This window comes from Tripterygium wilfordii, chromosome 13, assembly GCF_013401445.1.
Source record: "Tripterygium wilfordii isolate XIE 37 chromosome 13, ASM1340144v1, whole genome shotgun sequence".
In the NCBI taxonomy this organism is placed as follows: domain Eukaryota; kingdom Viridiplantae; phylum Streptophyta; class Magnoliopsida; order Celastrales; family Celastraceae; genus Tripterygium; species Tripterygium wilfordii.
The window spans coordinates 3,832,189-3,894,172 of NC_052244.1; the positions used below are offsets into that span (position 1 = coordinate 3,832,189).

The 61,984-nt window shown below is 36.8% G+C and overlaps 10 protein-coding genes across 14 annotated transcripts; 4 read left to right on the forward strand and 6 right to left on the reverse strand.

Annotated features, from left to right (window-relative positions):
• Positions 1-688: 688 nt before the first annotated feature.
• Positions 689-5,309, reverse strand: LOC120013375 (UDP-N-acetylglucosamine--dolichyl-phosphate N-acetylglucosaminephosphotransferase-like). The gene is made up of 11 exons (XM_038865164.1): positions 4,901-5,309; positions 4,056-4,143; positions 3,151-3,242; positions 2,857-2,975; positions 2,551-2,666; positions 2,349-2,476; positions 2,163-2,249; positions 1,593-1,653; positions 1,437-1,477; positions 1,212-1,332; positions 689-998 (listed from the first exon to the last, which is right to left on the reverse strand). The coding sequence occupies exons 1-11, from the start codon at positions 5,269-5,271 to the stop codon at positions 939-941; spliced, it is 1,284 nt and encodes a 427-aa protein (XP_038721092.1). The 5' UTR covers positions 5,272-5,309; the 3' UTR covers positions 689-938.
• A 232-nt stretch (positions 5,310-5,541) lies between these two features.
• On the reverse strand, positions 5,542-8,671 carry LOC120013376 (bifunctional endo-1,4-beta-xylanase XylA-like). Its single transcript, XM_038865166.1, has 3 exons — positions 8,574-8,671; positions 8,383-8,468; positions 5,542-7,307 (listed from the first exon to the last, which is right to left on the reverse strand). The coding sequence occupies exons 2-3, from the start codon at positions 8,465-8,467 to the stop codon at positions 6,157-6,159; spliced, it is 1,236 nt and encodes a 411-aa protein (XP_038721094.1). The 5' UTR covers position 8,468; positions 8,574-8,671; the 3' UTR covers positions 5,542-6,156.
• A 4,966-nt stretch (positions 8,672-13,637) lies between these two features.
• Positions 13,638-15,275, reverse strand: LOC120012443 (disease resistance protein RGA2-like). The gene has a single exon (XM_038863870.1). The coding sequence runs from the start codon at positions 15,273-15,275 to the stop codon at positions 13,638-13,640; it is 1,638 nt and encodes a 545-aa protein (XP_038719798.1).
• Positions 15,276-16,829: 1,554 nt separating this feature from the next.
• On the forward strand, positions 16,830-20,697 carry LOC120012056 (probable inactive purple acid phosphatase 16). 2 transcript variants are annotated; one of them, XM_038863296.1, is made up of 5 exons: positions 16,830-17,122; positions 17,361-17,585; positions 18,461-18,737; positions 18,975-19,143; positions 20,326-20,697. In XM_038863296.1, the coding sequence occupies exons 1-5, from the start codon at positions 16,873-16,875 to the stop codon at positions 20,536-20,538; spliced, it is 1,134 nt and encodes a 377-aa protein (XP_038719224.1). In that variant the 5' UTR covers positions 16,830-16,872; the 3' UTR covers positions 20,539-20,697. The 2 variants fall into 2 exon arrangements, with proteins under 2 accessions (XP_038719224.1, XP_038719225.1); XM_038863297.1 differs by having other exon boundaries at positions 18,464-18,737.
• Positions 20,698-21,448: 751 nt separating this feature from the next.
• Positions 21,449-25,374, forward strand: LOC120013362 (protein IQ-DOMAIN 14-like). Of its 3 annotated transcripts, XM_038865145.1 has the most exons (7): positions 21,449-21,550; positions 21,753-22,079; positions 22,404-22,560; positions 22,652-22,939; positions 23,560-23,787; positions 23,880-24,011; positions 24,190-25,374. In XM_038865145.1, exons 3-7 carry the CDS (start codon positions 22,486-22,488, stop codon positions 24,706-24,708), a joined length of 1,242 nt encoding a protein of 413 aa, XP_038721073.1. In that variant the 5' UTR covers positions 21,449-21,550; positions 21,753-22,079; positions 22,404-22,485; the 3' UTR covers positions 24,709-25,374. The 3 variants fall into 3 exon arrangements, with proteins under 3 accessions (XP_038721073.1, XP_038721074.1, XP_038721072.1); XM_038865146.1 differs by lacking the exon at positions 21,449-21,550 and having other exon boundaries at positions 21,574-22,079; positions 22,473-22,560; XM_038865144.1 differs by lacking the exon at positions 21,449-21,550 and having other exon boundaries at positions 21,575-22,079.
• LOC120013363 (glucan endo-1,3-beta-glucosidase, basic isoform-like) lies at positions 25,124-26,598 on the reverse strand. Its single transcript, XM_038865147.1, has 2 exons — positions 26,286-26,598; positions 25,124-26,205 (listed from the first exon to the last, which is right to left on the reverse strand). The coding sequence occupies exons 1-2, from the start codon at positions 26,359-26,361 to the stop codon at positions 25,274-25,276; spliced, it is 1,008 nt and encodes a 335-aa protein (XP_038721075.1). The 5' UTR covers positions 26,362-26,598; the 3' UTR covers positions 25,124-25,273.
• A 1,872-nt stretch (positions 26,599-28,470) lies between these two features.
• LOC120012297 (glucan endo-1,3-beta-glucosidase, basic isoform-like) lies at positions 28,471-29,982 on the reverse strand. The gene is made up of 2 exons (XM_038863653.1): positions 29,823-29,982; positions 28,471-29,561 (listed from the first exon to the last, which is right to left on the reverse strand). The coding sequence occupies exons 1-2, from the start codon at positions 29,911-29,913 to the stop codon at positions 28,621-28,623; spliced, it is 1,032 nt and encodes a 343-aa protein (XP_038719581.1). The 5' UTR covers positions 29,914-29,982; the 3' UTR covers positions 28,471-28,620.
• Positions 29,983-39,006: 9,024 nt separating this feature from the next.
• LOC120011681 (protein FATTY ACID EXPORT 1, chloroplastic-like) lies at positions 39,007-42,515 on the forward strand. Its single transcript, XM_038862775.1, has 6 exons — positions 39,007-39,252; positions 39,762-40,002; positions 40,851-41,018; positions 41,860-41,906; positions 41,984-42,024; positions 42,133-42,515. The coding sequence occupies exons 1-6, from the start codon at positions 39,133-39,135 to the stop codon at positions 42,224-42,226; spliced, it is 711 nt and encodes a 236-aa protein (XP_038718703.1). The 5' UTR covers positions 39,007-39,132; the 3' UTR covers positions 42,227-42,515.
• A 971-nt stretch (positions 42,516-43,486) lies between these two features.
• LOC120013676 lies at positions 43,487-54,690 on the forward strand. Of its 2 annotated transcripts, XR_005471474.1 has the most exons (13): positions 43,487-46,183; positions 46,266-46,396; positions 46,528-46,767; positions 47,243-47,372; positions 48,830-48,982; positions 49,098-49,342; positions 49,432-49,504; positions 50,273-50,479; positions 51,609-51,844; positions 52,946-53,024; positions 53,126-53,266; positions 53,809-54,117; positions 54,270-54,690. XR_005471474.1 is itself a non-coding variant. In XM_038865566.1 (12 exons), the coding sequence occupies exons 1-12, from the start codon at positions 43,703-43,705 to the stop codon at positions 53,965-53,967; spliced, it is 4,275 nt and encodes a 1,424-aa protein (XP_038721494.1). In that variant the 5' UTR covers positions 43,487-43,702; the 3' UTR covers positions 53,968-54,690. The 2 variants fall into 2 exon arrangements, 1 of the variants encoding a protein (XP_038721494.1); XM_038865566.1 differs by having other exon boundaries at positions 53,809-54,690.
• Positions 54,691-55,295: 605 nt separating this feature from the next.
• Positions 55,296-59,918, reverse strand: LOC120013677 (eukaryotic translation initiation factor 3 subunit E). Its single transcript, XM_038865568.1, has 8 exons — positions 59,643-59,918; positions 59,406-59,560; positions 57,934-58,161; positions 57,679-57,800; positions 56,502-56,721; positions 56,261-56,403; positions 55,759-55,896; positions 55,296-55,658 (listed from the first exon to the last, which is right to left on the reverse strand). The coding sequence occupies exons 1-8, from the start codon at positions 59,848-59,850 to the stop codon at positions 55,559-55,561; spliced, it is 1,314 nt and encodes a 437-aa protein (XP_038721496.1). The 5' UTR covers positions 59,851-59,918; the 3' UTR covers positions 55,296-55,558.
• Positions 59,919-61,984: the final 2,066 nt, after the last annotated feature.

The window sequence follows — 61,984 nt, forward strand, 5'->3', positions numbered from 1 at the left end:
CCTTGATGAGAATAGAACTCTGGACCTCAAGGTCCTGGGCAGATAACTAGACCAACCAGACTCTCTCCCATTTTACAAACCCTAAAAGTACGTATTAGAACTCCAAAATTTGATCAATAAGCAAAAAATATTATATCCAACATATTAATTAATAAGCACATAAGGTTGTGGTCATGGTGGAAAACGACACAGCCTCTTTAAAATAGGATGTTGTTTTCCTTAGGTTAGAGTGAATTCTTCATAATGATTTTTAGTTACTTTTCCTTGATCTTATCAATTTCCATCAAACACACACTAAAAAACATAAGTATCATTTTTCAAGATTTTATTTTCCGTGAAAAAAACATAGCATTAATATTTATCTAAATGAACTAAGACACAAAAAGGTTGAAAGGAAATATTGTCCCACATCGAGCATGCGTAGAGAGTAAACTACTTGTACTATCGTGTTAACGAATATTTATAGTTTGTTAGGGAAAAAAACACTTATTGATAACCTAGTTAATGATTCTTTCCGGGACTAAACTATATGAACTCAAAAAGTTTTGAGTTTGATTCCCACCGAGAAATACCCTTGTGGATATCCATTGGACTTTGACGACTGACGACATGGTGAATGGTGAATGTCCGAACAAAAAACTTATACGGTGTTGTTTCGATTACCAAAAAAAACATCAAAAAAAAAAGAAGCTTCCAAACTATAAATGTATTATCGCTTCCAGATGATGTTAATATATCGTATGTTAGACAAGATGGTATAAACAAATCTTGGGGCCTCAACCCAAACATATCAAAACTGATAAATCATTTCTCCCCCAGAAAAGACCCAACCTGCTAAGCAGTAAGTGATCCAAAAATACAACATAAACAGTCAGTGTGCCGAGGTTCCTGCTTGTTAATAACTATACGAAGAATATTCATCAGAAGAAGTGCGACTTTCACTTATACCAACCGGCAAGAAAATATCTCAGCACAAAGCAGAAGCAGCATCCAAGAGCCTGCCAAAACAGGTAGGCAGATTCAGGCATGAGCCAGGTAGAAACAGTATATGCATCTGGACAGGAATAATGCATAACACGCTCACACAACCCGACCTTCACACATTCTTACTATGCTGGGTGAAAGTTGTTTCTACTCAAAATATTTCCCTTTCAAATTCTACTTCTTTCCGAGGGTGACTAGCAAAAGGAAATGAACATGATAAAAATCACCTGAACAAGAAGAAGTCGAATGCAAAGTGACTTCTCCGACATGCTGCCAAACATTCTCAAGTAGAAGTTGACAAGTGTTCCATCATTGGTCCCAGTGAGTAGTCCAGTCTGGGGATCAAACCTGAACGGTCAAACAATGTACAAATGGTTGGTTAAGGAAAAACACATAAGGTGCCTCTTACAGACGCATAAACATAAATGCCTTGAGAGATTATAGAATGTTACCTAGGTAGGCGATGCCTGGGACATTTGACAAAGCCAGAAAGCTGACCAGAAGAAATCCCAATTAGATGCTGTCTTCATAACACAGTTTACAACATAATGTATGTGTGTGCGCATGAGAGAGAGAGAGAGAGAGAGAGAAGAATAATTAGATCAAACCTGGGGCAGTGAGAGGAGAAAGTTCACTACTTGAGGTATGAAGAATATCAGAAGTGTCTCACTGTAACCAGAAAATTTAAGAAAAATATCATTGTTAAGGAACACAGAGCGCATTATACATGCAGATTAAGGGGCGAACATGTATATTAACTGTAGATGTTGACCTTACTGCATCAGAAATCAGATGTTTAAATTTCCATGCACAAATAGTACATTAGTACAAGTAAAAGGTAAACAATTCCCTTGCACAAGGCTCTCATAGTGGGCGGAGACGGGGACGGGGACAAGGACAGGGACAGGTAGGATGTATTATGTATACAAACTTTACCCCCACATAATAGGCAGAGAAATTCAAGTCAAGCTCATTAATTGAGGTATGCATGCAATTCAAGAGACCTCTGTAATTATGCTTTTACTGAAGATAATTTAGAGTCATGATAAATCTTAGATTGCTTTATGTATTAAATGCTTGAACGACGGAAGGCTGGCTCTAGACATTATCTGTTTAAATTTGCGCTTCAAGGTATGATATGTAGAAGTGAAATACTGAAGGATTTTCATGAAACTCACCTGAAATGGCCTAAAATTCCAACGACAGCCATCGTCATTCCAGCGAAGTAAGTGTAAGTATCTCCAACAAAAACAGAAGAAGGATACCTAGGAGAAGCAAGATTAAACAAAGACACTAGCACGAACTTTATAAAAAGGAAGAAATTTTAAAAAACCTACGCTAGAATTCAAAAGCAGTGCCATTACCAGTTGTAAGAAAGTAAACCCAACGAAGTCGCAAGTAAAGGTTGAACAAGGTAGATAGAGAATGCATGGGCCTGCTTGTACTCAGGATCTGTAGATGCTCCAATTTGCATGACATTATGAATCAAAATCTGTTATCACTAAGATGTTTTAGCAAGCAAGAACAGTAGTAAGCTCCAACTGTTTTACAAAGTCTTGTGCTTACAGCAGATGCAATCACAACTGTCTGCCCAACTTCAAGACCATTTATGCCAGCATGAATGTTAATTGAGTTTGTACAAAAGACAGCCAAAAGTCCCATGTATAGCTTATATAACCATCCTGTCAGATCAAAACAGACATTGTAAGCAAGTGTAGAAGGATGTAGCTCAAGGATCTCCTTAAGAAATTAAATGTAAAGTACCGCTCCACATCAATATCTGGAATGTACAACACAGTAAACAGAACAACAATCAGCTTTTCAAATATAATAAGCAGAACCTAATATACACAATTTAGTTACACATAATACCTAAATCAAACACCTCAACCCCAATATAAGAAACAAGAGGCTTAGGTATGATGATAGTGGTATGTCCGGCATACGCCATCAATAGGGGAAGAGCAGCAAATGAAGGCAGCAGCAGTTTCCTGCTCTTAACAATCAAAAAAAGGTTCCAATCAAAAAACAATCACAAAAGGGAAAGTAACGAACTAATACAAGATGGTTCACTACATCATCCAAACGAAACAAATACTTAAAAAACGTGAAATGGTTCCAGGAAGTATTTATCAAATTAAAAACTTGCGACAAAAGGGAACATACACCCTCCAGGGTACGTCAAGAACATCATCAACAAATCCAAGCAAAATCATGAAGCAGATCGATGCCAGTGCTGCATTGTACTCCACAAGCCACTGCAAGAATGAAACGGTCACACTAACTTCCACTAGTTAAATCATGTACTCAAACCACCGCAGATATAAGTTCAAGTAAATCATCAAAGGCTATAGATTAGCGTTGATGCCAAGAGGACAAAAACAACTATAAGAACAATATATATATAAGAATAAGTAAAAACCAAATAGTTTTTCCTTACCTAACTTAATAAACAGAAAGGGTTTAAGTCTTAGCCTAGTTGGCTGAGCCCCCTACCTTAAGGGCCGCATGACATAGAGGTCATAGTTCAATTCCCCCAAAAAAAACTTATTGAACATAAAACACAATGAAGGAAAGAGAAGAAAAATATGAAATAATTATGCAGGAAAAAGGAAAAGGAATATGAATCAAACTCGAACTCCTTCAAGGACAAATTATATGTATTAGTAACAGGTTTAACTCCATGAAAAATATATAGGCCCCTCACATTTCCTTCCATTAGATCTTTCATTCGGGCTGGTGCAGTAGTGAACTACCAAAATTCTTGTGAGGTAAAACATAGCCATCAATTTCAGGCACAATTAAAGTGAAAATATAAGGATTGAATTTAGAAATTGATGATCTCTGGGAGGACTACATACTTCTCCAAAAAATACTAACATCTGTTTTGAGCAAGATGAGTAATTCAGTAAGCAGAACAAATATCCCAAGAAGAGTAAAATGTTTCACAAATCACAAATGACTGGCATTATTTAGTAGAACAGGGAACCACATGATTATTTTTACGATCTCATCAAATTTCTAAAGAACTTAAATATTGAGATAAAACTATTAAGGTGAAAAATGCGTACATTTGAATCTGCAGTGAAGTTGAAATACTGAAACAAGATTGCCAAGACCAAAAAGACAATGCCAACAGCAATACCCAATGACTCAGGCCTGCAAATCACATGGAATATACATTAAAAAAACAACGCCTAAAATGAGTAATCAGAATGGCTGATATAAAACACGATGTGAACCATTTAGTCCACTCAACTATCATAGGTTTACCTCATCTCATGCGAGTTCTATTCAAATTATTCTCCATAATGTTGTGCGAAAAAGCACTTTAATCCATTATTTATGACACTGACACATTAATAACGACACAAGAAACAGCCACCGGATAAAAAAAAAAAGGAGTAACATTTGGGACAGAAAACTTTTCTATTTATTGGTTCTTGTAACATTGCAAGAACTTCCTAACTGCTGGACCCATAGTATACACATTTCAATCTATTATTTGCCAATACAGGAAGAAAGAACATCGCATGCAGAAACAATAGAAGAGAAGAGGGAAATAAGGAAAAAAGAAAAAGAAAAAGAGAACAGGCAATCCCAAAATTCAAAATTCAATCAATCAATCAATTTGTAGCATAACTGGACTGTGATTTAAGACATCAATTACAGTACTTTGATAAAATAAAATAAGTATCATATCCAACAAATTAAACAAGCTACTATTTTTTGATGAAAGATGATGATAACCAATCGCATTTTTCTTATCGAAAAAATAATTTATTGCAGAACGTTGGAGGATTGCACATAAGGGGCCAAAACTTAAATTTTCACATAAACCCAGCTGGAAGAACAATTAAATAAGCAAAAACGAACGAACAAGCAAAAAAATATGTAAATTTGAAAGCACACTCACACTTTAACAGTTCCTTGAGCAGTACCCTTTTTGTTTATATCGTAACCAAACAAATTGCGCTTCAATACGTATCGAGAAGCTACGGGGATCATCTTGACAGTGACAAAGAACCCACCAAGGCTGAGCCCCGCATTGATGAGGATAGATCTCTTGATATCCTCCTCGATCCTGTACTGGTAGAACAGGAGGTACAAGTACGGGGCCACTAATAGAAAAGAGAGCTTCAGAATTAAGCCCGATTTAGGCGGCGCAATCGGCGGTTCATTCGTGATAGCCGTCTCTTTGTCTTGTGGCTTCCGCTGCGGTGTCGTTTCAGTCGTCGTCGGCCGCTTTGCGGCAGCCTCTGTTGACGCTCTTTTGCGAGCTGCCATTGTTCGCTCTCGCTCTCTCTCTCTGGAATTTGTTTGCGTGTATGATATACCTCTTAAAGGAGTGGTGTCATAGGACTAATGAAATCTCGCCATGTAATGTAGGTGGGACCCACCAAACTAGCCACGACGGTAAAGTCTAAATTCTTCCTCATGACTTGACTTTGCTCCAGAGGGAAAGATGGGGTCAAAATGGTCTTAATGCATGCGGGTCAAACTTAATGAACAAAGATGCATATTGGATTGCAGAAAATACAGAAAGCAACAAGAGTGTAGGGCCAAGCCATTGATGATAATTAAACAAGGAGAGCTTCATTTAGTTTCTGGGAAAAACAAGATGAGATGATGAACTTTTAAAGGACAAGGCCAAATCTTTCAACAAACTTGAGGAGTAAATCACTCCTGTAATGAGTTTACAGTCTTCTCCACTGCACCTGACAATGTTACTTATATATGACCCTTTATTATTATTGTCCTGATAATTCTGGAAACAATGAACAAATGTTTTTTACAGTAACGAACGACTGCCAACCTTTCAAATGCAGCAGACTCTCCCTCTTAACACTACAAGACATACTCAGAACCCCAAATGAGTTCTCCAGATCAACTGACAAAACTGCAACACAGGCTACATGATACACTGTCATCGCACAGCAGCATATCATCCTTATCATGTAATTACTTGGGCATGCCAATCCTTATCTTGTAATTACTTGGGCATGCCGATGTTTATATAGAACACTAATGATTTTAACACTTACTTGAGTATAAGAAACTGCCTACAACGGTATAGGCTCTTGCTTGCAAAATTTGCTTCTCAAAACTGCACAGGTTCCTGCTTTCCCAACGATGGCTCTGGTTCATTGGCCCATAATAGTTCACTCCAGTTCACTGATTTGTATGGGGCATTTGGTTTCTATGTGGTTGCTCATAAGCAAAATTAAGCTTCCCTTGCCATCTTCCAGTCCTCCATCCGCGATCTGTACTATGTTCATTACCATGAAATCGGGATGTCTTATACCTCGACATGTTCCATCCAGTGCCTTCTCTTTTCTTCCCCTCTCGGTCCTTCATTCCCCAGTCTCTAACAGTTCCACGACCCGCATTCTTTGGTTCATTATAGTTCTTGTTCCACACAGCATCCTTATTCTCTAGCTGGTTTTGTCCCCATGAGTCATTCCAAACATATCCCCATCCGGCTCCAAAAGCTCCTTGATCCACGTTCTTTGACTTGTTAGAGTTCTTATTCAACAAATCACCATTACTCTCCAGCCGATTCTGTTCCAAGGAACCGCTCCAACTAAGTCCCCATCCAGTTCCACGATCCATGTTATTCGACTCATTATAGTTCTTGTTCAACAAATCAACGTTATTCCCCAGCCGGTTCTGTTCCAATGAACCGCTCCAACTAAGTCCCCATCCAGTTCCACAATCCATGTTCTTCGACCCATCATAGTTCTTGTTCAACAAATTATTCTCCAGCTGATTCTGTGCCCATGAATTGTTCCAACCATACTCACGTTCATTAATATTCTCACCCCAATTGGGTTCCCATTGATTCTTGTTACCATCCAAGTTCTGGCTGTCATTCCCAAGTTGTGGATCTAACTCATAATTGGTAGGCATTGGAAAGTTCTCCTCTGGTCCCCATCCAATGACAGGCACAAGTGAATAATGTTCCTGTAAGAAAGAATCACTGAGAATGATGACATGCTCGCCATTATCTGTCTGATCGTGAACCTCGGGTTCCCGTTCCAAGTCCAAAATCAGCTCTGGGTCAATGACAGAGTCCCAATCAATTTCATCGATATAAATATCAGGATCAGGCAATGAGATATCACAAGGAAGGCCATTAATCTGTGCCCAAAACCGACTTTTAGCACTGTGAAATGCCTCTTCAACGGCAGAGTCATCCCAGTTAATCACAGTTTTATACATGTTTTTGAACCTTTGGCTTTCCATTAGCTTCTGCCATGAAACCGAGCCAACTGAAGCGCAGAACTTCTTCTCCCATGAAGGTACACTCGGTTTCCAAGTGCCTGTGGAATACAAAAGTAAAAGTTAAGTTCGGCTATTCATTCCAGGCCATGCAAAGAAAAACTCGGATCAAGCATAAAAGCCATTATCACAGCATTTTAATTTCCTTCTCTATCAGTCAAAATCAACATCATTGATATATCACAACTCGTTTATCATAAAAATAAGCAAAGAAAAGGAAGCGTGAACTAGAATGAATTAAACATAAGATACACGAATCAAAATAAATTCTCAACAAAAACCAAAAGAACAACTGCCCTAGAGATTCAACTGCTTACACTCAATGCGTTATCGGAACTTCATTTGTGGTTTTCACAAATTTCCAAATGAGTAATGCTACCTCCACCCAAAATAAGATCCCCATTTTAAAATTTAGAAGTCACTACTCCCTCCATTCTTCTCAAAACTTCCCATTATGAGACTGGGCTGAATTTGAATTCTATATTCTATTTAAGAAATCCTCAGGGTATGCAAACAAAAGTGACCAATAATTTAATGGCAAAGACAACCTAAAAAACAATCCCAAAAGCACCAAATCCCAACGTTCCTAACAAAATTTCCTCAATTTTTTTTGACCTCAGAGCCTCAAAAAATCTCACATGTTCAATAAAAAATGGGATCCTACCTGAAACGATGCCTCAAAATTAACATAAACAGAATCTGATCCCCAAAACTCATCAATGACACTTCAAACAGACACATGTATCAATAATCCATAGGACTGTCATCAACTACAAACACAGTCATGGGGAAAAAAAATACAATAACTACCCTAGACAACACATGCTACAGTTCATATCCAAAGATGATTGCATGTGTAAGCAGCACGTCATAATCCCAGAAAAACGATGTCCACATATGATTAGAAACCATGCAATGAAAACAAAATAAAACACGGGAATCAAAACATTCTGGAACACGAAAAATAAGCCAAAGAAATAGCCGTACATGATAAAAACAAGAATCAGTAAACGAAGACAGAACCCAGAAAGCAAAGCATTCGATCAAACCAAAAATTCACCCAATAATTGAAAAAAGAAAAAGAAAATCAACAAAGCCCATGAACCAAACAAATACCTAGCGGTGGCTTCCTGCTCTGCCACCTCCTCCCATGAACTTCTTGATAATGGTCTTCACCTCTCTGTTTCCTCCGACCACCCATTCTGAACAAACAGAGCAGAGAACCCAAAAAAGTGTCGGTTAAAGAAAGGACAAACAAAGATTGAGCCTTTCCAGGGGGATTCTGCACTGAAAACAGGATTTCTTACAGTAATCAAGTAGAATTCCTCTTGATTGGTGTTGTGAATTCCGAGAATTGGAAGAGGCAAGGCCTTTTTAAAGGCTGATGAGGAAAGTATGAGGTTTTCAGAGACGACTCTCTCTGTATTTGAAGTTTAGGCAGTGAATCCTTATTGCCCTGAATGTTTGAAATATTTACCAATTTGGTTAATGTTTCCTTACTGATATCCCCACGCGCAATAAGTGGATCGCGTGACAATTTTCTTATATAAATCCCCTCTTAGTGTTTCTTTTTTAATTAAATAATTTTATCGTTATATCCATTAGGAAAATAAACTAAAAATCAATCCCTCAATTGCTCACTTTCATAGACCAATTTTGTTAGGGGAAAAATAAATAGAATTATTTTATAAATTGTGGATGCTAATAGTGAGACTATATGTTTGCATATTTTAAAAAATTTTAAGAGTAATAATATATATATTTGTGTGCACAAATGCGTAGGCGCGTTTGTGAGTGGCGCGTGAAAATGAGAAGTATGAACAAGTTTAAATATGCTGACATTATTAAAATGTTTCGATTTATAGATAGCGTTTAACGTAAGTTTTACACTCAAATTTAAGGTAATGACATGTGATCGGTTTTAAATTTTTATTGAGAATCGCAAGTTGTAGGATTTAGATTCTTAAATATGATCCCAACTAATAACGTCTGTCGATTTATCGTTATATAGAACATGCCATAATAAGATGTACAATTGATTGAATAACAATATTTTATAACTAACATAGACATATTACGACAAAATTAAATATTATATTTCCGAAAAATTGGCGTAACTTTAAAGTGTTTGTCTAGAAACATTCCTTTTCAATGATTGCAACAGTAACTATATTGTGGGGTGGATCATCCCATTATATTTTCAGATTAATCTTAGTTTTATATGCTTTTTATTTTGTTGTCATTTTGCACAAAAAAAAAATAAAGACACAATAAATGTCAATATGAATATGAGTTCAAGAATTATACTAGGCGGTACTATTTTCAAGTTCACATACTATTTTTAATTTTTTATTCATATTTTTGTTTGTAAAACCATATAAATAATCAAAATGACAAAGGGATTCTACAATTTTCTAAAATACAAATTGCAAATTTAAAAGAAAACAAAGAAATAAAAAAAAAAAAAAAACAACTTGGAAGTGTAACCACGCTCTCGAAAAGGATATTTTCTAAGCGAGTGGAAAAGTACACCATTTGAATTTTTGGCAAGTAACATTATATAGAACATATTACATATCTTATTTAACCACCTATTTTATGACTAAAATACCCTTATTGCGCCATTTAATATCATTATTTTTACATAAATCATTTAATGTCTTTAATTAACTGCCTCTTTTATATATATATATAAATAAGAATCCTCCTATAATGTCCTAAAATATTTCCTAATTTTTTAGAATTCACTTTTAGAGTTGAAAACATTTTTGAAAAAAAATATATTTGTATCTTGATCGGTCTTACGAACCCAACGATATATTTTTGTTAGAAACAAAAATTAAATGAAACCTAAAAAACATATGAAATGTTTTTTGTTTTATATCTAACTATTCTGAATTATCATGCACTTTTCATATTGAATTTAATTTTTATTTCGAATAAAAAATATATAGTCGAGATCTCTTTTTAAAAAAATTTTGAACCTTAGAAGTTAAAATCTCATTTTAGAATCTCATCAGATAATTCCCATATATATATATAATTAATCACCTTTTGAATCGCGTCTAATACTAATTTTGTCAAATGACGTATATGCCCATGCCATTAGTTTTCGTGGTGGATAAGTGATGTGTAGGTTGTAATAAAGTAGAAGACTGAGGGTAATTGTGTATTCTTACATTTGTCAGTTCAGGTAAGCTAATCCAAACATGCTGATATTAAAAAAAACAATATTTTGCAGACACGTGTGATGGCTGAATAGCCACGTCATGTACATGTATGTGTACATTTGGATATGTTCATGCATATACGTTCAAGGAAAATAAATCACCCCCTTTTTTTGCCATTTTTAGTTATAACATATACGTTCTTTTTTTGTTTGTTATTATAGATAATTTATTGCCTTTTTTTGACTGACAAAAAATTTTAATTTTTGAATTATTCAATGCATTGCATATAATTAATAATTATTGGAAAGGTTGATTTTTGCACGTTTTAGGGAAAATAAGGAAACAAATTTAAGATCCAAACAAGAAGGATACAACTTTAATTTCAATGTCATACAATCATATTTTTCACATGTATATGGTTGTAATATCAAGAATAATGCCTGAGACGCCTAAAATATGATCGTCATTTAATCTCCAATTAATATGGAGTGTTGAATATTAAGTGGGTATTATATATGTGTTTATAATTATGGTTCTCAAAATAGAGATTTAGATAGTAAGATTGTATGATCTTACGATCTTAAGTCAACAAAACGATCCGAATAGATCTAAAATAGCAAATTTAGTAAGATTGTACGATCTTAAGGTATATATAATCTTACCAATTTTGTCGATTTAACTGATGGGATTATCAACTTATGGGGGCAATGGGCTAATGAAAAAAATTATGTTTATGGGCTTATGTGCAAATAGGTTGGGTGCCCATCAAATTAGGCTCGAGCAGCTCCATGCCTTCACCATCTATTCCTAAGAACAAAGCTAGGTCACTTCTCTTTGCTCTATATCGAATTATCGGTAGTTCATAGTTGATAGTTTCTTTACTTTCCGAGTTTCGACAATCGACTAGCAACTTGAGCAATTCTTCCATGATCTCAACCAGCAACCTTAGGTAAGATCGTGTCCTTCCATGGATCTTAGACAAAATCCCGATTTTTATAATCTTGTTTAAATATTAGATATTTTGCATGTCACATAAATTTTGGGATAAAATGGAGGTTTATTTTGGGTGGATGTAATTAACATCACTCTAATATGAATGCTATATACCCGTGCATAAAAGCAATAATAATAAACTAAAATTAACAATTTGATTTTGGCAGTTTCATTAAATTTCTTTAATGCACTTACAACAAATTTCATTGAATTTTTTTTTCCTTCAACTTTCCATTAATTTCTTACCAAATTCAGTTTGCACTATTGGGTGTATCCCAAAAAACAAGATTTCACATTAAATTCAAAGTTTTGAGGAAACTATATTTGACTTTGGTTGTTTCAATAGAGTCCATCAACAAATTTTATTTATTTTTACTTTGCATGAATTGTTTTACCAAATTCAGTATTTCTACACTATTAGATGTATCCAAGGAGAAAGGAAGTTTTAATCAATTGATTGCTTTGCTTTTACATTTACTATTTTTTTCATAGGTTTCTTTTGTTGTTTGATTGGAGTTTTTGTGGGTCTCTTTATCTTAGATCTTTAGACTTTATACATTAAAAATTTATGTGATTAATTGGTTGAATTGTTGTGTGGTATGGGCAAAAATTGTTGACCCTATGAATTTTTTTTTTTTTTTAAAGATCCACATGTCATACACACGCTAAGTCATGTTCGAGGGTCATGAAGGCCACCACAGTGGATGAAAAACTACCCAAATCCCAAACCCCCTGGTGAGAATGGAACCCTCGATCTCAACGTACTGAGCAGATAACCTAACCAACTAGGCTACCTCCCATTCTGGACCCTATGAATTAAGTAACTAGGTTACATGTCATAATTTAAAATATAAGATAAGAGTAAGCATTCATTAAAAAAAAAAAGTAAGCATCTCTAGCTAAATGTGACCTAATGGTTAAACCGACGGTCCTTCTTACTAGTTGAACGAGAGGTATATTCCTGGCTCATATAATTGTTTTGAAGGGAAGGTCAAAAAAACCTGATTGCATTAATAAAAAATCAATAGATACTAGAGAGAGTAACACATAACTGCATATTCCTGGATCATATTGATTTAACATAACTTCATATCAATAATTATTTCCTCAAAGAAAAAAGATATGTATAACATGTGAAAGTGTTCAGGCTGGTTAAGTATAATACGACACCATCTGTTCCTAGAGATCCACCATTCTTTGAAACTGAACAATGTTGCATAACCACGTATATAGCTCCTCTGTATTGAAGTAACATCAAAGGACCAACGAGAGTTGGATTGGTTGGCAATCGACTGGATTAGACTATGTATGTCAAAGATTCAATTCCAACCGCGAACATAATTCTCTGTGATATATTTAAAAAGAAGAAGAAGTAACATCAAAGGTGCAGCAGCTATGTTTGAAAGACAAAGAAGACACGTAAAAATTCAATAAATAATCATGATGTATAATAATAGGGCTCCCACAGTGGGCAGGTTCAGGGACATGCGGAATGTACGTAGATAAGCAATGGAAATGTACCTAATTAGTGGATGCAGTCCCTGTGTCGTCATCGTCATCGTCAACACTAATCTCAGGAACATGACATATTTTGTGCCAATTCTCACCTGTTTCCTTTTTGCATCTTTTACTTAGTGTAGGACAATCCTTGACGAACAATTGCTTCAAGTTCCTGAGCCGAAACATCCAGTCCGGTAGCGATAACAACTTAGGACATCTCTTGACATCAATCTTCTTAAGTGAAGGAAAATTCTGGAGCCAATCTGGCAACAACGAAAAGTTTTCACAATTTTTGATAAAGATGCATTCTAAAGTTGTTGCAGAGTTCTGAAGCCATTGAGGTAATGTCATCATCTGTGGTAATTCGCCTAGAACCACCAATCGAAGACTTAAACGAACGTCCTGATCCTCCTCTCTTTCCATCAGATTAAGTCTTTCGCAGGCGTAAATCACCAGCGTGTGTAAAGATGTCAAGTATTTCAACTTGTTTGGCAAAGATACCACAATTGGGCACTTAATGATGCTCAAAAGATGGAGAGATTTTAGATATTGTTCTCCTTCCCACAAAATTTCCAGATTGTTGCATGGTACAATGGACAGAAATCGGAGAGAGTTCGAGCACAAGATTCCATCCTCTAATTGTTTCTGCTTTACAGTCAAATCCAGAATTCTCAATTTGATCAAGCTGTTGAAGTAACATTTGGGTTTTCAAAATGCATGATCTAGTCCATGATCTTGGTCAAGCAAAACATGAGGAGAGAACGATAAATGGCGAACCCCTTCAGGGACATCCTGGTTAGAAACATTTACCATTACACACTCACTTTGCGAAACTGATAGCGCAAGATCATGGACTAGATCATGCATTTTGAAAACCCAAATGTTACCGAATTCTTGAAAATCTTGAAAGAATGATCTTGAATATAACTCCTCGACATATTCCAATCCGATATCTTCGAGCTCTTGATTTCTATCTGAGGATTGAAGAAGACCGTTCGCCATCCAAACTTGAGTCATCATAAGATTAGTCCATTGAGAATCTTTGGGAAAATTTGAGAAGATAGCTAAACATGGCTTCAAATGGGAAGGCAATTCATCATAGCTTAGTCTTAATGCAGGCAAAATGTCTCCTTCTTTTTGCTTCAGTTTCCATATATCATTATCTCTTATGTTCTTCCAATAATGTTCGTCTCTTTTGGTATACAATAAGGTACCTAATGTCCTTACTGCCAAAGGAAGCCCTCCGCATTTCTTCACAATGTCATATCCTATTTCCACAAGATTCGGATAGCGCTCATCTTCCCCTTTCTTAAATGCGCATTTCTTAAACAAAGACAAACAATCATCAAGCGAAAGACCTTTTAGTTTGTACGACGAAATAGACTCTACAGTTTCAGCTACAGAGTTACTACGCGTCGTTACAATAATTTTACCACCATTAGCAACCTCTTCCAACAGATCAATCAACTCGAGCCATCGACTACGATCAACACTCCATTCATCATCCAAGACTAGTAAAAATTTTTTGCCATTTAATTGATCTCGGACGCAATTTTGCAGCTGGTCTAGATCAAAATCAACGAGATTTTGATTAGTCAAGGATTTAATCATCTTCTGGTAGATATGTTTTTTGTGGAATTCTTTTTCAGAAACATAAACCCACATTTTCAATTGAAAATACTCATCTACTCTTTTATCATTAAACACGAGCTTCGCAAGTGTTGTCTTTCCCAGTCCTCCTATTCCGACTATAGGAATAACATCAACACGATGATAATCATCATCAACTTCTTCTTGTTCCAGAAGAAACTTCATGATTCTTTCCTTATCAGTGCCTCTCCCAATAACATTCAAGGCACGCAAAAAGGAGTCAGTCATCTCCCTTTCTCTATGCCGATATTGTCTACTTACCTCTTCAAGAGGAAATTTACTTCTTTGAGCTGCTATCTCATCTAACCTCTCTCTCAGCTCCTTTATCTTATTGCCTATTTTAAAGCGGACTACGAGTGGATTATTGGAGCATGAAAAGAAGTGGTGTACCTTTGTTTTGATGCTTCCGTACTGTTTCCGGACTTGTTTGCGCAAGTCTTTATATTCCCACTCATCTAGCACGTCCTCAGCATCGTAACAAACATTCTTAAGCCTCTCGAGCCAGAGGCGCAGCTCGTGGTTATGTGTTTGCTTCTCCTCTGCATCCAAGAGTACGGCTTTGATGGCGGACAAGTTTTTCTTCAGACTTTCTAAATCGTTTTTGAGACCCCAAGCGAGACAAGCTTGTTGGGGAGCAAAAGAGCCTATCTTTTCTAGAACATTTTCTGCAATGGTGGACAAGATTGAGTCCCCCATGGCAGGTCCTTTGTTTTTGGAGAGATAATATGCTTTCGGTTGTGCACTTTGTCTATTTATATACATTGGAAAAGAAAGAAACAAAGAAATGGATTCCACAAAAAAGCTAATAAAGAAACTCCAAGAATCAACTTTAATTTGCCCTGCTTTTCAAGGCAAGCCATGAATATTTCTTGCTTCTATGATCACTTACACATATTCGATCTTAGCTTAGAGGTTGTGGCATCATCCTCTCATGAATGGCCTTTAATGGACTATAGTAAAATTCATTCAAAATCTTAAGGATCCTAGCAATTATTAATCAAAAACATCTGTTTATGTCTTTTAGTCGTGGGCCACATGATGCTTATGAAATCGTGGGCATTCATGTTAGCAATTTGGGTAACCGAGACAATAATTGTGGAATCTCTACAATTACTGTTCTTCAATTTATTATTAGCATAAATAGGGCTTTAAGTTTTTGGGGGCTTAATTATTTCATTATCTCTGTTATTTACAAAGCAAAAAATAAAATGAAAAATTAAAAAACATATGAGAAACTAAAAACACGCAATGAAACATGAGATAACGCATAAAATTCGTTGCGATCAAAACATGGAATATTTTAAATTTATATCTGACGGTCTAGAATTAACATTTTTTAATGTTGAATTTGATTTTTGTTTTGAAAAAAAATATTGTTGGGTTCGTTAAGATGAACATTACACATTTATGATTTTTAAAAATAAAAATAAAAAATTTACTGCCCAAAATTGACATTATAGCAGGCCCCGCCACTCATATTCTTGGCTCATATATTTTTTTTTGAAAGACGCACAGGCGACACACATGTTAAGCCATGCCCGAGGGGTATGAAGGCCACCATAGAGGATGAAAAACTATCCAAATCACCCTGAACCTCAAGATCCTGGGCAGACAACCTAACCAACCAGGCTATCTCTCATTCTCGGCTCATATTGATTTAACATAACTACATATCAATAACTATTACTTCAAATATAAAAAGATATCCATAATATGTGAAAGTGTTCAGGCTGGTTAAATATAATACAGGATGCATCACTATCACTTTCCAGATTCAAGAGAATATGCTATATGGCTTAATTATCAACAAAAAAAAAGAAAAGAATATGCTATATACATTTTCCTAATAGATAATCACTTCACGATAGCGTACTTTATTATCTCTCTTGATTTAGGATATAAAGAATCTTAGTCGAGGTCGGGAGTTTGATTCTATACTAGTATCATTATTTTCAAGTGATTTGAGCTGCGCCTCGACCCAACTAACTAACTTGTCGAGTGAGTTTGTGCCCGAGTTTTGGATTATTGGATTGTCCAAAGGACATTGACTATTTCCAAGTGGTTTGTGCTGGGTCTCAGTTCAACTAACATATCGAGTGAGTTTGCGTCCGATTTAGACTTAGTGGATCGTCTAAACGGCTTGTCTGCTGAGTTATCGGTTACCATTTTTTTCCCTACTAGATACCATAGAATATTCCTTGTTTGTACTATATTGAAGATCATTTGGAATTAGATGAAACGACATACTTAAAAGTTTAAAACCCTCTGCGTCTCCAAAAAAACCGTTAAAACGATGGAACGGACCCCAAATTATCATATGACGATCTTGTCCCTCTTTGTCCTGCCATTCATCCACTTAATCGTGACCGTCCATTGTAAAACCCAACACACCGTTCTACGACAATCGCCGCCGGATGACCAGTTCAAGATCGCAGTCTTCGCTGACCTGCATTTCGGAGAGGCCGCGTCCACCGATTGGGGCCCACAACAGGATGTCAACTCTACCAAGGTCATGTCTACTGTACTGGACCATGAAACGCCCGGTGAGCTCAATCTTGCATTTGGATTAGTTTGTTCAGTATTTTGTAGTGATTATCGTAATTTATAGCAAATGTGGATTTGATTATTCGAGCTGTAGACACTTTGGGATTCGAATTATTGGTTTTTAGTGGAGAAAGACTAAACCCCAGATGTAATAATCACTTATTTCACTCAAATTAATAGGGAATGAAAATCCTTCATTAAAATAAGTTGGTGATCATGTGAAAATGGCATTTGCAGATTTGGTTGTATACCTGGGAGATGTGATCACCGCCAACAACATAGCAATTCCGAATGCAAGCTTGTATTGGGACCAAGCTATATCTCCAACAAAGGCCAGGAACATACCTTGGGCCAGTGTGTTTGGAAACCATGACGACGCACCCTTTGAGTGGCCACTCGAGTGGTTCACAGGCACTGGAATCCCTCCACTTCTGTGCCCTTCGGCCAATTCATCATACCCAGGTGAGAGAAAATCTATTTTTGATTATTATTGCGCTGGTCGGACACCCATACAATTACAACCTGTCTTTGCTCAATGGATACAAAACACCCATGCTTTAGCACCTGGTGCAACGGCCCCAGGTGCAACAACAAGCACCAGTTTGACTTGGGGAGGTAGTGATTTAGTAGCAGTGGGGGGGAAGGTTGCTTTGTTACCTATTCCATTAGGTACCGCAGATTTTTTGGTACATCACATTCATGCATTTACGATTCATGTGACAGTATTGATCCTCCTGAAAGGTGTTTTATTTGCTCGTAGCTCTCGCTTGATACCGGATAAAGCAAATCTTGGTTTTCGTTTTCCTTGTGATGGACCTGGAAGAGGGGGGACATGTCAAGTATCTGCTTGGGATCATGTCTTCTTAGGATTATTCTGGATGTACAATGCAATTTCGGTAGTAATATTCCATTTCAGTTGGAAAATGCAGTCAGATGTTTGGGGTAGTATAAGTAATCAAGGGGTGGTAACTCATATCTTGTTGACGTTTTATGTTTTTGCTCATTTTCAGGCATTCATATTATGAGTGAATATTGTCTCTTTGGTTATGTGGTATCCAATTGCAAAAGTTGGACCCTATTTTTGGTAGAAGATACATGAACAAGGAATAAGTTTTCTGTCTTCATAATAAGAAAATGTTATAGTTATGGTGGTTATATAAAGTGATATGGAAACTGATGAAGACTATTGGTTAAGTTAATGTTGTTCTTGGTGACATAAAAAAGTGTCGGTGGTGGTAGTTAAGTTGGTTTCAAAGAAGGATGTCACATTTGATTCGTCTTCCTATTACAGATAGTGATATTGAGTTGTTCTAATTGGAGATATTTTTCCATGATAGTAGAGGAAGCATGTAGCTACAGAGGCACACCTCGTTTGGAGCTGATGAAACATGAGATAGAGCATAATGAATTATCATTTTCCAAAAATGGTCCCAGGGATCTTTGGCCAAGTGTATCCAACTACGTTTTCCCAGTCTCATCCTCGAAAGATCCAGAATCATCTGTGATGTTCTTGTACTTTCTTGATTCTGGGGGTGGTTCGTATCCAGAAGTCATATCGAGTGCTCAAGCTGAATGGTTCCGGCTTACATCTCAAAAGCTCAACCCTGATTTGAGGTAGAAAAATATGGTGAAAACATGGCCTCTTTTGAACTATTGTTTCTTGCAGTCTATTATTTTTCCATAAACACATTGAAATTAACAAAGTTTCCGCTTTCAGAGTTATTTGTTTGGTGACCAATGAGGGAACCTAACAATGCAATCTGAAAAACCTTTTTTTTTAAAAAAAATGAAAGATCTCATTTGTATTACTATTTATGGTTTTGTGTCGTCTAAACAAAGTGACTTGTACAGGGTTCCTGAGATAGTTTTCTGGCATATACCAAGCAAACATTACAAGAAGGTGGCTCCAAAATTTGGGATACAGAAGCCTTGTGTTGGATCAATTAACAAGGAGAGGGTTGCTGCTCAAGAAGCTGAGACGGGTATAATGGATATTCTTGTCGAAAGGACTTCTGTGAAGGTAAATGGAATCTTACAAGCTGACGTACCTAGCCATTTAATTCCATAACATGTACAGCAAAGGGTATTCAGTTTGAAGGAAGGTAATGAATCCAATGTTGCACATTTTCTTCACTAGGCAGTAGGCATATAAGGACCATCATGATCTAGCTTGTTCTTAGCACAAGCAAGAACAAACCATATTTAACGTTCACAATGAGCTTGGATTGATGTAAATGTGTTGACTAGACACTAAGTCTTGGTCCAAGACCAAGACTTAGTGTCTAGTCAACAAAATGGACTTAGAAGAGTGTTTCATAAAATGTGGATTTTGCAATTAATTAACTGGGTCTCTGATTTCTTGGAGCTTCCCCATACCGTTACTTGCCTTCTTGAACTTCTTTGCGATTCATGGGGAATTTTTTTCGGACATCGCAAGGAAAGTTCATGATTCTTGATGCATGAGCATCAAATTTCCATGAGAAATTTTTTGTTTTACCACTAGATTTTTTCATTTAGGTGGGATGGGGTGGGGTGGGGAGGGGAGGGGACTGGATGGTGATTCTAGAATCACCATCTGAAATCTTAGAATACAAAATAAAAAATTTCCATTGTGTCTATCCCATTTGAGAAAGATCCATAATCTGAATTTCACTTGTTTTTCAGTAATATTCTTGTTAAAATTCCTTCTAGTGACTCCATTTTTCTCCTTGTCCAAGAGAAAAAAAAGAAAAATCACCCTTTTCCGCAGATGACCGCCTGTTATTGTAAGGTCCGAAGTTTTCTTAACTTTATCTGCGACTTTGCCCCCTACTTCATCCATGACTCTTTCCGTATTATGCGGTGCCTTTTTATGCTAATACCTCATAGCACAAGTTTTACAATTGTCTTCAGTTTTTGTTTATATTGATTTCAAATCTATTTGTGCAAGCCCTTTTGGCTTTCCGAATCAATATGCTGGATAATATATTAATATGAGAATGAGAGGTAACAACCTCTACAAATTATTAGAAACCTCAGGATGTTATGGAAAACTAAATCATATAAAATGAAAACTTGAACGAAAATTCTTAACAGGGTACCGAACAGTGAGTACAATACATGTGCTTATGATCAATCTTAATGGCTGAAATTCTAACATCTCTTAACTTGTTTTGATTTTGACATATTGGTCATGTTAACCTTATTCTTTTCATGGGGTCAGGCTATTTTTGTGGGACATAACCATGGATTGGACTGGTGTTGCCCCTATAAGAAGCTATGGCTATGCTTTGCTAGACATACAGGTTATGGTGGATACGGAAATTGGGCCAGAGGAGCTAGAATTCTTGAGGTCAGTGAGCAGCCTTTCTCTATTAAGACATGGATAAGGATGGAAGATGGTTCTGTACATAGTGAACTTGTCTTGAGTTCTTGAAATGTCACCTCCAACAGTATGAAAAAGCAATTTATAGGGGGAGAGAAAAAGAAAAAGAAAAAGGAAACATGTAAATCTGTCTGTTTTATTCGTTGAATCTTTAAGAGAACTCACAAATCTCTTTGTTAATACAAGCACTTTTCATGTTCTTCTCCTTCCCTAGTTTGATTTCTGCATGACTGACATTTCTAGCTCTAACTGTTATTTCTTCATTCTCTCTTTTGGATTATTTTCTTTATCTTAATCCATCAATTATGAGCATTATGACACTGCCGCTTGCAGCTGCAAGAAAACCATTAATAAATTATAAGTTGGATTAATTAACACAAAGTCAAGAAGCAAGCACAATAATAACACTGCATGTTTTCAGTCAACAATTGAAGCAAAGCAACAATGGTGGCAAATGGGGGTTTATGTGAGTAATTATTGCTATGGTCATAGTAAACTATTTGTTTCTTTCTCTTTTTGGCAACTTATATATGAGGTTCATTGTGAGGACAAGTTGTTAGCTCCTCCTTCACATACTTAATCTATGCATAATATTCAATAAAATATTAAGTCCTTTTCATTAAATTCTGGCTTTGATGATTAGTTCATCCATGTTCTTCTGAATCATTTTTATATATAGAGTATTTAGTGAAAGATCTGTGTCATCATGTCATGTACTTTATAATTATCTAAAAAATAAATAACTCTCATACACAAGACTTCCGTACAGACAATATAGGTTCAACGGGATCGGAGACAATAAGAATGTATAATTTTAGTTGTTTGTGAAAGAGAACTTCAAAATGGATGAGGTCTTGGCCCATTTGAACAGCTCAGAAGCCTCAGAACAGCCCAATTAAGTTAAGCAAAAGTAGTTTAAATTATCAAACTCTTCTCCTCGGGCCATCAAACAACTCAAAAGGGGGCAATTTCCTCAGAATGCTGGGACACAATAACAGGGAAGCAAAGGCTAAAGCTACCCAATTCATGGAACACATTCAAAGTCCAAAGAAAAAGAAAAGGGGTTATGGGTCCTATTCAAATTTTACTTTAAAATTAATTTAAAACACAATACTTTGTCCTTCAATTTTTTTTCTAAAAGAAAAAGGGAAAAATTTTGATATTAGAACTATAGAACAAATAATGTCCTAATGTCAAGTTTCTTACATGCAAAAACTATGTATGTGGCCATTGATGTTAATAATCATATTTGTAAATATATACAGCCGTTTTGAAATGGTCAGTGGCAGTTTTGAGAGTGACAGTTGGAAGAGAAATGTGAAGACTTGTGGCCCCATACGAGATTAAACAGAGTTTGCTAGTTATGAGTCATCACCATCCATCATTCTCCTCTCCAGTTCTTACTGATATATAGCCTTCCACGTCGAATCATTGAATCAAGCCAAGCAAAGCCAGGATCTTTTATCAGGAGAAGAAGGAAAATCCCAGTTGGTATTGTCATAGCTTCAGTGGATTTGGGAGTTCTGTAGATGATGGAGTTATAGAGACTTTTTATTTCTGTGTTGTCCTCTATGAATATGTACTATTTTCAGGTATGAGGTTTATCGTATTGGTATGTAAAGTTAGATTTTTTGTTTGTTTCGTTTGAATTTTCTGGGTCTTGATAGTTGATGCGCACCTTGTGTTTGATGAAATGCCCGCCTGTGGCCCATATAGTATTTAAGATTTTAACTGTAAACAGAAAGAAAGCAAAGCAACTGAATTTGACTTTTTCCGCAACTGTTTGAACTTATTTGATTTGGGTTTTGAATATTTGGCTGGATGGCTATGGGTAGATAGAGCCTGGAATTGACATATTGTTTTTAGTTCTTCAGTGGACTTTCTCTGCACCTTTTTGATTCATTTTTGTTCTTCAGTGGACTTTCAAGGCGTGCTTTATGAAGAACATAGAAAATAATTGTCAAGAAATGTGTTTAATATGATAGACTCAAATTATCAATGGCAAAGAAGAGCTGCTGGTTTGGTTGGATGAAGGAGATCTTTGTTTCTGATTCGAAATCGAAGACGGAAAAGGTTGACATACAGAGTTTCATTTTTTTCTTTCAGATGATGAAATTTCTACCCTTCTGTTTGGGTAACATTTTTGTGGCTTTTGTAACTTCAGAGATCAAAGAAGTGGAGATGGGTTATTGGAAGGTTCAATAAGATCAGACAACGGCCTGCACTTCCTGCTGCACAGACAGCATTCAGTGAAGCAACAGAAGAGCAGAGAAAGCATGCTATGACAGTCGCCATTGCAAGTGCAGCTGCAGCTGAGGCTGCGGTTGCTGCTGCCCAAGCTGCTGCTGAGGTTGTTCGGCTTACGACTGCTTCTCGATCTTACTATCGTTTCACAAAGGCTGATCAAAACTTGCCTGCAGTCAAGATACAGAGTGCTTTCCGTGCATATCTTGTGAGTTCTTTTTCCATTTGTTTACATCTTCAATTTTGTTTTTTGTAGAAGGCTAATGGCAATGTCATTATTCTCTTGAGATTAGGAGTCTTAGGAAGCTCTGCTGAGACTGAATAATTTCCACTGAGTATGATTTATGGTGCTTAATCTCAAACGTTTTCATTTCAAGAGAAACTAGTAGAAGGAAATTTGTAATGCCGTTCGATATCAAACTTCTTAGTACTTACTCTATCATGGATCTAATCTGTTCTTGTTCTTCTTCCAAATAAATTTGTAAGGCCTTATTTCCGCATTATATAGAATTAAGATTTGAAGAATGTTATGCAATAGGGAGAAGCTGAATTAATTATTCAATGTTATAATTTTCCATAGAGTATCTGGGAATTTATAGTAGAACTGATGATTCTTTGATGATGTAACTCAATGCCCAAACTAGGTATTGAACACAGTTTGTTAGTTATGAATTACCAATAAACTGAGTTCCAAATGAACTTGCCTGCAAAGAATGACAAAAGTGTTTCACGTCTTTAAGCTTGCTGATCTGAAACTGGAGTGTAGTTGGTCTCTGTTGAATAAGAATTGACCTAGGCTGATATGAATTTCAAATGCGAGTGAAACAGGCAAGAAAAGCACTGCGAGCATTGAAGGGACTGGTGAGGCTTCAAGCCATTATTCGTGGCCAAAATGTGAGACGCCAAGCTGCCAAGCTAAGGTGTTTGCTCCCCTACAAAAAATTACCTCTGAAAATACAAGTAAACAGCACTCCAATTGCGGATGGAAATTACAAAGATGGTGCTAAGAAATTGTTCCATTGGCCAAAAGGAGACTTGGAAGAGAATGAAATCGAGGTACCTGAGACTCTGAGAGTACTTGAATGAATTCCTTTAGAACCAAAAGACAACGCTTCACTTTTTTTTGCTTGACATTTTGTATTGGGCAGCTTGAATGCAACGCTAGACGAGGCTGGGATTGCAGCTCTCTTTCAAAGGAAGACAAGGAAGCCATGTGGTTGAGAAAGCAAGAAGCCAATTGCAAAAGAGAGCGGATGATGAAATACTCATTCTCCAACCGGGTAATCTGGTTCTCAAATACTGGTTATTCTGTTGCTCATTACAAGATCAAAACGAGAACATTTTGCAACAATTTCAAAAACCTTTCTTGAAAACTGCTACTTTCCTGTGGAAAATTAAAAGATATATCAAGGATCCTATTTGCATATTTAGATTTTACGATATTATTTTCAATCTCAGGAGAGGAGAAATACTCAAATTCTTGAAGAATCATTGTCCAGGATGGGAAGTTGCAGAAAAAGCTGGTGGCAGTATCAATGTTCAGATGCTGAAGGACATGACAGGGAAGCATCAGGGATTTTGAAACGAACTGTTAGTTCGAATCTGATGACCAGCGAGATATTTGACACCACAAAGGTTAAACTGAGGAATAGACAAAAACAAGATTCCATAGAAGGACTAAATTCGCCACGTTCATTTCCAAGAAGATCATTTTGTCGCACGCAAAGGAATATGGCTGAAGATGATGCCAGTTCCATCCCGAATTCTCCAATATTCCCAACTTATTTGGCAGCAACAGAATCTGCCCTGGCAAAGGCAAGGTCAATTAGCACCCCTCGTCAACGAGTAAGATTTCTGGATGCTTATGTTAAAAACAGCTTGCCACATAAAGATGAACTCTCTCATTGGTCTTCCTATAATGGTGAGTCCTTTAGCACCGATACAAAGAGTGGTACTTCTAAGCAGGTTCTTCTGTAGACAAGAATTTTCATTTCTCAAATTGAAAGAAATACCTATGGTCCTCAATGTGAATCCATGTATTCAAGTTGAAGTGGTGGCTTGAGTTCTTAGCTGATGAGGTTTTGAGAAACATGAAGCTTGGAGTTCAGGACGCGCTGAATTTTGATGGCACCGTAATATTACATTGAAGCTCTAATTGACCCTTCAGAAATCGGAGACAAGAAGAAAGCGCTAGAGGAGGATGAAATTGCAGTATATAAATCTTGTTTGTCTACACTTTTAAGTTATTATGTTTTGTTTTTTTTTCGTTATCCATGTTTTACGTAGTGTGAAGGCTTGAAGTGTTCTTTTCTTTGCTTCATATGTTGTTATGTACAGAAAAATATAAGTTGGATAATGTGCAATGAAAGGTTTGATTTGTGTTGGAAAACAGTAAGATGAAAAGGTTCCATATACATTGCATGTTCAATGGTTATTAAATTAATCACTTTTATCTCACTATATCGCTACTATCTTACTAGGTAATGCACAATATAAGTGCCTTACTGCCTTTATTCCATTGACAAACTATTCTTGCTTGCTCTTAGCTAAAACTAATCTGGTATTTAGGTGTTTTGTCTGGAGAGAAGAGCCCCCAGTGTTTCTCAATTTCTGGACCTTGCTTCTGGTTCTCATCAAACATGGCAAAAATGTAAGTTTCTATAGGCGTTCCAGGCTTCCTTGAAGTCCCTTTTTTCACATGTTGAATCAAGTTTGAGTTGTAAGTTCTTGCATTTTCCACTGTTGCTCCTACATCTCCTTCTGTAGGCCAGCCGGTCTCCGATACAACAATGTTCAAGGAACCTCCACCTGCTTTCTCAAGTGCAGAGTACACAGTGTCCAACATAGCATCAAAGTGATTCTGGTAACCATACATTACTGCAGATGGAGCTGTGAAGAGAACATAATCAAGGCGTACAGTCTGTGGATTGAACTGATAGCTAAAGTAGGTGTACATGTTTAAGAGGAATGGTGATTGGTTTCTAACTAGAAAGCTAATGATGGAACTAATAAGTTTCTGATATTCTGGTTTGAAGGAGCCTTGTGATGGATGGTGAGCGTAAGATTCTCCGAGGACCCCGGCAGAGATGGCAGTGGAGACTTTGATCTGGTATCCCAGGCCAGCTCCATAAACTGAATTCTGAATATTCTGCATTGCAGGTACAAGATATGGATTCCCAGCCTCAACCTCGTTCCCAACCGCTACGTATCGAAATTTGAGGTTTCCATAGTTTTTGACATTGTTTTGGAGCCATGAATTGGCATTAGCTTGACTAGAAGCAATGTTTTGAAGATCAGAGTTTGGGACAGCCAGCATGATTTCAATGTTGGAGCCTCCAAGGGCCTGGAGAGCATCGTGGTCTGGCTGATAAAGTCTGATTCTCTGGATATTGTTCTGTTTACAAAGAGCTACTACTTCTGATGGTGCTGGCAATTTTTCTCCAAGCCTTCCATAACAAACACCTGTTTTGGCACCTGCATTGGGATTTGAACAAGATGAGTGGCTGCATATTTGCACCAAATGAACTGCTTATGAAATAAGAGCTCAGAGAGACCTGTTGTTTCCGGTCCAGCTGATATCAGCACCAGTAGCAGCATTGTTGGAACCATTGAAGGGTTACTATGAGCCATAACTGAATCAGCCAGAAAGAAGAAGAGAACAGTAAGGAAGAGTAAGATACAAGGTATGAGAGAGACCAACTACCTTTTTATTGCCACAGAGCTTGACATTTTCAAACTTTGCAACCCTATGTGCAAAAGTCACCAAGATTTCTAATGCATGCTTGTGGAAAAGTCTTTACAATGACAGCCAAAGACCTTTAAGCCTGTTGTCATTGTTGTGAATTACATGTGTCTGTCTCATATTCGTTCAAAGTTTTTCATGAGAGATAAAGAGGCATATACACAAAGAAAGCAATGTGTGTGGCATGTTCTACCAGAATTGAGTTGGTGCAACATCACTGAGACAGAGGATTTGGACATCTAGAATGTCAAAAAATCAACAAGTAAAACTAGAGATTTTAAGCAGAGGAGAGACGGGTCAAAAAAGTAGAAATAATGGGAAATGTATTATTAGAGTATTAGATAGGATTAGGCATCTAGAAATTAAAATAGTTCATTTGAATAATTTAATGGGACAGAAGAAGACGTAGTTGGACTTACGGAACATTTGGTTCATAAATGAATGAGTGTGAGCGTGGGATGAGTATAATCATGTTTGGTATGGAAAAAAAAAAAAGAGTACGAGGGTGAAAATTTTAATAGACTAATGGATGTGATTGCTTTATAATAAGGTAGAATAATCTTTTGGAATATTCAATTCATCCTCTCTCAAGGTGAGTTTGTGATTCACCCTCTCAAAATCATTCAAACAAAGAAACGAGTTATTCTCACTCTCATCCCATCCTCTAAATGTCAACCAAATGCGGCATTAAATATCTTGGAGAAGAATTCAAGGTTGGATGCTACCTTCCTGAATACATGTGAATACTTGGGCTAGGGGATGCTAAGTGTGCAATCAATTTGGGTCCTTTGACAATGAGACTATACATCACACTTCTTGATCAAAGGACACAAGGAAGTAAATGTATATGGCCAATACTTTAAACTTGTATTGACTTGTCAGCATCATCAAACTCTTCAACCTAAAACAAGTCTGGCCAGAACCTATCTCCCCTCTTCACTAGGTGACAAGCACCAATCATGCTGTGACTCGGGGAAAGAAATTAGTGATTGAGAAATCAGTGGTATTAAATTATTAATTGATAATTGGTTCTCATAAAATAAATAAAACCCTATAATTTCTTGAGAGTTTTTATCGACTAATCATGGTATACTACTCCAATTAATACCTCATCAATGGGCCAGGTCAAACCCACCAACCCCATTGACCCTCCCCAACTGGTCAACAGGGCGGGTGATCCATGGTCGGTTGATTTTTCAACGGGTCGTAGACAGATATGAGGGATTGCGGATGGTTCGCCGCTTCATAAATATTATTTTTTTAATAAATCTTTTTTTATACATATATAATACACTTTTTCTAGGTTTCAATTTTGTATTTGTGGATACCAAAATTGGCTTTGTATGTTCACCCTTTTTTTGTTTAAAAAAAAATTATTTTACTACTTCTAAATTTTCACCAAAAATATAGGGGTCAACTTCAAATTATACTCCTGCATTAATATGTGATGTAAACACATATTTTTAATTTAAACATAATGTAACAGTAAATTGTCTTGTATATCGTTTTGATTTAAACATAATGTGATAGTAAGTTGTTTAACATATAGACAGTACACATGTAAACTGATTAATGTGGTAGGATCCCACCTCATCTTTCATGGGGTGCGAGTGAAATTAGGGGTGGCAAAGTTTTGTCCAATCCGAACGACTAAATTTGTTCGATTTGGAGTAAACCAAGTTCGGACATTAGTTATATGTCCGAAATCCAATTCCAAACTCAAAATTTTTGTTTGGTTTACCCAGACATATAAATCTTGTTCGATTTACTTGTCCGATTATACTATTGTCCGATTTACTTGTCCGGATTTAAACCAATCCCGAGTTTGGTGAATTAAGTATCGATTTGTTTCCACTCCTAATCGAAACAACCCCGAAAGGAAGATGTGTCATGTGAGAGGAGGACAAGAATAATGGTTTTTCTAAAACTTAGAATGTGCAATGTCTTTTCATGAATTGCAGAGAATCATTATCCTAAATAATCTGCCTTGACATAGGCAATAATATGAAACCTTAAATCCTTTGTTTAGATCTTATTTGCCTATATTTCTTACAATACATGAGCTGTGTCACATTCCATTATTGATACTAGAACACATGCAATGCCCTTATTCATTTTTCTAATACATTTTTCAATGATGCTCTTGCTTAGTTGAAATTCATGGGGTATTTGGGCTGTTTATTAGGAGAAAAGAGTCCCCAATGCTTCTCCAATTCAGGACTCTTGTTGTTCTCATCAAACAAGGCAAAAATGTAAGTCTCAATAGGCTTCCCAGGCTTCTTTGGAGACCCTCCTTTGACATGCTGAACCAAATTGTTATTGTAAGTTCTTGCATTGTCTACTGAGGTTCCTACTCCTCCTGCTGTAGGCCATCCAGTCTCAGACACAACAATCTCCAATGATCCTCCATTGGCTTTCTCCAAGGCAGCGTAAACAGAATCCAAGATTGCATCAAACAGGTTCTTGTATTGCCTTGGTGGGTCTGAAACCACAACTGATTGAGCTGTGAAAAGCGCGTAATCGAGACGAATATCCTTGGTGTTACCACTGTAACTGAAGTAAGGATACATGTTTAGGAGCAATGGAGATTGGTTGGTCACTAAGAATCTAATAATCGGATCGATAAGTGCTCTGTAATCTCCCCTGAAGGAGCCTTTTGATGGTGGAAAAGACTCTCCCAGTGTACCAGTGTCAATAGCAGTGGAGACCTTAATGTTTCCAAGTCCAGCCCCGGATAGTGCATTCTTGATGTTCTGCATTGCAGGGACTAGAAATTGCGCGGCTTGTTCCGATGGCTTCACTTCATTCCCTACAGCAATGTATTTGATCTTGACATTGCCATAGTTCTTGACATTGTTTTGGACCCAACTGTTTGCATTGGCTTGACTAGATGCAATCCTTTGAAGGTCACTATTTGGTAGGCCAAGCATGAGTTCAATGTTGGAGCCTCTAAGGGCCTGGAGAGCTTCTTGGTTTGGATCATAGATTCTCATTCTCTTGATCCCTCTTTGGTTGTAGAGAGCGATGACTTCTTGTTTTGATGGTAAGTTGTTTCCAAGCATTCCATAACAAACTCCTATTTGGGCACCTGCAATACAAGAAACAAGAACTTATAACCTTGCTTTGTTTAATCTATTGGGTTACCATTATGACTAATTAGGTGATGTAAATACTAATTAGGGAATGTGTGTGCACGCAAGGGTTTAGGATTCTGGGTCTGGGTCTACGTATTTAATCATATTAGTATCGTTATACGTAACCGATATGGGGCAGCAATCACATATGTATCTAACATGTCACAAGTATATGAATATATGTAATGTACATAAATGTTTTCAGAAAGTGAGACCTGTTGTGCTTATGCTGGCCATCAGCAGCCCAAAGAGAAGCAGAATTGAAACCATTGGAGGGGTTTTTGGTGCAGAACAAGGTTTAGACATGGTGAAGGGAGATTTTGCAAAGAAGAAAACTGAGAAGAATGTGAGGGAGGTTGCAATTTAATGTCCAATTTGGGTGCCAATTTATAGGGAGGAACAGCTCAAGAATTTCCACAGCCAACCCTAGCAGTGCATGTTAATCTTGCATTGTTGATAATTACTTTTGGAGAAAAGTCTTTCCATGTCCTTTTGTGGATGTCACTTTCCAACAACAGCTGGTTTTAGCAGTTTCACAAGTTGAGATTACATTTTTATGACAAAACCAAAAAAGGGGTTGAAAAATAAATGTTATAATTTGAACAACTTGTGAGGGATGAGAAGGAGATGAGAGAGGTTTGACTCAATCCATTTGAGATATTGTTCACGCTCTGAACCTATGGCCCGTGTGATTTTGTCCTTCAAAAAGGTGCCTAAAGTATTTGAGGTTGGACTCACACTTATAAACCACATCGTTGATTTACACTAAATCGATTTTGAACTTTTTACAAGTCTAATAAGAAATACAAACATTAATATGTGATAATATGGTGGAAGTAGAATTCTAGGGTTGGAAACCACTTGACGATAGTCTAATTGATTATCTCTTCGGATTTAGGGCCTAAGGTGCCCAAGGTCAGGAGTTCGAACTAACCAGCTGAGATATTTGCTTGTGGGATATCAGTCGTCAACGTGACATGGGTTGTTCTGGGGACTCGAAGTTTACGTCCACTCAGCTGTCTGAAGAGCATATTGAGTTGGGTGGTTCTTCAACCACCAAAAAAATTTGTAGTATTGGAGGACTTGTTTGACTAAATACTAATTCTTCAGGACCAACTAACTAATTTTCCTATCCTAATTAAGTTAAGCATAGAAGTCCACAAGTCTCATTGAATTGGATGGGGGTCCAATGACCATTACTAAGGTTTTCTAAGATTCATTTAATCTTTAAAAGTGCTTGGAATGGGGTTTCTAATGGAAGTTTGAAGATTAATTGATCCCATAAACCCCCAATCTAAGTCACATTCAAGCCTAATTGATTATAGTGTGGAAAAATTGATCATTAATTGGTGGAGATGTCAAAAAATGAGTCAGCTTCAAAGCAATTGCCTTCTCTTACAGGTTATCAATCAGCAGACTTGACCAAGTAGCTTTGTATATATGAAATAGGTTTAGATTATATTCACAGTTTTTTTTTTTAATATAGGGAAGGGGATCGGAGAGGCTCGAACTCAAGACCTCTATGAGATACCACACACATGAGTGCCACCTGAGTTACTCGTGGTTCTCGATTATATTCACAGTTGCTATAACAAATCATCTTATTGATATAAGACTAAATAAGGCAAATATATTGTTGCCAATGCAGTTGCAGTTAATTACCAGTTGGTAGAAATCATTTTTGGTGGGCTTGGAGGTGCTTGAAATGGTTGGGCTGAATTTGAGTAAACGTTATCCGAATTCGATGAAATTTGATTGCCTGAAGCGATATGGCATTTATTTTCGATCAAACGTTTGTTTGATTCTTTCGTTTCGTTGTTCTGTCTGCGTTACTTATTCATTTCAATTGTAATATATGACAATTGACATCAAAAGGAAAAGTTTAAATCAGTGGAAATTGTAGTCAAAAACAAAAGTGGAGTAATAACTGATTTTAGCTTCCAGATTCATAGAATAGGGTTCTTGGCATGGTTAGGTGACAAGCGCAAATCATGGCAACATAAATCAACATTATTAGTTGATTTAGAATCTAGCAAGAGAGATGCCTGCCTTGTTACGCAAACTATTGTTGTTTTTGATATTCTGGAAATCCAAAATTGGAAAAGTAAGCCAAACAAACAAGAAAGAAAGAAACTTGTGTGCAAAATGTGACCATAGAATCTATAGTGGAGGGCAATTTATGAGTTCATGTTCATATCATTCCATTAGGCTTTCGTGGTGTGTGTGTTGGGTTAATATAATTGCATGGGCCAAAAACCGTTTGCCCTGAATATTGAAGTCCATGATGAAAGGCCCACGAAGGCCTGGATTAGACAGACCTCGATGTCCTCGAGGCTCGTCTGTACGGTCAACACGTGAACACTATAAATAGAGGAGGATCGCTTCTCATTTACTAACTCAACTATCTGGTATCTCTCCATCTCTCTCTAAAACTCTATCACTTCTCTCACTAAACATTTATTTACCGTTGACTAACTTGACCGTCGGAGCTTCCCCGACCGACATCACAAGTTGATTGTAAATTTTAGGATCTACAATAACTTATCGTCATCGAAAGATTGATCAATTTCTAATTTCGTCACCGAATGTTCAAATGTTTCAAGTTGAACTTAAAATTCAAAACTATTTTATTTTGATAACTCGGACAAATTTTCCTACCACGAGCTTGTTTGGATTCAAGCACAAATTGCCACATGCACTTCAAACTAATTGCTACATTTGACTTTCAAATCTCGCCATTAATTCTCTAATAGTATCATACATGATACATCATCCTCATCCAACGTTTGCCGTGTAGCTGTGCTATGGCTAAGGCAGCCAATAAGTCCTGTCAAACTTTTGGTTTTCAGTAATGATACGGATGCTGATATCCAGTTATCCGAGACACCGTTGAGTTGTATGTACAGAATTTTATGTGCATATGAAGCCTATGAATTCATTTGGATTATGTACGTCCAACTCAATTACTGAATTTTCGTTTTGTTTTTTTATCGAGCCTTCTGGTTTGGAAACTATGAAGCTTCTGCAAAACCTCATAGAGTCGAAGATCTAAAACTCAGTTCATTCATGTGCATTTCTTTCAAACAACTTTCTCCATATTTGCATAACAACGTTATCTAGAACACAACTGTTTTCAGTCAGGTACTGCTGCTCAGCTGCAAGTTCATTACTGTAAAACTCTCCATCCATGAAAAATTTACTTACTTCTGTCCCTCTGATTCCATGTTCAGAATCCAAATCCAAGATCTCATCAGTTCAGCCCTTTTCATTGCAGGTGCCAGTATCTTCTTCACCACTGCACCAAATTGCTAGACCACTTATCTGAAGAACGAGAAATTAGAACCAAGAGCTTTTGTGGACATCATGATGAAATTGGAACTAAAAATAGTTTATATTATAGTCAACTTTTTAATTCAAGTTGAAGTATTAGAATCGCCATTAGCTATAGAGCTAATGAGTCATTCAATTTCATATTTATAATCAAAAGGTCACGTTTTCAAATCCCACTTCATTTTTTTTAATAGAAAGAGAATGATACTAGGGGTTTTTACCCATAAATACAAAAACTAAAAGTCGTATTCAAACAATGAACCTAAAAAAAACTTTAGAAAAAATGACAAAACCTACAAACTTATAAAAATATCCTCCCTCATCCTTCTTCCTTCTTCTTCCTCCTCCTCCTTCCTTGCTCTATCATATCGGAAGTTGGCCGTCTACCCATCATTTTTGACGAGCCAACTACCAAAATGAAGCTCTAGGTTAGCCCGATCAAAGCCCAGCCATCACCCACAATCGATTATCACTTGAGTCGTTGAAAAAGCTTCGTGAAATCACAGCTACCGTTTGAAAAAGAGCTAGATGCAGCCAATATGGCCAACGCCGATGACTATCAACTCCACGGACCAAGGCGCATCACCTATGAGGTTTTATTGCTTTTTTGAACTCTTTTTTTTTTATTTTGAAGTTAGATATGAATCTGCAGATATAATATTTGTTTCGGATCTGTTCTGATATGTTATCTGTTTCGAAATTTCAAATATATAACATTTCATTAAAAACAGATAACATTTTAACAAAACAAATAACATTTGGCAAGACAAATAACATTATGACAGATATCAAATTAATCGAAACAGATAACATATCACCTACAGTCTGCAGATCCCAAAAAACCATGAAAATCACCCTAGAAAATGCCGAAAATAATGATGTGATGACAAATCAAAGGAAAACAACAAGATTTATAAGTCACGTGGTGAATATGTGTAGATCTAGTCCGAATACAACAAAAATCGGGATGAAAAATCACTAAAAAATGACATAGAACTCTCGAATAAGCCATGAGGGGCAGAGACAAAGCTTTCAAAGGAGCTCAGAGATGAATCATGTGCAGGAGGCATGTACCATGTTTGAGGATGTAGATGAGTGTATTTTAGACAATAAAACCATATATTTTAACTTTTTGTCATTTTTGGAATATTATTTCAAACTACATGGATTTTATGGAATAAGATTTTTAAGAATGTCCTTCTTGGAACAAAACTCTTCTACAAGAGACTAATATTTAATTTTCCCATAATATTAAACTGGCGAAATCTGAGGTGGAATACCCCTACAATATCATCCCCTAAAAAGGGAATAGTTACAGCAAGAGGATAAGAAAATAAATGAACTTCCTGAGCCAAGTCGAACCCAAGGTTGGCTAAACTATCTGCACAGAAATTAGCCTCACATGAATAGTTCCAAATATAGTACTCCATTTCTCTCCATCTTGCGGTTTATATAACACAAAAATATTATGGCCTAACCAATCATGGAGATTTAGAGTAAAAAAATCAGCAACATGTTGTGTAGCTCCCAAAGCCCTCCAGATAATACAAGCCTCAGCACAATCCCGAAGAGTATGCAGGTAGTTTCCTCAATATTTGTGCATCGGAAACAAGCTGTTGAAGCTGCCATCTTTCTCTTAACTCGAAGTGAGTTAGTAAGTAAACTGTCATGAGCCGCGAACCACAAGAAACTACTCAATCTCTCTGGACCATCCCAACTCCAGATTTTAGACCACAACGGGTCCTCCATATGGCTAGTAGAATTGGATAACAGAGAGTGTCCTGACTTGCAAGAATAGATACCATTTTGTTCAAGACCCCAAAAAATAGTGTCTTCACCAGCTTCCATACTTGGAGGGCTGATAGCAGCAACTTTACTACACATTGCTGGAGATAGGTACTGGTTCAAAATTGCCCAATCCCACTCACCTGCGTCGTTAATCAGATCCTTTACTACATTCTTTTCCATAAAATTGGGAATAGGATGAACAATTTCATTGGCTAAAATAATACCCGGACCAAGCCATTGATCTTTCCAAAATTTACATGTAACCCATTCCCGATAGACCATTGGACACCTTGTAAAATGCACGGCCAAATTTGTTGTAAAGCACGCCACAATTTAGACCCAGCTGAACCTTTAAGCATCAGCGGCAACTTGTCATTCCCCACATTATACTTAGCACGCACCACTTGAAGCCAAAGAGTATCTTTATGGACTAACAACGACCATCCCAGTTTCATAAGAAGGGCATTATTCTGAGCCACCATTCTACGAATACCCAAACCACCAGCTAACTTATGACAACAGATCTTATCCCAATTAACTAAAGCCGTTTTGCAAACATCATCACTAGAACCCCATATGAGCTTTCGTCAAAGTTTTTCAATCTCCTTACAAATAGACACTTGAAGTTTGGTAGTTTGTGTTGGACCAAGACTTAGTGTCTAGTCAACATTGTGTTTTTGATGATTGTGTATGATTGTATACTAAAATGTATGTGAGCATGCTTGACTTGAACATATCCTAAAATGCTAGAAAACATGCTTAAATGGTTATTTGGTTAATTGTTTAATATCTTAATTGTGCATATACACTTAAATGAAGGCTTATGTATATCTCTATGTGAATTTGATATCTATATATTTTTGAGATAGTGCTGGAAATTAAGTTTTGAAAACAAACATACATGGACTAAGTTAGGGCATTAATCTTCTAATGATCATAACTTATCTTAACCAACTTAGGTCCAAATTACTTGAAACTTGAACCACATGCACATGAAGGTTTAATATATGTTCTAGGACTATAATCATGAGAAATTAAGTGCATCACATATATATTTGGTCATATGCTTAAATTCCGCCAAAACTAGGTTTTACCTAATTTTGTGCATATGTGTTCTTTGTGAACGTGGTGAACCAAATGAACTCCGATTTAAATGAAATTTCGTGTGCATCTTAGTTTCATCACTATGAACATATTTGAGTCAGTAAAGTTCAAGAGAAAAGGTCATTTACACTGAGTTTGCAAAATGACATTGAATTTACACTTAGAATTTATCGGTTTCACTATTAGTGATCTAATTACTTGGTTGAGTGACCAAACGATTTCCGATTGTTATGAAATTTTAAATGGACATTCTAATACATATAAAATGATTTATCATGCAGTAATATGAATTTTCTGGGTTGTTTTTCTAATATAATTAACCTATGCGCTCTATATGAAGCTCTTTGAGCTTACATGCAATTGGGGAGTTCTACCTCCTATTTCTTTGTAGGTTAATCATCATGAGGATGTTATATCACTCAGAATTCAGTTTGCTCAAGTGAATTGAAGTCCGGTTTTCAAGTATGAGCTTGGATCTCTAGAAAACCAAGAAAAACCTATGTTCATCAACTTTCCACTAAGGCATTTTGATTGATGATTGGAATTAGCCTTAGGGCTGTATAATATGGATATATTGGTGCTGCCAAATTCAGAGTTTGAAGTCAAGATTGGAGGGACATGTTTGGTCATGTGAAGGATCTCTTGTCTTCATCAAACAAGATCTTGCACATGCTTCCTTTATTGAGGTCAATGATCAGATTTTTGTGAGAAGACAATTGATGAAGCTAAAGGACAAATGCAATGGTTGAAATTTGTAAGAGATGAGAAAGTATATTTTGCAACTAGACAAGACTTAGATTATGAAGATATTCTTGAAGACTACAAGCTCCAACGGTACACTAATCTATGGCTGAGATTGAATTGTTTTGAATTATGAATGGATCAGATTACAACAAGACTTGAAGGGTTAAGATGACCATTTAAAAGGTGAATCCAATGGTTGTGCATAAGACCATATTCTTGCTTGCAATTTTTGACTTAAAAGAAGATCTTACTTGATTTTTGGAGTCAAAGATTGTTGCAAGTTGCTACACATTTTGTAGGAAATCATTGGAGATACCAAGGCCAAGATTTGGTGTAAGTTTGATCAAATGGTCAAAGATGACAAAATTGTTGGAGATACCAAGGTCAAGATTTGGTGCAAGTTTGATCAAATTGTCAAAGATGGCTGCAAGTGCACATCACAACTCAAATCTTGGAAAGCTAGACTTGGAAAATAATGCAAGTGCAATGGCTACATATTGTAAGGTTGAGATTTAATGATCTATTCATTCAATGGCCAAGATTTGCACATGTAATTGAAGGTCGAGATTTGAAGATAGAAAAAGATCCAATGGTGGAAATCACAAGAGCTTGGTAAATTATAAAGAGGGGTTCTTCCTCATTCCAACTTGGAGAAGCCAAAATTACATTGAAGAAATTCTTGCTCTCAAAGCTTTCAAGCTAGTTTGTGCCATTGAATCCAAGCTTCTACCCAAGCCACTCTAAAGGCTTCCTCACTATTTTGCTTTTGCAAAGAGGGAGTGCTTCTCATTTGGCTTCTTATTTTCAGATTCGAAAATCCTCATTATTCTTCATTTTCTATCCAACCCGTGAGGTGATATTGTGATTCTTGAGTGTTCCTCAACCCCATTTGCTTAGTGCAAACCTTGAGTGAACCATTTATACCGAACACTTGTAAAAGTCCCTTCATTGGGCAAAAACCTTGTTGAGGTTGAGTTTAAGGGAGTGCTTGAAACCCTTGGTTGTAAAGTTTGAAGATTGTCTTGAAATCTTCAGTTTTAAGGGTGACCTAAAAACCCTTGTGAGTTTTGTGGAGCTCTTGAGAAAACCACATCCTTAGTGGAGGTTGGAAAATCCTAGGTTGGTGAACCTAGGTAGTAGATGTAGGAGAAGAGTCTCCGAACTACTATAAATTGCTGTGTGGACTTTCTTGATTGCATTGCTTGCTTGTTGATTGATTAAGTGTTTTGATTGCAGAATTTTCTGAACCACTAGTCTGTCCGTGCACTGTTCACATAGCTAAACTTTGAATTTTAATCTGAACTTTTGATATAGTATTCATTAGGGTGTTGTGATACTGCATACCAAATTTCATTGAATTCTGACTTGATTTGCTAGGTGAAATTTGAGTTGTAAAATCTGTGCGCAGTGTGTTATTTAAAAAATCTGTTTTTGCAATTCCTTGATTATTTGATAATTGATCATTCACCATATTGTATCATATCTTGCATTGAAATGAATATTGATTAGGATAATCATTAGAGTCCAAATTTGTGTGCTAATTGTTAATTGACATTGATTTCCTTTTAAATTATAAAAAGAGATTCCTATCGGAATTTGGGGACACAATTCACCCCCCTCTTGTGTTAAGTACGATCCATCAGTTTGCATGCAATAAACTGGAATAGCAACTAAGACTGATTGAGTAAGAGTAATTCGCCCAGCAAGAGAAAAGTTCCTAGCTTTCCACGTGCTCAGCTTAGCTCGAATTCGATCGACAATATAAGAGAAAGTATGGGTATTCACCCCTTCATGAAGAAGCGGAACTCCCAAGTATTTACCCAAATTATTAGTAAATTGAAAACCAAAAGCACGATCAATTTGCTTTGCCAATTGTGTAGGAGTGTTATGAGAACAAAAAATACTCACTAATTAACCTGAAGCTCCACAAAAAATATCTAAGCACTCTTCAATAACTTCAACTTGATCAAATGAAACCTCAGCAACACAAGAGTAAATCATCTACAAAAAATAGATGAGAGGTTTTAGGACCATTCCGTGAAAGAGGTGTAGGCTTCCAAAGACCCTTCGCAACCACCGTATCAATTTGAAGAGAGACGGTCCATACATAAAACAAATAAGTAGGGAGAGAGATGATCACCTTGATGAATTTTTAAAAATCCTAATTGAAACTCAAAGTTTTAAATTAAGACTCGAAGATATTTTGCTCGAACCCAAATATGATGGATTGAACCATAAATTTAATGTCTAGACGTGCGAATGTGTTCCAAGTTAAGCTGGAGGTCATTCCTGTTTCCTCAAAGACTTGATAATTGATTATGCCGAAAATGTTAATCAAAAACCGAAATTTCAACAAAATCACGATTAGATTATTCCAAATATATTATTTTATTTCAATAATTCGATTTTAACCCACACCCGACCCGGTCATGGCTTTGACGTCGGCGTGGGAGACCCGTTCCCATTAAAGAACAAGAGCAAGTGAGCAACGAAGCAGCTGTTACCTAACTTGTCTGTGTTTCTTCGATCTCGATCGCGATCAGCTGTCGATCTTCGTCAATGGAATCAGCGGCTGCAACTGTATCTCCTCAGCTCTCGTGCTTCTTTTCCTTTAACCGCAGCAGCAAGTTCCAGCTCCAGAGGCAATTCGTTTTAAGCCCCACTCTTCGTCGCCCGAAGGTACTGCAGACTGCTTACTTTGCTTCAAATAAGAAAATATTTGGTTGAATCTTGTTTCGAAGATCAGATGGGTGCGTTCTAAATTTTAATATAGTGCAAAAAAAAAGTCGTCAATCATGGGTTCTACAGAAAATGTTGATTGAGTGCAAAAAGTTAGAATCTTTAATTGTGGGTGTCGCAATTCTTTGGTTTGCTTCGCTTCAAATAAGAAAATGTTGGTTTTAATTTTGTTTCCGAGATCATATGGGTGCGTTCTGAAATTTAATTAAGTGCAAAAAATAGTCTTCAATCACGAGTTCTGCAGAAAATGTTGATTGTGTGCAAATAGTTAGAATCATTAATTATGGGTATCGCAATTCTTTGGTTTGTATGCTTGTGTGTGTCTCGTTTTGGATATATAGCAACGGTCTTTGGTTTCGAATTGAGGACTTTTATTTGTCCTTCAATGATCAATGGCCATTTATTTTTGTTTCATGGATTGGATTATTCTAATCAATGGAACTGTCCAGCAATCCATTGTTATGAGTGCAGAAGGGCATGGTACGGACACTTCAGGGACTAAAACCACTCTTAGTTATACAGACGATGCATCATCTAATTCATGGCCAGAAGATGCAGTAAAATATTCGGGTGTGAAAGCAGATGCTGGTGATAAAGTGGAATTAAATGGGCCGGTACAAGAGTCTGGCTTTGCCCCAGAGCCAAAGAGGGCAGCGAAAATCCATGACTTTTGTTTCGGTATTCCTTATGGTGAGTGTGCCTGTGTTTGTGTATTAGAATGTCGGCCTGGAGGTCAATTTGATTGTCTTTTCTAATAGTTAGGTTTCCTCAAATTTTTCAACGAGTATGGTTTCATACTTTCATTACATCAATTTCATCAGATTGATACCGTGCCTATGTAAGTATGTGAACCAATCATGAAAACCTACTTGTTCGGAAGGTGATTATAAAAGTAAATTTTTAGGTTTCCTAACAATTTGATTGTCTGGAAGGCGATAATAAACGCAAATTGTTGTGAATTAAAATGTCTGCCTGGAGGTCAATTTGATTGTCTGTTCTAATAGCTAGGTTTCCTCAAAATTTTCAAATGAGTATCGTTACAATCAATTTCATCAAATGGATAGTGGATACTATGGCTTTGTATGTGAACCAACCATGAAAACCTACTTGTCCAGAAGGTGACAATAAACGCAAATTGCTTTTGTGACTAGGAAGAATGATTCGATTTTTTAGGTAGAACATAGTGTTTACTTAGCCTAATGTTGTTAATGATATCATTCAGCTACAGTTGAGATCAAATAGGCCTTTTTCTTTCACAAAGGAAAGGAAATGTGTGTCAAATCACTAGTGGCACTTCCCCTTGAGAGGAGGGGATTATTAGGAGGTGAGTTGCAATTCAAAAATGAAGCTTGAAACTTTTTAATTGTTTGGAGGCAGAATCAAAGGAAAAATATGTTTGTCGAAATTAGGCTGATTGTATTTTTCCAATTGCAATAGTTGCATACATGTCTACACTTGTTTGGTAATCACCTTCACTGTAATAAACTTTTTTTTCTATAAAGGCCAAAATCAACTTTTTTGTGGCACTTTTGTACCAGGTGGCCTTGTTCTGAGTGGGGCGCTTATTGGATTTTTATTCTCAAGAAACCTTACAAATCTAAGCACTGGGGTACTTTTTGGAGGAGCTTTACTGGCCCTCAGTACCCTCAGCTTAAAGATCTGGAGGCAAGGGAAGTCCAGTTTACCATTTATTCTGGGACAAGCAGGTAGGTAGATTAACTCTGTGTTGAAGCTCCGTTAGAATAGTATCTCGATTCACAATGATGCTTTCTTTATTTTTAATATGGATTTATCTTTTCCCAAGATAGCTGGTTTTTCATTTATTAGAAACTGCAATTTCTGTACCTTAAAGAGACAAGGAAATATAAAATTGGATTGAGAGGCCTCTAAACATTACTTTGGCCTGCTATATAATAGTTCTATTTTGTTTTTCATGTAATGGATGTTTCATCAAAGAGACCTTCTGATATAAGCCTTTGGCAGTACCACTTTGAGATTAGATTGCCAGTTTCTGACCTCCTTTTATGCCTGAACAAAATGAAGACCGACTTGGAATGTGTATGCAATGTGAATTGGGTATGAATCTATCTAGACTCCGAGCATATAAAAAAGTTTGAGTCACTTAAAAGGAAGAGATACATAAGTAGTGCTCATTACATAAGTCAGCGAACGTAAAATATTTTATTCCCTGAAGTCAATACCAAATATTTGTTTAACTTATACATGCAGCTTCCAGTCTGTTGAACAAAGGTTTCCTTGTCATCGATCCTATGGGACATCCACAAGCTTATATACTGCAGGGAATAGAATGAATTATTTGGAAAGCGAATTAGCATTCTGCATCCCATCGGTAAACTAGGATGTTGTCAAGAATTAAGATGTCATGGGCAATGCACCTCTTATTTTACTGACAGTCTACACATGTGCATGCCAATGCTCATATGTGTTTGCATGTATTGTGTGAAAGAGCTGTAAGATTGAAAATTAAAAAAAAAATACCCTTGCCTATCTGAGCTTGCCTGATTGTATTTCTTCTTGAACTTGCAGCACTTTCAGCAGTACTTTTGTGGAGGAACGTTCAGGCCTACTCATTGGTAATAATTGCATTGGTAAAAGTTATATTTATGGTTAGTTGATCTTTTCTTTTTAATATTGTGGTCTATCAATGCAGTCAAAGAAGCTAATTCCAACTGGGTTTTATGCCGCCATAAGGTATATAATGTGTTTGCCTCTACTTTATTGACCAAGATACCTAGGCTTTTATGTCTCATTCAAATGTTCTCAATTTTTCATTATTTACACTGTACTCATGTTTCACAGTGCTGCAATGCTGTTCTTTTATTCATACGTGGTGATCTCCGGTGGAAACCCGCCTCCAAAGAAGTTGAAGTCTTCCGCTAGTGTTGCATCATGATGGGAGTTCTTAGAAGTGTGAATAAAAATGGGGCAAATTTTGGTTAATATAGGCCGTGTTGTGAGTCATGACATTAATTGATATCATAGATGAACAAAATTGGTAGTCGTGTAGTTCTATGTGTGGCGCAATTGCTCTCTATTGGCTTGTAGAATATGGAATAAGTCCCCAAGGTGCCAAATATAACTTAAAGAAGTCATGAAAGTCTTTGAAATTATAATATCTTGTAGTATTCTTTATATTTTGTAGTCCGAAAGATTCATTTTTGATAGTCCTGTGTTTCGACTCACTAGTTGTTGTGCTGAGAACCTCATGAGCAGAGTAACATAGATGATGTAGCTGACTGAATTTTTTTTCCTGGTCCATATTCTTGCTCCTCTCTTTATGCAGATGTAATGGTGTCAGTATGCTACCCCAAGGCCCAATCTTATCCATGCTTATATATGACTTTGCATATATAAGCTCTTCGAAAGCGAAAGCAGTCCAGAAATTTTCCTTGCACTGAGAATGCAGGAAGAGTTCTTGTGATCCTATGTGTGTGTGAAATACTGGAGAGGCGCCTGGATTTGGCAATGGAGTTCTTTTTCACTGAACAGAGACCATCGCTAGATTTTGTGATTTTGCAAGGAAGTCACATCTGCCAACATACATAACAACAGACCCAATATCCGTTCATACTAATTTGAGCTTAAAGAAAAGCATTTGATGGTTGATGTTGGTTGAAAGTTTGGCTTATTTTATATTTTGCTTTTCATATCTTCCGTTGGGCGATATGGGACAAGCGAATTAGCCTCATCGCCGCTTAGTAGATCTCATATCTTCCGTTGGGCGATATGGGACAAGCGAATTAGCCTCATCGCCACTTAGTAGATCGCCTTAGCCCGTCAAACCTAGTGCTACAATCTAATATTAAATATTGTAAACATAAATTTTATTTGAAGGGCATGTAACTGGAATCAAGTTAGTATTTTACTATATATATATTTTTTAAAATCGTAAGTAAGAATACCATACAAATTACATGAATTTTTACTATTATTTATTTTTTAATAATTTGTTATTGACCACCGCCCCATGGCGTGAAGTATAAATAGCCAATAATGTAATTTTAGGGTTTAGCCTAAAATAGTGAAAAATGTGAAAATATTTGTCTTACGTGCCTAATTCTAATTGGTTAGACAAATGTGACATGTGAGAAATTTTTGATCCGTAAAATTCCACGTCTTGAACACAGAACCCTCTATTAGTCTACTTCAACGTTAAGAAAGAAAGAAAAAAAAAAGGTGAACGAAGTTCCCTTGCGCACTCTTTCGCTGCAACTTCGAACTTCAAACTGAAGCAAAACCCTAACAAGAACCCAACCTACAAGGGTCAATCTACTTACTCTCCTTCTCTGGATTCTCGTCGACACAAGTGACTACCCACTATAGAACCAGAATTCTAGTGGGGACCCGATTTCTCGGTACCTAGCCGGGGATGTCGCCGGCGGCGGTGGATAAGCGATCTCCGCCGTCCTCTAAACTCCAAAAGCCTCCTGTTGACGTATTTTTCGGTTCCAATGGTCAAGACAGTACGAAGGCAAGTGATTCGATTCAGTTCGATTGCAGCAATAGTGGTTTCTCCTCCCGGGAGGGGTTTGTGGCATCGGGTCGGTGTCGTCCTAGGCTGGTGAAACTGAGGAAATCGTCGCACGCGAGGCTGAGAAATTTATCAGGTGAGACGGGGTCGGGTTTAAATCCATTTCGAGCAACAAACGGTTCTCTAAACAGCGCTGGTAATTGTGAAAATGGTTTATCAAATGGTTTTAGTTGTAATCAGAACGAGTCCTTTTTGTTTAGTGGCACTATGGAAAATGAGGGTAGAGTGGAGTCCGGGAAGTTTGAAAATGCGGGTTTTGTGTTTGGAGCTAAACAGTGTGAGGTAGCTGTTAATAAGGATTGTGAGAGTTCGCAGACTAGTGGTGAAATTTCTGGATTTCCAGTTCCTGGTGATAAGCAGAAGGCGAACGCAGATAACCAAGGGGATTTCCAGAAAGTTGATGATGTGGGGCTTGTTTTTGCTGCTACTGGCAATGCTTCAGGGGTCAAACTAGAGGCTAAAGCTGAGAGTGGGGAGCGTGGTGGTTGGGGTTTGAAGTCTGGTGATAATGGAGATGTTTCCACTTTCAATTTGAATTTCGAGGTGTCGCATCAAAATGTGGAAAAAATCAGTTCTGGCGGGGTTGACTATGTTTTTGGCGCTAACCAGAGGGAGTTTGCATCGAGTTCAAATTCCCGTAAGACTGATTCCATGACAACAGTGGGGGATTCTGCTTTGAATTTTGTTTTTGGTGCTAGCTGGTTCAATTCAGAGTCAAATTTGAAAGGGGAAGAACGAAAATTGAGTGAGAACTCTATTGGATTAGCTTCTGATGATAAGGAGAAAGTAAAAGGGGAAAGTGATGTGGGATCTCACATCTTGAGAGCTAGTGCTGTTCAATGTAGTTCTAATGGAACTTGCAGCTGGGATGAAGGTCATCCTGATGGTATTTTTGTATTTGGCAGTGGCAGTAAGCAGCGGTTCAATTCCGAAGAAGGCTTGTTACAGAAATGCCCCAATGAGAGTAATTCTCATGGTGTAATTCTCGGAAATGACATTGACATGACAAAGGCTCACAGTGGTAATTTTGAATCTAGTATTAACAATAAGTGTAAAGTTGAATTTGACAGTAGTGATAGTTTAACTAGTAATCCAAGCTCAATTGCTTTTTTTAAACTTGCTGATGAAATGAAAAAACTAAACATCAATGATTCCAGCAATGTCAACTGTGCTGACAGTAAGGAACCTTCTTCCTGTTCCAAAACTTCATTTATATTTGATAGCAAGAACGTGGCTTCAAGTATTTATAACATTAATACACCAGCTGCTTCTCATAGTGAAAATTCAGAAGGTTTCAAGAGTTTGGATGGAGGAAAATTCCCCCAAGGTGAAAGAGATAAGGATGATAAACTGAATGGAGATGCTGCACCGTCAATTCCCTCGCCTATTGGTCTTGACTGTCAATCTAAGGGCAGTGTTTCTGAAGCGAGTTCCGCAGATGCAGTTGAAAGTAAAAAAGATGAGGTTAGTTCTACTTGCAACCCAGAGGGATTTGGGGCAACCTTTCCAGATTTCGAAACCCCAAAATGGGATCCTTGTTCTTTAAAAGCAAGTTTATTTTCTGAAGTAATTACAAAATTGCAATCCAGTACAAAGATTAGATCACTGAGGGATAGAAAATCAAAGAAAAAGAGGGGAAAGTTGAAGCAACCTCACCAATGTAAGCACCAACCAGAACAAGATCCTTTGCCAAAAGAAGGCGATGTGGAAGGAAATCAGAACTCCCCAGGGTATTCGCCCATGGATTTTTCTCCTTACAAGGAAAGCTTAGGGGCTGAGCAATTTTCAAGGGAAGCCTCTTTGACATCAAAAGGTTCCTCCATGGTAGAAAATAATTGTGTGGATTCTATCTCCCCTTCAGCTTTTCCTGCTCATCGAGAAAATGAAGATGAGGCCGTTGCAGAAAATAAATTAGATATTGATGTAGGTAGTCAGAAATGCGAGGAGCCAAGTGAGGGGGGTTTGGATCATCATTCAGGAGGATGTTGTGCCAGTGATTGTGCTTCTGAAGATTTTCTTTCTGAAGTTGAAACTAAGTACTCTAATTCCACGCTTGAGCAAGCTTGCAATAGCTGTGGTGCTGGTGTTAAGTCTTCTCAGGATGGATACAGCTTGAACATGGAGGGGAAACAAGGAAACTGTGCATTGCAGTTCTGTTTTGCTTCTGGTTTATCAGATAGAGACAAGAAAACCTATTCCTTTTCTGCATCTTCCTCTGTCAAAAGTAACTTATCAGCAAGGAAGCATCAGCGTAGAAATATGAATAGGAGGAAAGTCCATTCCAAACAATTTGTTAGTACTCCAACTTCTGATGACAAGGTTTGTTCTTCCTCTCTTCAATTTTCAGTTTTTTCACCCTGTACTGGCTCTTGGCTCTTGTTCACTTTTGAACACAATGCAGTGTCAAGAAGGGAATTTTTCGACTTCTCAAAGCAATGAACAGAATAAATCTGAAGCGGAAGAAGGGTTGAAACAGAGATTAGCCTCGACCACAGAAGCAATTGAGAAAGCCTGTGATGCTTGGCGACTCAGGTGCTTTGCAAGCATAATGAGTATTTAATGTTCAATTATCTTTCTATGATTGGTTACCTTTCTTACTCCTCTCTGAATTGTTTCTGGATATTATTTTTTGCTTATCCCTGCAAGATTATGACTTTTAATAGGGGAAACCAGGCATATGAAAATGGGGATTTGTCTATAGCTGAGAATTTCTACACGTATGGAATAATTTCAGTCCCTTCTAATGAGACGTTAGAATGTCGCATTGAGCCTCTAGTGCTCTGTTATAGTAATCGTGCTGCTACACGGATATCTCTTGGAAGGATTAGGGAAGCTTTGAGGGACTGCATGATGGCTATGTCACTGGATCCGAATTTTACCAAAGTCCAAATGAGAGCAGCAAAGTAAGGCATACTTTTCTGCTATTTTGAATTATGATTTATGAATGGACTATAATCATGTGCCTGCTGTATCCTTGTCCATTTTGGTTTCTTTAACGATTTTTTTTTAAAAAAAGAAGGAAATATTTAATTAGAAAACTTTCACAGGAGATCGACTAGTAAATTGCGTGTACTTTACAACTCATCTGAAACTGCTATTGTTGTAATGCTTTTATATGGTATTGCAAGTTCGCTCTGCAGGAGTGGGTGCAATGTGCCCTACCTTGGAAATATTTCACTGCCATCAAAATTCTTTCTAATATTCAAACTTAAAGTCTGTGTTATGGAGTAGAAACTCTTGTTTTTATTTTTCATCTGGACTTGTGGAGACAATGCTCTATACGTGTGTTGTATATATTGTTGCTTGGGAGGCTTCATGTTCTGTTATTCTAGATTGTACCATAAACATTCCTTTGAATCTATGTTTTTATTTTCCAAGTTGCCATCTTGTGCTGGGAGAAGTTGAAGATGCATTGCTCTTTTTTGGTAAGTGTTTGGAATCAGGAGCTGAAGTATGCTTGGATCGGAGAATCACAATAGAAGCTGCTGATGGCCTCCAAAAGGCACAGGTATGCAATTATTTTATATAGTTCTGTTGCTAATGAATTTCTCATTTTAGCATAATGTAGAGACTGCTCATATGCACTAAAACATAGTAAAGTTGAGTCCTGTTGGCAGGCTTTACAGAAATGATAGGTGCTCCTTTCTATTCTCTCTGTAATTCATGTAAAAGGCGCATTTATTGGTCATCTATTCTTTATATTATTCGATGCTAAAGTTTTCTAAGAGAAGTCTAGGAACTTCATCTATGCGTATCCATTTGTTTACGATTGTTGATTTGTCTACAATAAGTTCTTCCATATATAATCTCCTCCGTATATATTGTGGACACTTTGGCTTCTGATTTCCCAATTTCAAGACTATTGAGTCACTATTCTTAAGGGTAACTTTTGGCCCAGCTGCAAAGGCTCCGTTGCAACCTGGCGGCCATAGGTTAAACCAAGAAAACATCCTCTCTGCTAAGCTTGTGCAAGGCTGCATACATCTGCCCTTCCCAATCCTGAAACCATTATGAGAGTCTCGTGCAATGGATTTTTGTGGCCTTTTTATTTCGTAATTCCTAGTGAACACAGTTTTTGTAAAAGATAAGTCTTCACTTGGTAAAACAAAATGAGAATAAGATTAAATTAGACTTGGTAATCCTGGTCCCCCGTTGAATGATATAAAAAAAAAAACAATCATATTAGCATTGATGGTTGTGAACCTAGATATCACAAGATGCCTTTAGTGAAAAATTATGTTATTGCTGAATCATTTTACAAAATCCGAAATATATTTGGAAATCCTTTGAACTGCTTCCTGTGTCGGTTTCTCTCTGTCAGAGAAAATTTGACCTCAGGTTTTAAATTGTTGAAGTTGTGTAAACGTTTTCTATGACTTGTGACCCTTGCCTGAGATAAGAACACTACGGGTAGTAAAACAATAAGCATGATGGAAAGGGACAAACACCTATCATGGTCCTACCTTGTCAATTGCGGATCCATTTTGTGTGCTGTTCGCTGGATGGTTCTTTGCATGAATTGTGTTGGTATGTTGAACTGCTTCATTCATCTCTTATCCTTCCACCTCTCTTGTCACCAAGATAAAAGCAACGTAATCTACATATTGTTCAGTAAATTGTTACAATCAGAATCACAATTGAAATTTACTTTCATTTAGAGTTTACGGTCACAATGTGTATGATTTTGATTCTGAAAGCTATAGGCTTGTTGTTTTATTTCACTAGATGGCTGTTTATATTTCCCCTTACAGATGTCTAAATTTTCTTTTGTTTAAGTCAAGTCATCATTATAGCCTTCCTGTGCTTTGGTGCATGGCTTTTTTCTCTTCCTCTCCCCCACCCTTCTTCCCTCTCTTGTTTGTGCATCTTGAATGTACTTTTGTTTCATAAAATGAATGTGTAAGGGAGATATTATTCTCGTTTGATTCTCAAACTAATGGTTTAAGTGCTTTCCCTTTATTGCAGAAAGTGGCCGAGTTTACAGATCGGGCTGCTGAGCTCTTGAAACAAAGGACATCGGATGCAGCCGCAACTGCTTTAGATATAATCTCTGAGGCATTATCAATTAGTCAATACTCGGAAAAGTTACTTGAAATGAAAGCGGAGTCTCTGTGTCTGGTTTGTGTTTTCTCAATAAATAACTCCGCTCAGTGATCCTTATCCTTCATTGTCTCTTATAGCTTACCCACGTAATTAGGCGAGTTGGGGCTAAAATTTTCTCGGCTTCTTGCAGTTACGGAAGTATGAAGAGGTGATTCAGCTATGCGAGCAGACTCTTCATGTTGCTGAAAAGCATTTTGTGTCTGCTGGCAATTTAGAACAGTCCACAAATGTGGCTGGTTCAGGATGTAAAAGCTACTCAGTTGCAAGGCTGTGGAGGTGGCATTGGATATCAAAGGCCTACTTTTTCATGGGAAGGTTTGAAATGGCTATCAAATTACTTGCAAAGCTAGAAGAAGTTGGATCCATCAGAGATGGGTAAATATGTTGATCTGTGCCACACTGTTACTTTGCCTTTTCATGACAATATTCTTGTGAGGTTGCTGATGATAATGTTCATTATATAGGTCGAGGAGGAGTAAGATTTTGGAATCACTATTTTCATTAGCTGCCACCATTCGTGAACTTTCATGTCATAAGGTATGTGAGAGATAGGATTTCCTTGTGTACATATAAGATGCTTAGTGTTTACTCTTCAAGATGGAATATATGACTCAGCTAGTTCTATTCAATTGGTCATGTGTTTTTGTGCAATTATGAGACAAGACATCGGTGTTCTATGCCACATGGGAGAACATGGCAAAATTGAAAGTTGAAACACATAAGAAAGGGCAAAGCCATGGGCATGTGGCTGCTATCATTGTGGGTTTGAGAAGGGCCACATGCATGTGACTTTATCCTTGCATTTTGGAGTTTTTTGTTCTTGGGATTTAAATTTGTTACACTCATTATGCAACGAAACACATAGTTGGATAATGTTAATTAAAAATTACTTATCTGTTATTCATCACGCTATGAATATCTTAGATCAGTAAATGTATCTCTGAAAATTTTTCTTGTTTGCCCGGCGACGGTTTCTCATGCACCAAAAGTTGTTACTCTTTGAGTGGAAATTCCAGTGGTGAATTTCTTTAGCTTGGACTTTGAAATCTAAACCCGTTGTTTGGAAACTTTAAAGGGTGTGTAGTTGTCTCTCATTGAAACCTATCGCTGGATCTCGAGAAGGTAAATTCTGAATCGCAACTGGCAGCTTGCCAGGCAGAAATTTAATGTTATTGTGTTTTATCTGACTTGTTTGTTGATGAATAATATCATTGACCTCAGTGCCTTTTAAAATGTTGGTGCTCTTTCCTCAGAATATTTAAACTATATAAGGTTTCTGTTTATTTTATAAAAAAAAAATTACAGCAAGCAGGGAATGAAGCCTTTCAATCAGGAAGATATACAGAAGCAGTGGAGCAATATACTGCTGCTTTATCAAGCCATGTTCAATCACGCCCTTTTGCAGCAATCTGCTTCTGCAACCGTGCTGCTGCACACCAAGCTTTGGACCAGATTGCTGATGCCATTGCTGATTCCAGTCTAGCCATAGCCCTCGATGAAAATTACTCCAAGGTTTGCGTCTTTTATGAATATTTTCATGTGCACTAGCAGCATGACTTTAAAAGAATATATCTACTCTTTCTCCACCCCCCCCCCCCCCTTCTTCTTAACCTCCCAAACAGAAGACTTGTAATGTGAAGAAGTTCCATCATCTATTGCGATGCCACCACTAGGAACTGGGTGCTGGTTTGATTCTGGGGAAGCTGGTTAATCTTAATTTATCAGAATACATTAATTTTCCAACTTGCTCATTATTTATTTAACTGCGTGTGTATAAATTTAAAATATATGAACGAGAGAGAAGGGTTTAATGGTTTCCATATGAAGCATTTTAAAATTTTAATCCTTTCCCGTGAAAATCTCTTTGACCAAAAAACTTTGATCAGCTAATAGATTGATGCTGTACCTGAACAGTGAAACTATGATATTGTAATTAATATGGTGGAAAGTGATATACCATTGAGATGATGCTATCTGATGCAGGCATGAGCCTTTAATGTTTAAGCCTTTATAAAAGGATATCGACTCTTATTTTATTTTTTCCTTTTTTGTTTTTTTCTCCAAGTTTAAGGAGAGTGCAAGCTTTAATGAAGTGTTAAGGTTGTTTTATTGAAACTTAGGCATCACTGGTTCAAATCATCGTTAAGAGCCTCTTAACAATTTGAGGATAAGATTACTGATTTCCGGTTGTATCTTTGTCCATTTCTTTTCTTCTCTATTTCCAAATATTCTCACCTTTTCCTTTTATGGAATTATGTTTGAAACATCTACCTTATTATGTTGGGGAACAAATTGTGGAAATCTTTGTTCCAGTATTGTTTCTAATGGCTTTCACATGATGTAAATTTTTGGTCTATAGTTTTGTAACTAAATGTGATTCCTACAACCAAATTGATCTGTGCCTCAGCCTGGTTAACTGCCATAATGACAGCAGTTTTTTGGCTGCTATGCTATCAAACCGTTTGTTTACATTCACTTTATAGGGGAATAGTTTACTTTTGCATCTCTTATGTTTGAGCATTTTCTTTTTCAAAATCATAAGGGTAGGGAAATGTACTGGAGTTTGATTCTGGCAAATATTGAGTAATGTGTTCAATTTCTGAGCTTAAATCTTTGTGCCTGATCTCCCGGCCTTATGTAGGCGGTTTCAAGAAGAGCCACCCTGCATGAGATGATTAGAGACCATGGACAAGCGGCTACTGATCTCCGCAGAGTGATAACCGTACTTAGAAATCAACCTAAGGAAAAGGTTATAGGATCTGGTACAGCAGGTAAATCGACTGGTAAAGTTAAAGAACTAAGGCAAGCTCATCGCCGTCTGGTCTTGTTGGAAGAGGAGGCCAAAAAAGGAATCCCATTGGATTTATACCTCGTACTGTAAGTGCTTAGTTGAATTTCAGAACTTGTTTTAAATGCCTAAATTACTTGCCCATGTTGTGTGTAGTTCAGTTGTGGAGTTGCTTTTGTAAATGCCGTTGATCTTGTTGTCAGGCTGATACTTCTTTTGGTATGAGTGTTTTTAAGTTATCAATAAAAATGCAATTTTCATCACTGGAAGTACTCTAGAGAAATGTTTGTAATGTAACTAGAACTGGGATTATTGAAAGAATCCAAGTAAAGTTGAGGCAGCGTAAGAGCAATAAAAAAGAGAGTAGTTGCCTTCTGAAACTGAAATCATTCATGGATGTAATAATGTATATGCATAATTACTTAGGTACCACTTAGACAAAAGGAGAGACATCTGTATGCACATATACATATTATTGCTTGTTTCCCTCCTTTTTTCTTCTCCTGGACCTTTTGGACATTTTTTCGCAAGGGGGGCTATTATGTTTGTCAAATTACCTCTCTCAGCCTTCTTTTTTGCTCACGCTTTTACGCTGACATGAAAATCTGTTGTTATTCGAGGTATTTGCAATGGCGTAATTTTTCTTATGTGATCTAAATTAATATGCTAATCACAAGAAATAACATTTATGAAAATCTTTACAATTTATGTCGTCATGTATATGTAATTGAATATTTTGACAGCACACTTGGAAATGTGAATATGCTTGTTTACACAGAGATACAGACAAAAAAAATTGGTTGATTAGGCGTCTGGAAAAAAAAAATTCTAGCTAAGCTTTTATGGAGGAGTGGGTACTTGAACCCCAGAATATTGGCTGGGAACCACTCCTAGGTCTTCAGAATATTTTTTTAAAAAAAGATGAATTTGAAAAGGTTTATTAATACGTAACTGAAAATTCATCTTGTAGTTTCATAATTGTCAAAAAGACGAATGAGGGATGTGACAAAGTCTTCAGTGATTGAAATGATAAGTCTGCCTCCACTGTAGACTTTTAATTGTTGCTGCATCTCTACCAGAATGTTGTCGAGAATGTGGTTGCTTCTTCTAGTTTCTATTTGCTGCGACTCTTTCTATTATTATTACTTAACAAAAGCTTATTTTGTTATTCTATTTCATGGCAATGCTAGGGGAGTGAAACCGTCCAACACTGCAGCAGATATAAAGAAGGCTTATAGGAAAGCAGCACTCCGACATCACCCAGATAAGGTTTTAAGCCTACTTTCTTAAGTAATATAAGCATTGTGATTTTTTATTTTTCATTGATATTACATTTGTGGGTGCTTGTGTGTTTTGCTTGTGAAATATAGGCTGGTCAGTTCCTGCCAAGAAGTGAGCTTGGAGATGAGGGGTGGCTCTGGAAGGAAATTGCCCAAGACATTTACAAGGATGCTGACAGACTTTTTAAGATGATTGGAGAAGCATATGCTGTACTTTCAGATCCTGCTAAGGTTAGCAATTCTCTCAATGCCACTTTTTAGTTTGTTATTGTGTTTCAAATTTTGGATGCATCTTAGTTTCCTTTCTTTTTCTAAAAAATAAAAACTAATTTTGAGTTCCATGTCTTAAATCATGTCAACTTCATAAGCTGTAATGAAATCATATATTTTCTTTCTCATTTCTTTTACCATTGATCACCTTTAAATTTTTATTGGTAGCTTTACCAGTGGGGTCCATATATCATTATGAAAATGAATTTTGGATGATTTTTTCAAGTGAAAGAAGCACCAAGGATCTTACAAGTTACTGTCATCTCAACTTTTTCCTAATTAATTTGAGATCAAGAATGCTTAGCTTGGGTTTTTTTTCGCCCTCTTTTTTTGTCCTGTTTGTTCTATAATTTTTTTAGTTGGCCTGACTGCCTGAGTAGTTAGTCAGATGCCAAAGTATCTGTCTTTGGTCTGCTTTAGTGATGGGGTTCAGAAGAATGATCTTGCTCTGTGTACATTTTTTCTTAACTTGTGTGATCTTGATTTACTCTCTCTGTTAACAGCGGTCAGAATATGATTTTGAAGAGGAAAGGAGAAAAGCTGCCAAGGAAAGCAATAGAAGCAGCGTTTACAGAAAAACATCTGATGATCATGGCTTTCCATTTGAGAGGAGTACCTACAGACGAAATCGGCATGATAATTGGAGGAACTATGGGAATTGACATTATCAGTGGTAAAAGTATTTGCGAACTTGGAGTATATGCAAGTCAATGCCAACTTCTAAGCAGCACAAATCGCATGATGGATGACTGATCTGATAGAAGTTGTCACAAGTCTGATCAGATATTTTAGTAGGATGGTCAGCTTTGCAGGTATCAAGTCAGAAATGTCTTTAATTTAAATTTTAAACTTTGAACAGCTTTAGCTTTATGGGAACATTGGAAGAAAAATAGATATCTTTTCATACGATAAATGATAAATCATTGCGTTAAGAATTCTTGTTGAATTGTACCATGCCGTTCAGCCAACACAAATAATGGAAGAGTCAGAAGAAGGGGTTTTTTTTGGCTCCTTCAACATCAACAGAGAAGAATCAGTACCAGGTGTAAAGTCAAATGCCTGCTTCAAGCTTGCTGCTTTCTAGTTGTAGATAAGGAATGCGAAATCGTTGTTTTTAGCTTCTCTTTCTATCATCATCGACACCTGATGCAGTTGCTGCTAAAATATGATGCATCCTGGGTTTGAGAGGAAGCTATAGGTCAAGTTAATCACTGGGTTACATTATTATTGGGCTATATGTTTGCCTGTAAAGAATAAAACATATAAAATGAAATATTGGGGTGGCATGGGTTTGTCTATATGGAGTAACCAAGCGTTGTAGATTGTATTTGAATTGGTAAGTGATTTTTTTAGAGGCTTGTTTGCCTTATTTTGTTTTATTGTTATAATTTGTCCTCTTTGTGGTTTTTCTTTTTGCACCTCTTCATTTTTTTTTGGTCTATGGTTGTCCCGCCAAGTCAATAAAAGTGGATCCTTTTGAGTACGACTACTATATGGAGTTATGGACGGTACTGGAACCTGATACTCCTCATACTAAGTAGTGGACTACTTCCGATTTTTGACTGTATCCTAACCAAAATGAAGAAAAGAAGAATGATATCATGAAGAGAAACAATTAGAAATTGAGGGGTGTATACTTCAATTTGTCAGAAAGATCCAAGTGCCAGAAGCCAAGCAAATTTCTGGATCATGGAACTGATAATGTTTTTAGCCGAGTTCGAGCAGACCTGGCGCGTACATTAGCAGCTCCTCTAATGAAGATTTTAGACTTGAGAGATCTTTGATGTCAAACTCTTGTGCTTTTAGGGAGCCTAACATGCTTCAAGGGTAATGATACCAGCGAATAAAGGTTGCATTCTATTCACATAATGATACCCAGATCAACAATCACCTTCCATAAGCCTGAATTGATAGGACACTGACCCTGCAATATTGCCTGTTGTGAAGACATCTGTAAAATGTAATTCCTTCACCGATAGGAATACCATTCTAACCGCAACTAATTCCAATATTATTGTCACTAACCGTCCACTCATCCGTCTAATAGTAGAAACAGTATTAAGAAAGCTCCAAACAAGATAACCTTAAAATTTAAAAATTCTACTCTTCAACAAAAGGTCTGGGGTTATACAAAAACTTGACTGAGTTCAGCGTATAAATCACCTTAAAATTAAACAACTTTTCTGGTCTTGCTTTATCTCATGAGATTCAGAAAAGATGCAATCCCTTCGATTTCTCCCACTTGTAACGGACTTATCTAGCAACTTGGGCCTGTGCGTGTTCAAGTAGTTGACCAACTAACTTGTAAGTACGACCTGACAATGCCTTTGTGTGGTCGATCAACTGCTCATGCCTGAAAGGGATTAAAATTTTAATTACACGAGAGATTGGTAGGAAAGATAGGAAAAAATGCATGCTGATCAATATAAGACAATCTGTATTCTTAATCTTACACGTTGGGATAATTGGGTTCCATTATAACAGTTCCCGACTGCGAATCAATCTTGGCATCAAGCTTTGAGGTTCGGATAAGATTCACGATCCATCTCTCAGCCTCCTCATAATTCAAATTCAACTTCTCAGCAAGAACTCTATCAAGAAGATAGGTTAATTTCAATTAGTGAAGCAACGAGAAAAAAGTGAAAACACAAATAAAGTGTGACAAAAAAATTAATAACTTCTTTACTAATTGAAGGAGGGAGGGAGGGCTTCTGCAATTGCGCCCCATTTCTAGCATTTCTTGTGTCCTATTGTAGTTGTGTAAAATTACCAATTCACCAAATATTATTGAAACATTTCACAAGTTGATAAGGACCCACCCTAACCTTTAATACATCAATAAACTTCATATCAAACACATGCTATGCTGGTTTTACTCCAGAGGGGGGAAAATTCATGTCCACTCATAAAGCTATATTGAAACAAATCAAACAATTTCGCGAAGGAGGTACTCACCCCATGTCAATGCGCTGATGGATTCTGCAGTAAGTTTCAAAGATAAATAGGCGAGCATTTTCAAGGAACTCTTCTCTCAATGGAACAGTAGAATAGTTGCTTTCTTCCACTCGTTTTCCAAGGAAGGGATCATTCAATATAACCTGCATTTAGTAAAAGGTTACATAATCCAGATTCAAAAGAAAAACATTATCATGGAATGTAATAGAGGGTTAATTGCTAAGGGTCTTGAGAAACTTACTTCTTCACACTCTTTCATCTTCTTTTGTGCCCCATCAAAGTCATAATTGACATACACACACGCCAAAAACTCAGTGATGGGATCTTTGTAAGAATGCTGCTCTTGCTGAATGACCTTTATAAACTCTTTGAACTGAGGTCTTCTCCTTTTGTTTACTATAAATGCAGTGGCCAGGTAACGTAGAAGATGAGGAGCATTGGTTTGAATCGCATTCAGATACCTGGTAAAAGAAAATACTAAATGCTTACAAAAGGGCCACATAATAGAAGTTAATAAAACATGTTATGGGGGAAAATTGAAAGAGGTATCAGAATTCAAGGCACAGAAAGAGACAGATGTTAATCTCTACATCCAACTGCCACTGGTTTTAAGAAGAAAACTTAAAGTGCCTTGAAATAGAAACACCAGTTATGATTTAGCTCAAACACCATTAGAAGCAAAAAGTATTGCTGAAAACAATTAAAAAACACAACAAAAATTCAAATGACCAATGTCAAGTACACATGCATCATGCAGAAAGATATAATATATTTCTACTTCTTGATTATCAGTTCTTTCCTCTATTTCCTACCTTTTTCTTTCGAGTTGACTAGGTTTTGGGGCTCTTTATGTAAAAACATCCCATCAATTAGAACATAAATTATTAGTAGATGTATATCCTGGTCATCCTTTTCGCTCTTGGTGATACTAACGTTAGGATGGATACTTTTTCTTTTTCTTTTTCTTTTTCTTTTTCTTTGTTTAAAGTGAAGGTAAACAACACCGGTGCACAAGACTCTCGTAGTGGGCGGGTCGAAGACAGACCAGATGAAAAAAAACCTTACCCCACATAATATGTGGAGAGGTAGTTTCCATGAATTAACCAGTGATCTCTAGGTTGCATCCTTGCAACTCTACCACTGGGTCAACAAGAAGGTAAAAGCAAAAGGCAGGTTAAACATAAGGAACAAGGATACGAAAGATAAAACATAAACTACAAAAAAGAACCTCTTTAAAAAAAAAAAAAACTACAAAAAAGAACCAAGGATATATGATGCTCATCATGATTATGAAAACTACAATCTTTGAACCAGTAAGAGGTAAAAAAGCAAAGCCACACGCCCATTTTTATGCCTATAAAGACATTTATGATAACCAAGTCTACAGGGGCAAGATTGCTTGAGTTTTCATTGCATACTTGTCCTGATTAAAGAGGTCGATGATCTGTGTCCTTCCATTTTCGTTGTTGAAAAAGATAAAGAGACTCCAATGCATTAGCCATATTCTGCTTTGCAATTGATTCAATGGTGATGAAAAACTCTGCAATGAAAATCAAAGTTGATAAAATATTACACTTGGAAACACGAGATGAAGTGTAAAGAAATAAGAGAAGGTCTTATCCAAAAAAGAAAAAGAAAAAGAAAAGAAATAAGAGAAGGGGTATGATAAAAACCTTTGAATCAATTATTTCTTTCAACCGATTAAGTTCTTCAAGAGCAATGTCCCAGTTCTGCATCAGTATCTCAGCTGCAAGCTTCCCCCATAATGCACTCAAACTTCTTTCACTATTTGTACATAAGGCCCTATACTGATAAAGATAGTCAGCAGCACCAGAGTAGTTTCCACATTCAAATTGAAATTTGGCGTACTGGTATAATGCCTCAATCTGCTCCAGTCCAATCTGCTTAAACATTTCATCATTGCATGAGTTAAAAAGCCCAAAAGAGAAAAGTAATTTCATGCCGCTGCTTCAACAGAAAATGTCAACATTTCTAAATATATTAGTCCACAGATACATAGAGATGACATTCAATAAGTAACAAAGGTACAGTTTATGACAAAACAATCACTAGTCCTTTCAACAATTCTATTTTATCAGACAAGAAAAACTAATGACAACACACACAAATCAGATCACAATCACAATCACAAAATAGTTATTCCCATACAGTTTGGGATCAGTTGCATGTATCCTTAAGAAATTTAGTCGAAACCCACTCACTGGACATTCCCCCATCATTCATCCTGGTCCAAATAAACACTATCCACCAATCCTCTAGTAACCATCCTTTTATTAACACTTCTATCCATGCCTTTTTTTGCTACCATCTTCTCTCTTTGAAATCTATTACTTAAATTTCTCCACTTTTTGCACCAAAATACCATCATCTCACATGCGCGCACAACCGCACACAAACAATTTTACAAAAATTTCCCTCACTGTATCTCTGATTGTAGTCACACCTACTTTAGATAGAATAATCTATTTTCTTATCCCACCCTTCCTTGTGTTACATATGTTGCCTATTAACAACAAAACTTATTTATATAGAATAATCTATTGTCTTATCCCACCATTCCTTGTGTTACGTATGTTGCCTATTAGCAACCAAACTTATCATGATAAACGGTATGTCCGAACGTATTGATGATTTGATATCAATAATATGAAAGATCGAGATTTTCATCACTGCATATTGAGTTGCTCAAGGTAAACAGAGGCTAATAATCTAGGCAGAATCACTTTGAATATAAATGTCTAAAAACAAGTTAACTAACTCTACCAAAACTAAGACATGTATAATACACTATCCATAGGGGATTCAATCCTAGCCATGCAAGATACAGTCCAATTACGGTATTTTCTACCTTGCAACCAACAACAGCAATCACCAAACAAATTGATTACCACTTCTCATATCTAAATAGTGAACCACAGTCAATACAGAGGACAGTCAGTCAAGTTTTCTTCAAAAAAATCATTCTAGAATGAACACATTTATTCCCAACAAACACTTTTCAAATATTACCCTCCCATAAAACCCAGTAAATTACCGCTAAAGCATCCAACATCTCTCCACAAAAACCACATAATACCACCAAACCACAAAAAAATAAGCTAAGAAAAAATTCCAAAAATCGAACCTGATACCGTTCTTTGAGCATCTGGATGTTATACTGCTTGTCAGCCCTCAACTCCTGCACTGCATTGGGATTCTGCAGGAAAGCCACGAGAGGTGCCGCCCCCTCCTCAAGGGACTTAAGCCTGGCCACGACCTCCGCCCTTCTCTCCACCATATCTATTATCACTCATCCCCAATCACCATCATTCGTTCAATCAAACACCACATAAGTAGAGACAGATGTGATAAAAGTAAGTACCTTGAGGGACGTCTTCGGTGTGGTAGAGGGATTTGTGGATGTCCATGGCGTAGTCGACCATGTTAGTCTTGTTGAGGAGCTCGATCTTGGCTTTCAGGATCTGATCATCAGGGTAGAGCTGACGCTCCTGCAAGAACTCCAACGAAGGGAACACCAGGTGCCTGTCTAGGTTCGGCGCAATTCGTGGTGTTAGGTCGTACGTAGCCATGGCTGCTTTTGCTGCAACTCTCTGTGCGTCTCTGCCTGGTTAAAACATAAAACCCTAGATGTACGACACTAAAGAGAGTATGCGTTTCCTCATCGTGGATCTGGTCTTTGAGGAGGAATTGGACTGGATGGTTGGGCTTGTATGTTTGGATCTGATGGGCCCAAGTAAATTGTGAGCCCAAGCAAGTAATCAAATATAAAATTATAAATATTTAGCTAAAAGGAATTTTGTCTGATTTTTATTTTTAAAGTCATTTATCACCTACATTTTTTAACCTAAATTAGAAACCCATATATTAGACAAAATAGCATATGTCTTGATTAAATATCGTACATTAATTATAGTTTCTATAATCAATGCATATTTTATATAAAGAAATAAAGAATGTACAAATTATTTTCTAAATAATTTAAATGATTTTTTAACAAATTACAATGTTACCAAAACTAATGTATTTCTTTGTAAAAGGAAAAAGAAAAAAAAACTTAACTTGATTGACAAATATGAAAATTTTTCTTTTTTTTCTTTTCTGTTTTATCATTTATGAAAATCCCTTCCAACTTTCTAGGCATGTAGAAGTTGAAATCAATGTATATGTATACATTGTTAAATATATTAGCACAAAAGAGGAGCAAGAAGAACAGGGCATCGTAGAGATGACCTAAACAGTACAACAAAGCAGAACAAGGAGATCCATTACAAGAAGTGGGGAGTTGGCATTCCAGATGTCAAGCTCCATCTCTGCAGCGCGATAAATGAGGTGCTAAGCTGATAGCATGAGTAAGAAAAGTATGGCAATAAGAAAGACAACCATAGTTGCAATCTAGCAAATATGCATGCCACCACTGAACTCCAATCCACCTCTTTCCCTCTGAATATCACCTCATTCCTTTCTAGCCAAATGGACCATACTGTGACGAAGAATATCATGTACCATATCTTCTTCTGCATTCCATTTTTGGGCAAGTTGATCCATTGCTCAAATAGACAGCAGATGTCCCCTGAGCTACACCACGATAAACCCCACCACTGAAATCATTTTATACTAGATGGATAATGGTCCACTACACTGACAAAAGAGATGATTCAACCTTTGGGGGGCAGACAAATCCTTGCCAGACCTTTGAGCATATGTTTATGAAATAAGCATCTTGTGATGATGGGCCTACTAGCTTATTATAAAGGGACTTGACTGTGAAATTTTCATGCACATTATGCCTCTAGATTACTTTATTCTTTCTATTCTGGCATAGTATGAAGGAATTAATTTGTTGCCTCATTTCTTCTGTCGTCCCTCTTCCCAAGTAAATAGCCTCATTCTCCACTGCATGGATTTGTTGATTGGTTCATGTAATAAATTCGTTCAATATGATGTAGTTTTCTTCTATACTTCCTAAGCTTATGAGCCACAAATTGAAATTTTGGGAAAGAGTTGTAGAATGGAGTTTGAGATCGACATCTATGATATCCCAAAACTAATTTGAATTTATGTCAGGACGATCTACAATGAAGACAATATTTTTATTAATGGGACATAGAAAAATATTGACATAAAGAAAGAGACCTCTATTTGGTATTTATAGATTTGGAGAAAACGTATGATAGGGTGCCTAGGGAAGTAATATGGTGAAATTTAGAGAATAGAAGAGTCATGATTAGTTATATTACTATGATCAAGTATACATATGAAGGAGTTGTAACTAGTGCGGAAACTAATAGAGGAGTTGTATGGGAGTTTCCTATCACCATAACTTTGTCCCAGAGATCGGCACTAAACATGTTCCTATTTGTTATAGTGATGAATGAACTCACGCAATATATCTAAGGTGAGGTACATTGGTGTATGTTATTTTGTGATAATATAGTTTTAGTGAACGAGACAATATTGAGAGTTAACTAAAAACTTGAGATATGAAGGTAAGCCTTAGAGTTTAAAGGATTTAAATCGAGTATGACCAAAATATAATATATGAAATGTAAATTTAATAAGGCAAATGAAAAAATGATTGAATTAGATGGGGGAAAAGTAATAAAAAGTAAAATTTTTATATATCTTGAATTGATAGTCCAGCAAAAATTTACATTAGTAAAGTGGAGGGGTGCATATGAGTTTTATGTGATCGAAGGATTCCTT

Bases quoted from the DNA above. Each gene is read 5' to 3' on its own strand.
- LOC120013375 (XM_038865164.1), bottom strand. From the start codon at position 5,271: ATGGCAGCTCGCAAAAGAGCGTCAACAGAGGCTGCCGCAAAGCGGCCG. The intron at 3,243-4,055 runs GTACGCATTTTT...TCATTCTTGCAG, and splicing joins ACTTCACTGCAGATTCAAAT to TGGCTTGTGGAGTACAATGC. The intron at 2,667-2,856 runs GTATTATGTGTA...TTGATCTGACAG, and splicing joins GGTTGAGGTGTTTGATTTAG to GATGGTTATATAAGCTATAC.
- LOC120013376 (XM_038865166.1), bottom strand. From the start codon at position 8,467: ATGGGTGGTCGGAGGAAACAGAGAGGTGAAGACCATTATCAAGAAGTT. The intron at 7,308-8,382 runs GTATTTGTTTGG...TGTATTCCACAG, and splicing joins GAGCAGGAAGCCACCGCTAG to GCACTTGGAAACCGAGTGTA.
- LOC120012443 (XM_038863870.1), bottom strand. From the start codon at position 15,275: ATGGGGGACTCAATCTTGTCCACCATTGCAGAAAATGTTCTAGAAAAG.
- LOC120012056 (XM_038863296.1), top strand. From the start codon at position 16,873: ATGGAACGGACCCCAAATTATCATATGACGATCTTGTCCCTCTTTGTC. The intron at 18,738-18,974 runs GTAGAAAAATAT...TGACTTGTACAG, and splicing joins AAGCTCAACCCTGATTTGAG to GGTTCCTGAGATAGTTTTCT. The intron at 19,144-20,325 runs GTAAATGGAATC...TCATGGGGTCAG, and splicing joins TCGAAAGGACTTCTGTGAAG to GCTATTTTTGTGGGACATAA.
- LOC120013362 (XM_038865145.1), top strand. From the start codon at position 22,486: ATGGCAAAGAAGAGCTGCTGGTTTGGTTGGATGAAGGAGATCTTTGTT. The intron at 22,940-23,559 runs GTGAGTTCTTTT...CGAGTGAAACAG, and splicing joins GTGCTTTCCGTGCATATCTT to GCAAGAAAAGCACTGCGAGC. The intron at 23,788-23,879 runs GTACCTGAGACT...TGTATTGGGCAG, and splicing joins TGGAAGAGAATGAAATCGAG to CTTGAATGCAACGCTAGACG.
- LOC120013363 (XM_038865147.1), bottom strand. From the start codon at position 26,361: ATGGCTCATAGTAACCCTTCAATGGTTCCAACAATGCTGCTACTGGTG. The intron at 26,206-26,285 runs GTCTCTCTGAGC...ATCCCAATGCAG, and splicing joins AGCTGGACCGGAAACAACAG to GTGCCAAAACAGGTGTTTGT.
- LOC120012297 (XM_038863653.1), bottom strand. From the start codon at position 29,913: ATGTCTAAACCTTGTTCTGCACCAAAAACCCCTCCAATGGTTTCAATT. The intron at 29,562-29,822 runs GTCTCACTTTCT...CTTGTATTGCAG, and splicing joins GGCCAGCATAAGCACAACAG to GTGCCCAAATAGGAGTTTGT.
- LOC120011681 (XM_038862775.1), top strand. From the start codon at position 39,133: ATGGAATCAGCGGCTGCAACTGTATCTCCTCAGCTCTCGTGCTTCTTT. The intron at 40,003-40,850 runs GTGAGTGTGCCT...CTTTTGTACCAG, and splicing joins TTGTTTCGGTATTCCTTATG to GTGGCCTTGTTCTGAGTGGG. The intron at 42,025-42,132 runs GTATATAATGTG...CATGTTTCACAG, and splicing joins GGGTTTTATGCCGCCATAAG to TGCTGCAATGCTGTTCTTTT.
- LOC120013676 (XM_038865566.1), top strand. From the start codon at position 43,703: ATGTCGCCGGCGGCGGTGGATAAGCGATCTCCGCCGTCCTCTAAACTC. The intron at 46,397-46,527 runs GTGCTTTGCAAG...GACTTTTAATAG, and splicing joins TGTGATGCTTGGCGACTCAG to GGGAAACCAGGCATATGAAA. The intron at 48,983-49,097 runs GTTTGTGTTTTC...GGCTTCTTGCAG, and splicing joins AAGCGGAGTCTCTGTGTCTG to TTACGGAAGTATGAAGAGGT.
- LOC120013677 (XM_038865568.1), bottom strand. From the start codon at position 59,850: ATGGCTACGTACGACCTAACACCACGAATTGCGCCGAACCTAGACAGG. The intron at 56,404-56,501 runs GTAAGTTTCTCA...TACTAAATGCAG, and splicing joins AGATGAAAGAGTGTGAAGAA to GTTATATTGAATGATCCCTT. The intron at 55,897-56,260 runs GTGAGTACCTCC...TCTTCTTGATAG, and splicing joins CATCAGCGCATTGACATGGG to AGTTCTTGCTGAGAAGTTGA.